The sequence below is a fragment of the Mobula birostris genome, chromosome 6 (genome assembly GCF_030028105.1).
Source record: "Mobula birostris isolate sMobBir1 chromosome 6, sMobBir1.hap1, whole genome shotgun sequence".
NCBI classification, from domain to species: domain Eukaryota; kingdom Metazoa; phylum Chordata; class Chondrichthyes; order Myliobatiformes; family Myliobatidae; genus Mobula; species Mobula birostris.
The window spans coordinates 47,332,189-47,404,277 of record NC_092375.1 but is presented as its reverse complement, the minus strand read 5'-3'; the positions used below and the strand labels follow the sequence as shown (position 1 = coordinate 47,404,277).

General features: G+C 41.4%; 1 protein-coding gene across 1 annotated transcript; it reads left to right on the top strand.

Moving 5' to 3' along the window:
- The first annotated feature begins 24,074 nt into the window (after positions 1–24,074).
- ccdc80 (coiled-coil domain containing 80) lies at positions 24,075–65,353 on the top strand. The gene is made up of 7 exons (XM_072260431.1): positions 24,075–26,501; positions 37,672–37,828; positions 40,121–40,254; positions 49,600–49,751; positions 53,145–53,248; positions 55,388–55,468; positions 63,880–65,353. The coding sequence occupies exons 1-7, from the start codon at positions 24,753–24,755 to the stop codon at positions 64,194–64,196; spliced, it is 2,694 nt and encodes an 897-aa protein (XP_072116532.1). The 5' UTR covers positions 24,075–24,752; the 3' UTR covers positions 64,197–65,353.
- The last annotated feature ends 6,736 nt before the right edge of the window (positions 65,354–72,089 follow it).

Here is a 72,089-nt window from a genome sequence, read left to right as displayed (position 1 = left end):
TACATTATTTCTCTTCTTGTGTTTGCACTGTCCATGACATCCTCGTTAGATATTCATTTCGTCCATGATATTCTTTGCATCCTCCTCAAAAACCACATCTCTACTGCTACAATTCATTTCCTCATGTTACTAGATATTGTCCAGTATTCTGAGCCATATAACATAACTCACTTATACTCATTTATACAATCACTTATCTACGCTCAGATACAGGGATTGGTGCTCACTGGCTCACTTTCATTCACATGTGTATACACACACACACACACATTATACATATAATAAACTCTTCTTGCTTACCTAGCCTGATGGTCAAAAACCATTCACTTTTAATATAACTCTGGAGAGTGAGTGTAAAATAAGTTGGTTGCAGTATTGTACAACACTTTATTTACCTGGAGAAAAAGAACACTACAACACGGAAACAGGGCCTTTGGCCCATTCCTATATCATAAATCCATAACTACAAGGATGAAGGTCACTAGTACAAGAAACTCTGCAGATGCTGGAAACACCCCACTTTAAGCTTCGCACAGGGATCATTCCCTATGCAACTCCCTTTTCCACTCGTCCCTCCCCACTGATCTCCCTCCTGGTACTTACCCTTGCATGTGGAACAAGTGCCACACTTGTCCCTACACCTCCTCCCTCACTACCATTAAGGGCCCTAAACAGTTCTTCCAGGTGAGGCGGCACTTCACCTGCAAGTCTGTTGGGGGTATCTACTGCATCTGCTATTCCCAGGGTGAACTGCTGTATATTGGTGAGACACAACATAGATTGGGAGATCGGTTCGTCGTGTACCTTCACTCCATCCGCCACAAAAAGCAGAATTTCCCACTGGCCACCCATTTCAATTCTGCTTCTTATTCCCATTCCCATTCTGACATGTCAGTCCACGGCCTCCTCTACTGACACGATGAGGCCACGTTCAAGCTGGAGGAGCAACACCTTATATTCCATCTGGGTAGCCTCCAACCTAATGGCATGAACATCAATTTCTTGAATTTCTGATCATTGTCTCCACCCACTTTCACCATTCCCCATTCCTGTTTCCCTCTCCCATCTGATCTCCTTACCTGCCCATCACCTCCCTCTGGTGCTCCTCCCTCTTCCCTTTCTTCCATGGTCTTCTTTCCTCTCCTATCAGATTCCCCTTTCTCCAGATCTTTTTCTCTTTCACCAATCAACTTCCCAGCTCTTTATTTCATCCCTCCTCCTCTCCCGGCTTCACCTATCACCTGCCATCCTCTACTTCTTCCTTGACACCTTCTTAATCTGACTCCTTCCCCTTTTCTTTCCAGTCCTGATGAAAGGTCTCTGCCCAAAACATTGACTGTACTCTTTCCCATTGATGCTGTCTGGCCTGCTGAGTTCCTCCAGCATTTTGTGTGTGTTGATTAACATCATTAATGCCATTTTTTTTTAAAGTAGGCAGTTAAAACTATCCTATGTTTGTTCTATTTATGGAGTTTTATAATCTGTTTTTTAAAAATATGCCACTGACATCAATGAGCAGACTGAGAACAGAAGTCACTAAGAAAATTACTTTTAAAAAAAGGCTCACAATAATTACATTTCCAACAGCAACCTTCAAGCAAGACTGAACAGATGAACAAAATAGAATATTGGGTTGAGAGAACATGCACAACATGATTAGCTGTCAACCATCTGAGTTTCGACTATGTATAATTACAGATGTAACTCATTCCCTTGGGCTCTGCTGTTCAGATAAATTGTTTTGATTAGGATGATGCTGAAAATATGAACAGGCTATATTTTTATTTCTCATGTCAGTGTTGCATCGATAAGTCTTAACAAGTTGGCCACTTATTGAAATGTTAAATATTTATCATTAATGCTGTCAGTTGTGTTACTTTACAGTTCAGAAACAGGATTGTCTTGATTTCTGCCAGCTGTGAACTGAGCAGATCTTCTGAATTAAGTCAAGATTTAAAAAGGCAGACAAGACCAAACTTCGCTTCTTATGAAACATAGATGCTTATTTATCTACAAAAATAGTCAGTATATTAAAAAGCTTTCATACTGAAACACTGACATCGCACTTCTAATTCTGCCTTGGTAGAAAGCAGTCAGGGTCATTAAGATGGAGCAGAGATTTACCTGTTCCTTCCCTGCCATGGTCTGGCCAAATACACACTCAGTGGCCATGTTATTAGGTACTCCTGCACTAATAAAATGGCCACTGAGTGAATGTACATGGTCGTTTGCTGCTGTAGCCCATCCATTTCAAGGTTCAACGTGGTTGTGCATTCAGAGATGCTCTTCTGCACATACTATCGTAATATAGGTTCTTTGAGATACTGCCACCTTCCTGTCAGCTTTAAGTAGTCTGGTCATTCTCCTCTGACCTCTCTCATTAACAAGCCTTTTTTGCAGCTCACCGGATGTTTTTCGCTTTTCTCAGTAAACTCTAGAGACTGTTGTGTGTGAAAATCCCAGGAGATACGCAGTTTATGAGATATTCAAATGACCCCATCTAGCATTAACAATTATTTCATGATCAAAGTCACTTAGATCACATTTCTTCTCCATTCTTGTTCTGAATAACAACAGAACCAGTTGACCATGTCTGCATGCTTTTATGCATTGAGTTGCTGCCACATGACTGGCTAATTAGATATTTGTATTAACTAGCAGGTGAAAAGATGTACCTAATAAAGTGGACATTGAGTATATAATCTAGTGTTAAATGAAAATATTACAGCACAAGTAATTTTAACCTATAATCTCCATACACAAAAATTGCAAGTAAAACAATTCATTCTTCCATTTCCTTCATTCTACTCTATCCAAAATCTCCTCTGAAATCATGTGTTCTCTTTGTTCCTCATGCAGTTATGTGCTGTCTGCTAAATCTGTGGCAACAATAAGCAGAGAGTGTCAGACGATAGAGTACCTATTCCAGTGGGTCATTAGTCTGTCAGACAATGGTGTAACAATTCCAGCGGGTCAAGAGTGTGTCAGACAACGGTGTACCAATTCCAGTGGGTCATCAGTGTGTCAAACAATGGTGTACCAGTTCCAGTGAGTCAAGGGTGTGTCAAACAATGGTGTACCAATTCCAGTGAGTCAAGAGTGTGTCTGACCATGGTGTACCAATTCCAGTGAGTCAAGAGTGTGTCAGACAATGGTGTACCAGTTCCAGTGGGTCAAGAGTGTGTCAGACGATGGTGTAACAATTTCAGTGGGTCAAGAGTGTGTCAGACAATGGTGTACCAATTGCAATGGATCATTAGTGTGTCTGACAATGGTGTACCAATTCCAGTGAGTCAAGTGTGTCAGACAATGGTGTACCAATTCCAGTGAGTCAAGAGTGTGTCAGACAATGGTGCACCAGTTCCAGGGAGTCAAGGGTGTGTCAGACAATGGTGTACCAATTCCAGTGAGTCAAGAGAGTGTCAGACAATGGTGTACCAATTGCAATGGGATATTAGTGTGTCAGATAATGGTGTACCAATTCCAGTGAGTCATTAGTATGTCAGACAATGGTGTACCAATTCCAGTGGGTCAAGAGTGTGTCAGAAAATGGTGTAACAATTCCAGTCAGTCATTAGTGTGTCAGACAATGGTGTACCAGTTCCAGTGAGTCAAGAGTGTGTCAGACAATGGTGTACCAATCGCAGTGGGTCAAGAGTGTGTCAAACAATGGTGTACCAATTGCAATGGATAATTAGTGTGTCCGACAATGGAGTACCAATTCCAGTGAGTCAAGAGTGTGTCAGACAAAGGTGTACCAATTCCAGTGAGTCAAGAGTGTGTCAGACAATGGTGTAACAATTCCAGTCAGTCATTAGTGTGTCAGACAAAGGTGTACCAGTTCCAGTGAATCAAGAGTGTGTCAGACAATGGTGTACCAATCGCAGTGGGTCAAGAGTGTGTCAGACAATGGTGTACCAATTGCAATGGGTCATTAGTGTGTCAGATAATTGTGTAACAATTCCAGTGGGTCATCAGTGTGTCAGACAATGGTGTACCAGTTCCAGTGAGTCAAGACTGTGTCAGACAATTGTGTACCAGTTCCAGTGAGTCAAGGGTGTGTCAGACAATGGTGTACCAGTTCCAGTGAGTCGAGAGTGTGTCAGACAATGATGTACCAATTGCAGTGGGTCATTAGTGTGTCAGACAATGGTGTACCAATTGCAGTGGGTCAAGAGTGTGTCAGGTAATGGTGTACCAATTGCAGTGGGTCAAGAGTGTGTTAGACAATGGTGTACCAGTTCCAGTGAGTCAAGGGTGTGTCAAACAATGGTGTACCAATTCCAGTGAGTCAGGAGTGTGTCAGACAATGATATACCAATTGCAGTGGGTCATTAGTGTGTCAGGCAATGGTGTACCAATTGCAGTGGATCAAGAGTGTGTAAGACAATGGTGTACCAGTTCCAGGGAGTCAAGAGTGTGTCAGACAATGGAGTACCAATTGCAATGGGTCATTAGTGTGTCAGATAATGGTGTAACAATTCCAGTGGGTCATCAGTGTGTCAGACAATGGTGTACCAGTTCCAGTGAGTCAAGGGTATGTCAGACAATGGTGTACCAATTCCAGTGGGTCAAGAGTGTGTCAGACAATGGTGTACCAATTCCAGTGAGTCAAGAGTGTCAGACAATGGTGTAACAATTTCAGTGGGTCAAGAGTGTGTCTGACAAAGGTGTACCAATTCCAGTGAGTCAAGAGTGTGTCAGACAATGGTGTACCAATTCTAGTGAGTCAAGAGTGTGTCAGGCACTGGTGTACTAATTCCATTGAGTCATTAGTATGTCAGACAATGGTGTACCAATTCCAGTGGGTCAAGAGTGTATCAGACACTGGTGTACTAATTCCAGTGAGTCATTAGTGTGTCAGACAATGGTGTACCAATTCCAGTGAGTCCAGAGTGTGTCAGAAAATGGTGTAACAATTCCAGTGGGTCATCAGTGTGTCAGACAATGGTGTAGCAATTTCAGTGGGTCAAGAGTGTGTCAGACAAAGGTGTACCAATTCCAGTGAGTCAAGAGTGTGTCAGACAGTGGTGTACCAATTCCAGTGGGTCAGTAGTGTGTCAGACGATGGTGTAACAGTTCTAGTGGGTCGTTAGTGTGTCAGACAATGGTGTACCAATTCCATTGGGTCAAGAGTGTATCAGACACTGGTGTACTAATTCCAGTGAGTCATTAGTGTGTCAGACAATGGTGTACCAGTTCCAGTGAGTCCAGAGTGTGTCAGACAATGGTGTACCAATTGCAGTGGGTCAAGAGTGTGTCAGACAATGGTGTACCTATTGCAATGAGATATTAGTGTGTCAGATAATGGTGTACCAATTCCAGTGAGGCATTAGTATGTCAGACAATGGTGTACCAATTCCAGTGGGTCAAGAGTGTGTCAGACAATGGTGTAACAATTCCAGTCAGTCATTAGTGTGTCAGACAAAGGTGTACCAGTTCCAGTGAGTCAAGAGTGTGTCAGACAATGGTGTACCAACTGCAGTGGGTCAAGAGTGTGTCAGGCAATGGTGTAACAATTCCAGTGGGTCATCAGTGTGTCAGACAATGGTGTACCAGTTCCAGTGAGTCAAGGGTGTGTCAGACAATGGTGTACCAATTCCAGTGAGTCAGGAGTGTGTCAGACAATGATGTACCAATTGCAGTGGGTCATTAGTGTGTCAGACAATGGTGCACCAGTTCCAGGGAGTCAAGGGTGTGTCAGACAATGGTGTACCAATTCCAGTGAGTCAAGAGTGTGTCAGATAATGGTGTACCAATTGCAGTGGGTCATCAGTGTGTCAGACAATGGTGCACCAGTTCCAGGGAGTTAAGGGTGTGTCAGACAATGGTGTACCAATTCCAGTGAGTCAAGAGTGTGTCAGATAATGGTGTACCAATTGCAGTGGGTCAAGAGTGTGTCAGACAATGGTGTACCAATTGAAATGGGTCATTAGTGTGTCAGATAATGGTGTACCAATTCCATTGAGTCATTAGTATGTCAGACAATGGTGTACCAATTCCAGTGGGTCAAGAGTGTGTCAGGCAATGGTGTACCAATTGCAATGGGACATTAGTGTGTCAGATAATGGTGTAACAATTTTAGTGGGTCATCAGTGTGTCAGACAATGGTGTACCAATACCAGTGAGTCAGGAGTGTGTCAGACAATGATATACCAATTGCAGTGGGTCATTAGTGTGTCAGACAATAGTGTACCAATTGCAGTGGGTCAAGAGTGTGTCAGACAATGGTGTACCAATTGCAATGGGTCATTAGTGTGTCAGATAATGGTGTACCAATTCCAGTGAGTCATTAGTATGTCAGACAGAGGTGTACCAATTCCAGTGAGTCATTAGTGTGTCAGACAATGGTGTACCAATTCCAGTAGGTCATTGGTGTTGTATCTAGTGGATGACAATTTTAATGATGAATTGGAGGATATGCTTTGCTGTATGGCCTTTAAAGTTCATCTAAAACAAAATCTAAATCTAAAACTTCCAGCATTTATCCAAGAACTGATGGGTTGCTTTATCCAGCCATGGGAGGGTTGATGCATCTACTTCTTCCATTAATTATCTTTTCTCATGATGTCTTTAGTATAATACAAAATACTGTGTGAACTTTCTTCAATCACCTCTGGAGAAAGAAGGATCACTGTAACATCATCTAGCAGCAGCACAACTCATTTAGGACTGTTAACTTACTTAACCTCAAAATACCCACCATTCTATGTAAAACATCTCATTTAAGCATTGCTCTTTGTCTGGATCCCCAGTGAGTGTGCTGGTAATATCATCCAGGTCAGGGCCTGAGAAGGGAAATACCGATGGCGTCACTGCCAGGACTTGCCTACTGGGAACAGTAGCCCTAGCAGAAGAGGCCCTGCAAGGTAAGGGTGTAAAACAGTATTTTGTTTCCTTATGGGCCAAGGGAGAGCTTCTGGTATATGTCCATTTACAGTAACGTTGATTGCCACAGAGAGAAAAACATCAGAACATGGTTGGTTCAAGTTTCACTGTAACTAATCAGAAATCAGCTCTGGAATAACTTCACCATATCAGAACACATTATAAGACGGATTCTTAATTGTACCATGTTCCAAGCCTCTACAGGTTTGTTTTGAAAAACATGTCTCATCAGCTCACTCCATACAGCTCCAAACAATACTTAGGTCATACCTTTTGCTCTCTTCAAATACTGTACATTATAGAGAGGGACTTTCTAGATGTTAATTTCAGCAAAGTACAATGGTAATTTTAGAATTCGTTTCTTTTTTTCTAAGATTTTGGAAGCCTTTTCTAGTATTGCTACAGGAGCTAAATGGGAATTTCCCTCAGAACTCCATAATTGTTCTGCTCTGGTCATATTTTTTGTTACAGAACTTCATTTTCACCCTCAAATGAGAGCAATCTAACTGGCTACATCATAACTCGACATTTTGAATATGATTATTATGAACTGTCCTGTGAAATCATTCCATCTGTTATCATGGTAATATTTGTCCAGATAAGCAGTAAAGACATGGACCCAGAAATCCATGCACACTGGAAAACCAGTGCAAAATTGGCAATGCAAGGGGGAACATGCCACTGCCATCTTGTGGAGTAATTCTTCTACATGCTTGTAATTTAAGACATTGTGCACATGAGTAGTACTAAGGTTGCAAAGGAATCTGTCAGCAAGACGAACCATCATGGCTGACGTTATTAAGACGGCATTTCTCAAATGAAACTATTTGTGCAGGGGTGCAGCAATTTGGGATGCATAGTCACGAGGATTCCTAGGATGGATTTGAGAGTAGACATCCGGCTTTTCCCATACAAGAATGGATATTGTGGCAGTCATGACAGACACCAGAGAAAAGGGTCGGTGTGCTTATGCCATTGCAATTTGTTGTATTCCACTGTTCTACACAAAATGGCTGTTGCTGTGACACCACTCAACTAGCTGATATATCTCACTCCCTCATGCCCTCCTGTCATCATCTGAATTCTGCCAACAATAGTTCTGTCATTAGAAAATTTATAGATGGCATTTGAGCTGTGCCTAGCCACACAGTCATGGGTGTAGGGAGAGTAGAGCAGTGGGCTAGGTACACATCCTTGAGGTGTGCCAGCGCTGATTATCAGCGAGGTGGAGATGTTGTTTCCAATCTGCACGGATTGTTGTCTTCTGATTAGGAGGAGGAGGATCCAGTTGCAGAAGGAGGTGCAGAGACCCAGGTTTTGGAGCTTTTCCACCATTATGGTTGAAGGCAACATGATGAAATCAGTGCTGTACTTGCTTGAGCAACACACATCAAAGTTGCTGGTGAATGCAGCAGGCCAGGCAGCATCTGTAGGAAGAGGTGCAGTCGACGTTTCAGGCCGAGACCCTTCGTCAGGACTAACTGAAGGAAGAGTGAGTAAGGGATTTGAAAGTTGGAGGGGGAGGGGGAGATCCAAAATGATAGGAGAAGACAGGAGGGGAAGGGATGGAGCCAAGAGCTGGACAGGTGATTGGCAAAAGGGGATACGAGAGGATCATGGGACAGGAGGTCCAGGAAGAAAGACAAGGGGGGGGGGACCCAGAGGATGGGCAAGAGGTATATTCAGAGGGACAGAGGGAGAAAAAGGAGAGTGAGAGAAAGAATGTGTGCATAAAAATAAGTAACAGATGGGGTACGAAGGGGAGGTGGGGCCTAGCGGAAGTTAGAGAAGTCGATGTTCATGCCATCAGGTTGGAGGCTACCCAGACGGAATATAAGGTGTTGTTCCTCCAACCTGAGTGTGGCTTCATCTTTACAGTAGAGGAGGCCGTGGATAGACATATCAGAATGGGAATGGGATGTGGAATTAAAATGTGTGGCCACTGGGAGATCCTGCTTTCTCTGGCGGACAGAGCGTAGATGTTCAGCAAAGCTGTCTCCTAGTCTGCGTCGGGTCTCGCCAATATATAAAAGGCTACATCGGGAGCACCAGACGCAGTATATCACCCCAGTCGACTCACAGGTGAAGTATTGCCTCACCTGGAAGAACTGTTTGGGGCCCTGAATGGTGGTAAGGGAGGAAATGTAAGGGCATGTGTAGCACTTGTTCCGCTTACACGGATAAGTGCCAGGAGGGAGATCAGTGGGGAGGGATGGGGGGGACGAATGGACAAGGGAGTTGTGTAGGGAGCGATCCCTGCGGAATGCAGAGAGAGGGGGGGAGGGAAAGATGTGCTTAGTGGTGGGATCCCGTTGGAGGTGGCGGAAGTTACGGAGAATAATATGTTGGACCTGGAGGCTGGTGGGGTGGTAGGTGAGGACCAGGGGAACCCTATTCCTAGTGGGGTGGCGGGAGGATGGAGTGAGAGCAGATGTACGTGAAATGGGGGAGATGCGTTTAAGAGCAGAGTTGATAGTGGAGGAAGGGAAGCCCCTTTCTTTAAAAAAGGAAGACATCTCCCTCGTCCTAGAATGAAAAGCCTCATCCTGAGAGCAGATGCGGCGGAGACGGAGGAATTGCGAGAAGGGGATGGCGTTTTTGCAAGAGACAGGGTGAGAAGAGGAATAGTCCAGATAGCTGTGAGAGTCAGTAGGCTTATAGTAGACATCAGTGGATAAGCTGTCTCCAGAGACAGAGACAGAAAGATCTAGAAAGGGGAGGGAAGTGTCGGAAATGGACCAGGTAAACTTGAGGGCAGGGTGAAAGTTGGAGGCAAAGTTAATAAAGTCAACGAGTTCTGCATGCGTGCAGGAAGCAGCGCCAATGCAGTCATCGATGTAGCGAAGGAAAAGTGGGGGACAGATACCAGAATAGGAACGGAACATAGATTGTTCCACAAACCCAACAAAAAGGCAGGCATAGCTAGGACCCACACGGGTGCCCATAGCTACACCTTTAGTTTGGAGGAAGTGGGAGGAGCCAAAGGAGAAATTATTAAGAGTAAGGATTAATTCCGCTAGACGGAGCAGAGTGGTGGTAGAGGGGAATTGATTAGGTCTGGAATCCAAAAAGAAGCGTAGAGCTTTGAGACCTTCCTGATGGGGGATGGAAATATATAAGGACTGGACATCCATGGTGAAAATAAAGCGGTGAGGGCCAGGGAACTTAAAATCATCGAAAAGTTTAAGAGCGTGAGAAGTGTCACAAACATAGGTCGGAAGGGATTGAACAAGGGGTGATAAAACAGTGTCGAGGTATGCAGAAATGAGTTCGGTGGGGCAGGAGCAAGCTGAGACAATAGGTCTGCCAGGACAGGCAGGTCTGTGGATCTTGGGTAGGAGGTAGAAACGGGAAGTGCTGGGTGTGGGAACTATAAGGTTGGTAGCAGTGGATGGGAGATCCCCTGAGCGGATAAAGTTGGTGATGGTGTGGGAGACAATGGCCTGGTGCTCCTTAGTGGGGTCACGATCGAGGGGTAAATAAGAGGAGGTATCCGCGAGTTGTCGCTGTGTCTCGGCAAGGTAGGGGTCAGTACGCCAGACTACAACAGCACCCCCCTTATCGGCGGGTTTAATAATAAGGTTAGGATTAGTGCGGAGGGAGTGGAGAGCAGAGCGTTCGGAAGGAGTGAGGTTGGAATGGGGACAAGGTGCGGTGAAGTCGAGACAGTTGATGTCCCGTCGGCAATTAGTGATAAAGAGATCCAGAGCAGGCAGAAGACTAGAGCGGGGTGTCCATGAAGAAGAGGAGGGTTGAAGATGGGAGAAGGGGTCATCGGTGGGGGTGGAAGAGTCCTTGCAGAAGAAGTAGGCTCGGAGACGGAGACGGCGGAAGAAAAGTTCCGCATCGTGGCGAACACGGAACTCGCTGAGGTGTGGGCGAAGGGGGACAAAGGTGAGGCCCTTACTGGGGACCGAGCGTTCTGCCTCAGACAGTAGAAGGTCGGAGGGGATGGTAAAGACCTGGCACGGATGAGAGCTGGGATCAGGGGGAGAGGAGGGAGGCTGGGGGTGTCAATGGAGAGGGGAGGGTTGGGGTGAGAGCAAGATGGAGCCTCTGAGGACCCAGGAGCTGACGATGGGATCTGAAGGAGACGGGGTTGCAGAGTGGTGGTGGGGGAAGGGGAGACAGGAGTCACAACAGCAGCACATAAAGACCCGGCCTGGAGTTCAAGGCTGGCGTCGCAGTTGGTGGTTGCGCAATCGCTGTGAAGGTGTTCATGGCGTTGCTGGAGTCCGGGTTTTGAATATGCCCTGAGCTGTTGGAGCCGCCGAGATCAGTGGCAGAGGCCGCAATCTGAAGTTCATGCCTGCTAGCGTCGGGGCCGGCAGGCTCTGGAGTCCGTAGATGTAGGACCTCCTGTCCCATGATCCTCTCGTATCCCTTTTGCCTATCCCCTGTCCAGCTCTTGGCTCCATCCCTCCCCCTCCTGTCTTCTCCTATCATTTTAGATCTCCCCCTCCCCCTCCCACTTTCAAATCCCTTACTCACTCTTCCTTCAGTTTGTCCTGACGAAGGGTCTCGGCCTGAAACGTCGACTGTACCTCTTCCTACAGATGCTGCCTGGCCTGCTGCGTTCACCAGCAACTTTGATGTGTGTTGCTTGAATTTCCAGCATCTGCAGAATTCCTGTTGTTTGTACTTGCTTGAACTTTGTAAACTACATAAGTTGTTTAATTATGGGAATAGAAGGAGTGATGTTCTAAACTGCAAGCAATACTGAAATAGTATGCAGAGTAAATAATTCTGAGGCCAAAAAAGGAGATAGAATTTCAAGTCATTAAATGTGGGATGTGAATAAGGATGAGATATTGTGGCTCAGTTTCACTAGTATTGGCATATTTCATGAAATCAAAGCAATATAAAGGGCAGAGGAAATTCTGTTGAATGCTGCTGATAAAAAATAAATACCTATTTGTAGACTAGCTGGAGGTGTTTACTTTAGAGCAAGGAGATTTGATTGAGGAGTTTAAGATTCAGCTACAAAGACTGGCAAATACCCATGAGAAAACAAAGTCAAACTTCTAATAAAAATAATACTGAGAACATGAGCAGTAAGGAGTCCCTGAAAGTGAGTCAGTAGGTTGTAGAATCAGTTCAGAGTACTAGTGAATGAAGCTATCCCACCAGTTGTAGGGTAATAACTGTTCCTGAGCCTGGTGGTATGAGACCTAAGGATTCTGTACCACCCACCCAATGGTAGTAGTGAGAAAGGAACATGGCATGCAAGAAAATGAAACTAAAGGTAGTAAATGGTAACTTTTACAATATGTACTTAGATGATAAATTTACTTAAACTGGTTTGATGTAGAGTTTAAAATTATGACACAATAGGAATGAATAGGAAACAGAACAATAAAGACATTGAGAAAAAAACTGCAGTTATAAGAAAAAATAAAATTTTAAGGGTTGAAATAAAAGAGATCTCATTCAACAACATCCTTCTAAAAGAGATATGTGATTGGACTGTTATTATTTTCCAGTGACAGAAATGTGATTGTTTAATATTGATTGGGAATTAAATATTACAGCATGAAGGCATTGTGGTTAACACAGTGCTTTAAAGGTAAACAATCAGCGGTCGGGATTCAATTGCTATCACTGTCTGTGAGGAGTTTGTATGTTCTCACCATGATTCCATGGGTTTCCTCCGGGTGTTCCCGTTTCTTCCCACATTCCAAAGATGACGAGTTAGCGTTAAGGTTGCTACTGAAAGCATGGAAAGACTTGCGGGCTGCCCCAAGCACATTTTCTGACTGTGCATGTCATTAGCACGAATGATGTATTTCGCTGTATGGTTCGATGGTCATGTGACAAATAAAGCTAATCTTTAATTGGCAGACCACTGGTACCTTTCTTTTAAAATTTTGCTGTCAGCTCTTTTACATCTAAGAAGTGAAAGGCAACATTGTTTAAATACAGAACATATCTAAAAGATAGAACCTTTAACAGCATCTCTTCTGAGATTTTTGTGTCTGCAATATTCTGAGACTTACTGCCAGAGAATTGTGAAGCTGAAGTTAATGATCAAAGATCCTCATTATTAATACTAAAGAATATGGACTCCCTAATTCCTGTTTTCATTATGTATGTATTTATTTATCTGTTTTTCTATTTTTCTGCATTTGCACAGTTTGCCTTTTGCACATTGATTGTTTGTCAGTCTTTGTGTGCAGTTTTTTATGATTCTGCTCTACGTATTTCCTTATAGTACTATGAACGCCTGGAAAAAAATGGATCTCTTAAATTTAAATTTAATGGATCTCTTACTTTTAAATTTACTTTGAACCATATTAGAAACTGAAAGGAAAAGGAATAAAGTGATAGATTGGGTCTTTATGAGGAGGACACTCCTCGTTTAAAAAGCAAATGTTAACATGGATTAGCCAAATAGACTATTTCTATATTGAGATTCTTTTATTAGTTATTGCTGGCACTGAGTCTGGCTCTGTGACTCAGAAGGGAAGATGGGAGAAAAGGCATGTTGTAATGATTGGGGGTTTGTTAGTTAGGGGAACTGATAGGAGGTTCTGTGGGTGAGAATGAGATTCCTAGATGGTATGTTGCCTCCTGTGCGCCAGGGCGCAGAACATCTCAGATCGAGTCCTCAGCATTCTTAAGTGGGAGGGTGAACAGCCAGAGGTTATAGTCCATGTTGGTACCAATGATATGGATAGGATGAGTGACAAGGTTCAGGGAATTAAGTGCTAAGTTAAAGGGTAGGACCTCTAGGGTTGCGATCTCTAGACTGCTACCTGTGCCACGTGCTAGTGAAGTCAGAACTAGGAAAATTATACGGTTTAATATGTAGCTAACGGCATGGTGTAGGAGGGAGGGCATGAGATTTTTGGATCATTGGGCTCTCTTCCAGGGAAGGTGGGACCTGTACAGAAGGGATGGTTTGCACATGAAATGGAGGGGGACTAATGTCCTAGTAGGAAGGTTTGTTAATGCTGCACAGTGGGGTTTACTGTATACTAGAGTTGCAGGGGGACGGAAACCAGAGTGCCAGAACAGTTAATGGAGAAGTTGTGGAGACCTGTTGGTAAGACCTCAGACAAAGTTAGGAATCAAAAGGTTGAGCAGGGTGCGACTAGTGTCCTGAGCTGCGTATATTTCAATACAGGTCACTGATTTACAAACAGAGGCACTGTGTGGTGAGGAGAGGCTGTTGATAGGGCAAAATTGCCGTCAACAGGATGAGTTGCAATGTAAAAGGCGGACAAGATTGAAAAGGGTGAATACAGGATTTATATTTGAATGTGTGCAGTATACAGAATAAGGTTGATGAACTTGTAGCATAGGGGCAGATTGGCATGTATGATGTTGTAGACATTACAGAATCATGGCTGAAAGAAGATTATAACTGGGAGCTTAATGTCCAAGGATGCACATTGTATCGAAAAGACAGGCAGTAAGGCAGAGGGGGTGACTTCGCTCTGTTGGTAAACAATGAAGTCAAATCATTAGAAAAGGTGTCATAGGGTCAGAGGGTGTTGAATCATTGTGGATAGAACTAAGGAGATGCAAAGGAAAAAAGACCCTGATGGGAGTTGTATACAGACTCCAAGCAGTAGTAAGGATGTGGTCGACAAATTACAATGGGAGATAGAAAATGCATGCCAAAAGGGCAATGTTACAATAGTCATGGGGGATTTCAATATGTAGCTGGATTGGGAAAATCAGGATGGTGCCGGATTCAAAGAAGGGGAATGTCTAGAATGCCTATGAAACGGCTTTTTAGAGCAGCTTGTGGTTGAGTTCACTCAGGGATCAGCTATTCTGGATTGGGTGCTGTGAAATGAACCAGAATTGGTTAGAGAACTTAAGGTAACAGAACCCTTAGGGGAAAGTGATCATAATATGATCAAATTCACTCTGAAATTTGAAAAACTGAAGTCAGATGTATCAGTATTACTGTGAAGTAAAGGAAATTACAGGGGCATGAGAGAGGATTGGAAAAGAATATTAGCAGGGATGACGACACAGCTGCAATCACTGGAATTTCTGGAAGCAATTCGGAAGGCACAGGATATATACATATTAACAAGGAAGAAGTACTCTAAAGGAAAGATAACACAACGGTGACTAACCAGAGAAGTTAAAGCCAACGTGAAAGCCAAAGAAAGGGCATATAACAGAGCAAAATTTAATGGGAAGTTTGAGGATTAGGAAGCTTTTAAAAACCAACAGAAGGTAACTAAGAAGTTATTAAGAAGGTAAAGATGGGAAATGAAAGTAAGCTAGCCAATAATATTAAAGAGGATACCAAAATAAAATGAAAATTAGAGGTGAGAGTGGATATCAGACTACTGGAAAACAATGCTGGCGAGGTAGTAATGGGGGACAATGAAATGGTGGATGAACTGAATAAGTATTTTGCATCAGTCTTCACTGCGGAAGACACTTGTAGTATGGTGGAAGTTCCAGGTGTCGGGATCATGAAGTGTGTGAAGTTACCATAACTAGAGAGAAGGTTCTTGGGAAACTGAAAGGTCTGGAGATCAATAGCCACCTTGACCAGATGGTGTACACCCCAGGGTTCCAAAAAGGGTGGCTGAAGAGATTGTAGAGGTATTAATATTGATGTTTCAATAATCACCAGATTCTGGAATGGTTCCAGAAGACTGGAAAATTGCAAATGTCACTCCGCTCTTCAAGAAGGGAGAAAGGCAGAAGAAAGGAAACTATAGGCCAGCTAATCTGACCTCAGTGGTTGGGAAGATGTTGGAGTCTTTTATTAAGATTGAGGTCTCAGAGTACTTGAAGGTACATGATAAAATAGGCCATAGTCAGCAGGATTTCCTAAAGGGAAAATCTTGCCTGACAAATCTGTTGGAATTCTTTGAAGAAATAACAAGCAGGATAAACAAACAAAAATCAGTTGATGTTGTGTACTTGGATTTTCAGAAGGCCGTTGACAAGGTGCCAAACAGGAGGCTGCTTAAAAGCTACAAGCCCATGGTATTACAGGAAAGGTTCTAGCATGGATAAAGCAATGGTTGATTGTAGGAGCCAAAAATTGGGAATAAAGGGAGCCTTTTCCGGTTGGCTGCTGGTGAGTGGTGGTATTTCACAGGGGTCTGTGTTGGGACCAGTTCTTTTTAAGTTATATGTCAATGATTTGGTTGATGGAATTGGTAGCTTTGTTGCTAAGTTTGTAGGCAGTATAAAGATAGGGGAAGGGGCAGGTAGTTTTGAGGAAGTAGGGAGGCTGCGGAAGGACTTAGACAGATTAGGAGAATGGGCAAAGAAGTGGCAGATGGAATATAGTGTTGGGAAATATATGGTCATAAACTTTGGTAGAAGAAATTAAAGGGTTGACTATTTTCTAAATCAAGAGAAACTACAAAAAACTGAGGTGCAAAGGGACTTCGGAGTTCTTGAGCAGGATTCTCAAAAGGTTAATTTGCAGGTTAGGTCTGTGGTGAGGAAGGAAAATGTGATGTTAGCATTCATTTCAAGAGGATGAAAATATAAAAGCAAGGGTGTAACGTTGAGGCTTTATAAAGCACTGGTGAGGCTTCACTTCAAGTATTGTGAGCAGTTTTGGGCCCCTTACCTAAGAAAGGGTGTGCTGACCTTGAAGGGGGTTTAAAGGAGGTTCATGAAAATGATTCCAGGATTGAATGGTTTGTCATATGAGGAGCGTTTGATGGCTCTGGGCCAGTAGTCACTAGAATTCAGAAGAATGAGGGGTGACCACAATTAAACCTATCGAATGGTGAAAGGCCTTGGTAGAGTGGATGTGGAGAGGCTACTTCTTATGGCGGAAGAATCTAAAACCAGAGGACACAGCCTCAGAATAGAGGGGCATCCTATTAGAATGGATGAGGAGGAATTTCTTTAGCCAGAGAGTGGTGAAGCTGTGGAATTCTTTGCCACAGGCAGCTGTGGAGGCCAAGTCTGGTATATTTAAGGCAGAGGTTGATAGATTCTTGATTGGTTGGGCCTTGAAGGGATATGGAGATTAGGGCTGAGTGGAAAATTGGATTAGCCATGATGAAATGGTGGAGCAAACTTGATGGGCCAAATGGCCTAATTCTGCTCCAATATCTTATGGTCTTATGCATGACAACCGAATGTTCCTCCAGAGGTAACACATTTTAAAAAGTAACAAGCCAATGCATGTTTTTTCTCAACTATGTTCAAAACCAGTCAATGAAAGTAACAGACATTGAAAGTGTTTAGCACAAGATGAAACATGAATAGTCAGCTGCAGAACTCGGTGTTCAATGAGATGGAAACATGGTCAATGGCAAAACAAAATGAAGAAGAGGAGACACAGACCCTGGTTTAATTAGAGACTCACATTCCCAGTTAATTTAACAAAAAAAAACTCACACTTACGTGATTCATCCAGTGTAACAAAATTACCTAATATACTTCAAAGAAGTGGTTGAGAGTGTTTGAATTGGAAAGTCATTTGACCAGGAGCGGAAAATTTCAGGGATGCGGCCAAAGATTTGTTTAAAAAACATAGATTTAAGAGAGCTCTTAAACATAAGGAGCGGTTTAGGAAAAAAAATCAGAATGAAGATATTTGATGTCTTGACAACTAGTAATACACATAGTTGTACAACCAGTAAACATTAGCAAGGAATAGATATTTTTCTCTCTCTCCTTCTCTGTGTAGTGGTTTTTGGCTGCCTTTTAATTCCGTCATTCAAGCTTCTTGCTTTGTGGTTGCCTATAAGCAGACAACATTCAAAGTGTGTAATTTATACGTTCTTTGATAATAAATGTGCTTTGAATCCTTGATATTATGAACTGAGACAGATTGTTGGCCCACTTTTGCCAACATTCTGTTAGATTCACAAAAGTGCTATCCTACACTTTTAAAATTGCTTCTTGGGTGTTTCTACATCAATACTCAAATATTCAATTAAAAATAATACTGAATGGCATAAAATAAAATGGATTATCATTCACTTTGCCAGGAATGTAAACAATTATTGCATGGAATTGCATTTTACCAGTTATGTAACATGCTTTATAAGGTTTAAAATACCAAACACGACATAGTTTTCCCGTCCTGTTCACAAGTTCTATACTTGAATGGACATTGAGTTCACTCACTCTCTTTTTCACTCCTTCCTCTGGTTATTTCTCAATACTGCAGCCATTTTCAGTGCTTTGTCCTATGACTCACCAGTTTTCAAAATACCCTCACAAGATTGTTATCAACTCACAATGAGCTAATGTGTGCATCGAAGATTTTATAGGAACAGGTACAGACTATTGATTGGGCCCTTCAAGTATGTTCCACCAACAGCTTATACCCTGTTTTATATCACCTAAATCATTTCCTAGTCAGGAATAAGTTTTAATTTAAGTCAAAATCTTGAGTGTTCAATGTGGAATATTGTCCCAGTATACCTCTTTCTGCCACTCCTCCATGGATTTTCTCATTACCTGTGGTTGACTTAAGCCTTCAAGAAAAGGTCAAGATGAAGATTCAGGTGACTATAAACAAAAGATTATCAAAGTATCAATATTCATCTCTGAGATGGTTGCCGCCATTTTAGCCTTCATATGTGCTGAAGAAGTACACCCTGATTATGTATTTCTGTGATCTGATTCGTTCACAGTTTTGACATCTATTAAAACCGGTACCTCAAATTGTAAACCACACATTCTTCTAGAGATTGGACAACATCTGTTGAAGCTGCAGGGTCTACATTTATGTATCCACTTCTTACGGGCCCCTGCTGATTTTGGGATTGAAGAAAATGAGGTGGCAGATCTTTTAGCCAAGCAATCACTAAATATTAAGGATCTAAACGTATGTAATACCTTTGCATAAAGGGGAGGTGAAAGTCATAATTTAAAATTCTCACACACAAAATGCTGGAAGAACCCAGCAAGCCAGGTAGCATCTACAGAAATGAACAAACAATCAACGTTTTGGGCTGAGACCCTTCCTCAGGGCTGGAAAGGAAGGGGTAAAATGCCAGAATAAAAGGGTTGGGGGAGGGGAAGGAGGCTAGCTAGAAGTTGATAGGTGAAGCCGGGTGGGTGGGAAAGGTAAAGGGCTGGAGAAGAAGGAATTACAGAGGAGAGGAGTGTGGACCATGGGAAAAAGGACCCAGAGTGAGGCGATAGGCTGGTGAGAAGAGGTAAGAGGCCAAAATGGGGAATAGAAAAAGAAGCGGGAGAATGTTTTTTTGCTGGAAGGAGAGATCAATAATCTTGCCATCAGTTTGGAGGCTACCCAGACGGAATACAAGGTACACGCATCAAAGTTGCTGGTGAACACAGCAGGCCAGGCAGCATCTCTAGGAAGAGATACAGTTGACGTTTCGGGCCGAGACCCTTCGTCAAGACTAACTGAAGGAAGAGCTAGTAAGAGATTTGAAAGTGGGAGATCCAAAATGATAGGAGAAGACAGGAGGGGGAGGGATGGAGCCATGAGCTGGACAGGTGATTGGCAACAGGGATATGAGAGGATCATGGGACAGCAGGCCCAGGGAGAAAGAAAAGGGGGAGGGGGGGGAAATCCAGAGGATGGGCAAGGGGTATAGTCAGAGGGACAGAAGGAGAAAAAGGAGAGAGATAGAGAGAGAGAGAGAGAGAGAGAAAGAATGTGTGTATATAAATAAATAATGGATGGGGTATGAGGGGGAGATGGGGCATTAGCGGAAGTTTGAGAAGTCAATGTTCATGCCATCAGGTTGGAGGCTACCCAGATGAAGTATAAGGTGTTGTTCCTCCAATCTGAATGTGTCTTCATCTTTACAGTAGAGGAGGCCGTGGATAGACATATCAGAATGGGAATGGGATGTGGAATTAAAATGTGTGGCCACTGAGAGATCCTGCTTTTTCTGGCGGACAGAGCGTAGGTGTTCAGCGAAACAATCTCCCAGTCTGTGTCGGGTCTCGCCAATATATAGAAGGCCACATCGGGAGCACCGGACGCAGTATATCACCCCAGCTGACTCACAGGTGAAGTGTTGCCTCACCTGGAAGGACTGTCTGGGGCTCTGAATGGTGGTAAGGGAGGATTGCTCCATCACTCTGAGGGTGGCCCCATCTTGGCACAAGAGGAGGCCATGGATCGACATGTCAGAACAGGAATGGGAATGTGAATTAAAATGTTTGGTTACCATGAAGCTCCGGTTTTGACAGATGGAGCGGATGTGCTTGACGAAGCAGTCCCCCAATTTATGATGGGTCTCAGCAACGTTGAGGAGGACACATCGTGAACGTTGGACATAATAGACGACCTCAGAAGATTTTCAGGTGAAGTGTTGCCTCACCGGGAAAGACTGTTTGGAGCTCTGATCACAGGTGAAGGAGGAGGTGAATGGGCAGGTGTAGAACTTTGGCTGCTTGCAGCGATAAGTGCCAAGAGGGAGATTAGCAGAGAGGGATGAATAGATGAGGGAATTACAGAGGGAGAAATCCCTGCAGAAAGAGGGAAGGGTGGTAGGATCCCTTTGGAGATGGCGGATGTTGCGGAGGATAATGTGTTGGAAGTGGAGGCTGATGGGGTGGTAGGTAAGGACAAGAGGAACTCTATCACTGTTAAGGCAGCTGGAAGATGGGATGAGCGCAGATGTTTGGGAAATGGAGGAAATGCAGGTGAGGGCAGCATCAATGGTGGAAGAAGGAAAACAGTGTTCTTTGAAGAAGGACATCCCTGATGTCCTGGAATAGAAAGCTGCATCCTGGGAACAGATGCAGCCGAGAGGAAAGAACTAAGAACAGGGAATAGCATTTTTACAGGAGACAGGGTGGGAAGAGGTATAGTCAAGATAACTGAGGTTTATAAAAGACGTCAGTTGACAGTTTGTCTCCAGCGATGGAGAAAGGGAGATCGGGAAGGAGGAGGGAAGTGACAGAAATGGACTAAATGAATTTAAGGGCAGGTTGGAAGCCAGAGACAAAGCTTTTGAAATTTATGAGTTCAGCATAGGTATATGAAGCAGCACCAATGCAGTCGTCAATGAGCAGGCTTGGAACACGGACTGTTCTACATAGCCAATGAAAAGGCAGGCATAACTGGGGCCCAAGCAGGTGCACATGGCTACCCTTGAGCCTGGAGAAAGTGGGAGGATCCAAAGGAAAAACTGTTGATGGTGATGACCAGTTCTGTTAGATGGAGGAAGATGGTGGTGGTGGAAGGGAAATAGTTGGTTCTTTTATTAAGAAAGAAATGGAGAATTTTAAGGCCTTCTAGATGAAGGATAGATATGTACAGGGACTCGACATCCATGATGAAAATGAAACATTCGGGGCAGGGAAATGAAAGTTACTGAGGACATCAGGAGCATGAGAAGTATAACGGGTATAGGTGGAAAAGGTCTAAACCAAGGAGGATGGAATGGAGTTGAGATATTAGGACATGAGTTCAGTGGGGCAGCAGACAGAGACATAAGGCCTACCCGGACAGTCAGTTTTGTTGATCTTGGGTAAGAGGTAGAGGCGAGCAGTGTGGGGTAAGGGAACTATGATCTTGGTGGCAGTGGATGGGAGTTCTACAGAGCTGATGAGGTCAGTGGTGGAGTATTTGATCACTCAGGCAACAAAGCTGTGATAAGGAAAAGAAAGGTTGGCATTTATATACAATTCAGAGAATGGTGGGAACTCTACTGGGAGATGGGTACAATAAGAGGGAAGAAGTCATACTTACATATTTACGTATTGGACACACTGGGTTGACTAATGCCCATGATACAGGCATTTGTAGAGAGTGCACTTGTCAAGAAACAGTGCAAAGGGAATTGCTAAATTGGTATCTTTGGGTGCTCCCGATGTGGCCTTTTATATATTGGCAAGACCCGACGCAGACTGGGAGACCGCTTTGCTGAACATCTACGCTCTGTCTGCCAGAGAAAGCAGGATCTCCCAGTGGCCACACATTTTAATTCCACATCCCATTCTGACATGTCTATCCACGGCCTCCTCTACTGTAAAGATGAAGCTACACTCAGGTTGGAGGAACAACACCTTATATTCCGTCTGGGTAGCCTCCAACCTGATGGCATGAACATCGACTTCTCTAACTTCCGCTAGGCCCCACCTCCCTCGCATACCCCATCTGTTACTTATTTTTATGCACACATTCTTTCTCTCGCTCTCCTTTTTCTCCCTCTGTCCCTCTGACTATACCTCTTGCCCATCCTCTGGGTCCCCCCCCCACGTCTTTCTTCCCGGACCTCCTGTCCCATGATCCTCTCGTATCCCCTTTTGCCAATCACCTGTCCAGCTCTTGGCTCTATCCCTCCCCCTCCTGTCTTCTCCTATCATTTTGGATCTCCCCCTCCCCCTCCAACTTTCAAATCCCTTACTCACTCTTCCTTCAGTTAGTCCTGACAAGTGTCTCGACCTGAAACGTTGACTGCACCTCTTCCTACAGATGCTGCCTGGCCTGCTGCGTTCACCAGCAACTTTGATGTGTGTTGCTTGAATTTCCAGCATCTGCAGAATTCCTGTTGTTTGATCTTTGGGACAGACTCAGTTTGACATAGAGATGATGAGGAGGAGGAGTTTTCTAGCTCTAGTGTTGCAGGCAAGAATTGCTTGAGTTGCCGAGGAATTGCAAGTGGAATCAAACATTGTGTAATCATCAGCAAAACATTATGTTTTCCAACATTATGATGAAAGAAATATAGCTTAAGATGGTTGGGCCTGATACATTGGTCTGTGGAACTTTGCAGAGATGTTTTCAGGAGATCAAAAACCACCTTCACAACCACCTTCTCCTATGCAGGGCATGATTTCATCTTCGTAGGAGTACTTTCCCTTTGATGCTGTCTGGACTTATGGCCTTTGCTGTATCCGGTGCTCTCAGCCATTTCTCGACATCACATAAAGTCTATTGATAAAAGACTGGATTAAGTGAATATCCCAGGAGGGAGCAGCCAAAATGGATCACCTCACCAGCACTTCTGGCTGAACATGCAAACAAAGACTGGGTGCTACTTTCAGCTGGCTATGGAGGATGGGGCAGTCTTGGTGCCTCCTCCTCCCATTAGCTGTTCAGTTGTCTACCACTAGGTGTGGTATGACTGAGAACTTTGGTTTGATCTGTCTATTGCATGTTTGAGGACATTTGTATTCCTCTATTGAAGCTGGCAACTCATCATTTATAGGTTTGCCTGATGCTGCTCTTCCCATCTCCTCATTGATCCATTGGCTTGACACTAATGGTGCAGTGATGACTATTGTGGGTCATGAGGTTCCAGGTTGTAATGATGTACTTCTTTGATAGTACTGATGGTCCGTGGATGCCCAATTTGAAGTTATCAGATCAGTTCAGTGTCTATCCTGTTTAGGATTGTATTATCACACAACACTGTTCTCAGTGTGAAGTCAGCACTCTGTCTCCACAATGACTGTGCAGTGCTCTCCGTTCCCAGTCACTTTTTGTGGACAGAAGCAATTGCCACAGGCAGTTGGTGTGGATGAATCAAACAGGTTAATCCCACATAGTTTCTCAATCACACCAACATCTCAGAATGGGAATTCAAACTTTACCACCTGCCCCTTGCACCTAGCCCTATACCTTCCACGTGTATCTGTACACCTCCGGAACACACTTGACTTAACCAACAGGAATCATTTGACTGTTAAGCTCTGGAGTTGCTCCTTATGCCTCTCTGCACCTTTACTGCTTGTTTAAGATACTCCTTTAAACCAGCTCTTTCCACCAAGCCTCCCTCACGTGTGTTAAAATTTCTCTGTAGACACTACGGACTGCAGATGCTGGATTCTGGAGTAACACCCAATCTGCTAGAGGAACTCACCCGGTCAAGCAATATCTATGGGGGAAGGGAATTGTCTTTTCAGGTCAGAACCCTGCATCAGGGAAAGTTAACAATCACACTATTGCTTAATATCAAATTTTTTATTTGTTACTTTTCTTTTAGTGCTTTGGGGTTTTCCGTGTAAATATACAAGTTATCCTTAAAGCATTTTGGCATTAATGAGCAAAGTTGCATATCGAAACCGTAAGAAATGAAAGGAAGGGGATACAACGTCTAGAGACCAAGAGGCAATGGCAGATACCTCTCAGATAACGACGGTTTTTGTATTTAATTGATCCCAGGCAGTAACCCTGTAGTAATGTTGCAGAAGGGGTGCCGGCTGGTGCGTTAGAGGAGTCCCAGGTACAAATCACCCTTGTCCCGTGGGCTGGGAACTGAGGCGTCCCGTGTGGAGTTGCGGGTGGGAGGCGGTGTTCAACTTGAGACTGTCTGGAGCCTGGAGCGAGTGGCCGAGCTTGTGCTTTGTGAGGGCGGCGGTGTGGGGCCGGGACCCCTCTACGCTTCGCCAGACAAAATAGCCAGAAAAGGGTAAAAACAGGGATATCACTCGCTTCCCTCCGCTCGCTCGCTCACTCACCCTGAATCTCCCTAGATCAGAAATCGGAGTGAGGGAGCCTCGCTACGTGTCTTAACTTTCCTTGGAAACGCCGGAGAGAGGCAGCTCGAATGACGTCCAGAAAGCCAGCGCGCAAGGGAGGAGAAGAATGAGCGCGAGTGTCCCGCATCCGACTCCTGCAGCGGACAGAAAGGAGCGCCACAGTGAGAGCCGTCTGCCGCAGGCAAGCGCAGCCTTCCGCTGCCTTTTGTTGCCGCGATTCCGCGGGTGGGTGGGGGGGAGATGGTTCACCTCGCTCTCGCCGAGCCCGCCTCTGGGTTGAAGGAACTGGAATAATCCCTGGCAGGAGATGAGCCCTGCTATGCCGCAGTAGTAGGGCTGTGAGAGGGTGGAGGGCGCCAGCACTTGCCCCCGGCGGTTTTGAGCGGAGTTTGACGGGATCTCGGTACAGACCGCCGCCCGGGGCTGACCCGACTGTGTGCCGGTGTAGGAGCAGGTGAGCGGCTGCGGAACGTAAACCAGTGGGTGGCGGGAAGATGAGGGTCGCCGGCTTTCGGCCGCTCGCCCCGCTGCTGCTGCTACTGCTCTGGCTGCTGTGTGACTACGGCACGTTGTCGGCACTGGGGAGACGGAGGCAGCTGAGACCCGCCGGCGGAGCTCGGGGGCCGCGCAGGACTCCCCAGCCGGAAGGTCCCGCTATCGTACGCAGGACTACGCGACACGGAGGCTATAGCAGGTTACTGGCTGCACAGAGCCGAAACCCCAACATCGCCGTCAGAAGGTCCCGTGCGGGGATGGTCCGAGACACGAGCAGAGCGGCACGGAGCCGGGTGGCTCGCGTCCCCGCTGTGGGCACTCCCAGCCTGCTCTCAGAGATGGTGGGCAAGCAACGGCTGTGGGTTATCTCGGCTCCCCACTCCTCGGACGGTTACTACAGGCTCATGCTCAGCCTCCTCAAGGACGACATCTACTGCGAGCTGGCGGAGAGGCACATCACCCAACTGGTACTTTTCCACCAGGAGGGCGAGGTGGCCGGAAAAGTCAGGAAGATCAGCAGCGAGGGAAGGATCCTGGAGCAATCCGTGGACGCAAAGACCGTCCTCAAACTTCTGGACTTCCTGAAACTAGAGCGAGGTAAATTTAGCATGGTCTTACTGAAGAAGAATCTGCAGTTGGAAGAAACGTACCCTTACCCAGTGAGACTGGAGGCAATGTACGAGGTCATTGACCAGGGTCCCGTTCGGAAAATCGAGAAGCTGAGGCAGAAAGGCTTTGTACAGAAGTGTAAGGAAGCTGGCGTAGAAGGGCAGGTGGTTAGAGCTGATGAAGGAGGGGCGTGGAAAATGGAGCAGTCCAGGCCAACGCCAAAGAGTGAGAATACTGAGGTGACGGTTCCAAAGGATACTAAAGAAAGAATGCCGGAGAAAAAGAAAAAGCCTACAGTGAGGAGGCCCATCAGGATATCATTAAACACACATGGGGGTTCTAAGATGGTTAGGACGACTGCTGTGCCCAGAACAGCTCCCACAACTACCAGCACCACCAGAAAGACTATCACAACCACTGCCGCTCCCACCACTGTGCCTTTCACTGAGAGACAGTCCTTCACTAGATCTCCTCTGGTATTTTCCCCATCTCCGCCGAGATTTCACAAACCTGCACTAGTAGCTGAAATTCCTTCAAAAACTACAACTGAGGCTAACTCACACAGAGATGGGAGTCTCCCTGGTGGCAGCAAATCACCACAGAAGCCCAGCCGAGGAACAACAACTGCAAGGCCAGATTATACAAAAGTACAGGCCACTAGACAGAAGTACAGTGAGACAGACAAAAAAGAGGGGAATTATCACCAGAAGGGCATATCAGTGGCACCTGGCCAGCGCAAGCCTACCAAAGTCAAGCCACCAAAATCAAAAACTACAAATAATAAGATCCTAACAAATGAATACGAGGATAAATATCAGCCTGAGAAAGGCTCATCCTCAAACACCAGGCAAATACTCGAAGTGGAACATAGTCCTCAAAAAGGCAAGAAGGAGCAGAAAAAAACTAGAAAACCAGTCAAGACTGAAAAGAAGAAGAAGAAGTCTGTGAAGAATAAAAAACCAGGGAAGAAAGACAGACTGTCACTGAAAACTAAGCCTGCAAAGGAAATTAGTCACAATAATAAAAAACCCAAGAAGACCATCAAGAAAGGAGTTTTTAAACAACCTAAGAAGATTCCAGGAACAACAAAGTCACTGGCATCTGTTCTCGGCTACTATGAAAATAGGCGACGGCTAGTAGTAAGTGTTCCAACTGTTGAAGTGATGTTGTCCTTGTTAATGACAAGGATGAGTAGCCATAATTTTTTACCATAATGATATTTTATGCAAGTGGCAGATTAGTATTTCTCAAAGTGGGAATATATTTCACTTCATGGTCCCAAAGCCAAGAACAAAAACAAACACTAAAAACATGCCCCATTATGTTTTTTGAAAGGGTTGCATATAGTAATGACTAATGAACAATAAATATTTGATAATAACAAACAATAGAAATCCCATCCTATAATGCTCAGTAGTTTCTGAGTGTTGAACTTGACCATTACTCAATTGAAGGGAAAAGCATGAAAAGAGCAATATTTACTCAAGGCACTTTGCTATTTTAAAGAAAAATTATGCACCAAAATTTCGATTGACCTGTTTTTATGAGTTACCAGGGACCATAGGAAGAGAAACTGCTGGTTAGCTCTTTAGTGTCTCCAACAGGTTTTGGCCCCATATTTCTCAACACAATCCTGTGTGTCTAATTGTTCAGTTACGGTCAACATTTTAGATTGTGTTAGGAACAATAAAATCCTTCAAATACCTATTAGCTTTTAAACATCAATGAACATGAACCTAGTTAACAAAGCTACAGTCCAATATTATGATAGTTCCTCTAAGAATTTTTTTAAATGGCTGCAAAATTAAAATACTGCTGATACTGAAAATTTCTGAAGAAAAAGACAATATTGGAAATATTTAGCAGGTTAGTCAGTGTCTCAGGAAAATAAAACACAATTAATGATTCAGGTTGATGATGTTTCATTAGAAAACAATAAGCTGCAATCCGGTTCAAAAGTTCAAAGCATAGTCATAGTCATACTTTATTGATCCCGGGGGAAATTGGTTTTCGTTATAGTTGCACCATAAATAATAAGTAGTAATAGAACCATAAATAGTTAAATAGTAATATGTAAATTATGCCAGTAAATTATGAAATATGTCCAGGACCAGCCTATCGGCTCAGGGTGTCTGACCCTCCAAGGGAGGAGTCGTAAAGTTTGATGGCCACAGGCAGGAATGTCTTCCTATGACGCTCTGTGCTGCATCTCGGAGGAATGAGTCTCTGGCTGAATGTACTCCTGTGCCCACCCAGTACATTAAGTAGTGGATGGGAGACATCGACCAAGATGGCATGCACCTTAGATAGCATCCTCTTTTCAGACACCACCGTCAGAGAGTCCAGTTCCATCCCCACAACATCACTGGCCTTACGAATGAAAGCTAATATTTATTACCAAAGTATTTTTACTATGTACAACCTTAAGATTCATCTTGCAAGCAGCTGCAAAACAAAGAAACACAATAGAACCCATATAAAAGCCCACACAACAAAGACCATTAAACACCCAGTGTGCAGAATAAGACACAGAGCATGAACTGCAGAGTCCCTGAGAGTGAGTCCACAGCCATGGGGCCAATTCAGCGTTGCAGCCGGTCCAGGAGCCTGATGGCTACAGGCTACAGCCACAGGCCCAGTTCAGCACTGAGGCAGGTAAACTTCACAGAGAGTGACCTGAACACCAGTCCATCCTTGGGCCTGACAAACAAATAAGCTTTACTAGAAAATTATAATGAAAAGATACAGAGAGTGTTACAAGTGGTAGCTCACCAAAAGGAAGTCTTGATATATCTACTTAATGCCTGGTCTGGTCACAAAGTCGTTCACAGTCAAAAAAGATACATGGAGAGGTGCCAGTACTATAATACTTGAAAAGTTACATTTCAGAGCGAAGTTTTTGAACTGTTTATGTTGTTTATATGTAGCAGAGTCTTGGGACTGAATCTGATGTTGTATGGGTTAACCTTTGAACTCCTAACAGAAGATGGATTTTTAAAACATTCAGAATCAGAGCCTGCTAATTTTGTAAAATTCAGGATAATACATTAAAAAAACAAACAAAGTATGTGGTTTATGTGCAAGATGATATCTCTTCCATAAACAAACTAATTTTCATACTGTAGCCTGGGAAACTCAATCCAGTGAGATTCAAAGCTGCAGTATGTCTCAATCATTATCATTTTAATTAAATTCAATATTTTAATTCATCTGTTACACATATTTAATTTAGAATTATAATTCATACACTGCCATTTGAGCTACTAAATATTTCAAACTGAGATCTCAAATTGATGGTCAGACTGGATCAGTGCGGCAGGATGTAGGAGAACTGCTTGAAGTCAGTGACTGATCTTCATAAGGCACCATTAGTGGAGTAAATTACTGATGTAGAAAATGAACCACTGATTATTAGATGTAATATGGATATAGTAATAATCACATATAAGTGGTTCCCTGGTGGTTAGTGTGTAAATGCTTAAGCTATACAGACCAAACAAAGACAGGTTTATGCTTAGATTTATCCAGGGTGAATTTATTTATTTTACTTAGAGACACAGTGCAGAGTAAACCCTTCTGACTGCACCACCCCGCAACCCCCAAAGACACCAATTGAACCCTGACCTAATCAGGGAACAATTTACAATGACCGATTAACCTACCTGGTACGTCTTCGGACTGGGGAGGAAACCGGAGTACTCGGGGAAAAAAGCATGTATTCCACGGGGTGGGGATACAGACTCCATACAGTTATATAGGAATTGAACTCTGAACTCTGATGCCCCGAGCTGTAATAGCGTTGTGCTAACCGCTACACTACCCTGGCGCCCAATTCAGTGTCTGGTATATGAGATGGTGGGGAGGAAAATCAGGCAGGTTTCCTTCTTTTGTTTGCAAGTCAGATACCTGCTGGTATATATAAGAGTTTGTTATGTATGTCAGATGATCGGGGAAAAGTACCAGCAGGTAAAATCAAAAGGAAATCTAGAATTTTTTTTATATTTAATAAACAGCGAGTAACGAAGCAAGGCAAAACACGTAAGGCTTGGAGGTAGAGAATGTGGATAAGGTTCTCAATTAATGCCTTATGTCTGTCTTCACAAAAGAGGCCGGTTATATAGATGTTGAAGCTGAACTGTGAAGGTGTGATAAATTGGAAATATTTGGTTTCTTTGAAAATAGATATGTGTCAGGTTGGATGAATATTTTTAGCATGTTAAAAGAAGCAAAGGAGGAAATTGCAGAGACTTGGGACTTTATTTTCTTGGCTTCAGGAGTGGTGCCAAAGGCTTAGAGGAATGTTAATATTGTGCCATTGCTTAGAAAGGGAGGAAGAGATAAAATCAGTCATCATAGGTTAGTTAATTAACTTTGATGGTGAACAAATTACTGGAATAAGTTTCAATAGATTGTGTAACCTTTTAAACCACGTAGAAAGACGGAGATTAATCAAGGACAGTCAGTGTGCTTTGCTTATTGGAAGTTTATTTCTGGCTAACAATTGAATTTTTTTGAGCATGTAATTAATGACATGGATTTTAGCAGGCTTTTGTCAAGATCCCACTGGGCATGCTATCAAAGGATGAAATCCCATGGATGGAGGGAGAATGACAAAGTTAGTTTTGTGGCTGGATAGTTGTTACTACTGGGGATCCGTGGAGCTTAGTACTTGGCCTCTTTTTGTAATATAAAGTAATGATTTATCTTAAGTGTAAGGGTCATGACAATGCAGTTTGCAGACAATTCAAATATTACTTATGTGGTTGACAGTGAGGAGACCTTGGACAGCGGTAAGACATAACTGGGCAGATATCCCCACCCCACCTTGGTTCCATGCTCCAACTACTTTTTCCTATCATTTCCAGACCTTTATTGCCTCCACCTATCACATCTCAGCCTCTGTCACTATTTCCACCCGTCAGTCTTCTATCTGCCAATAACCCTTTCTCACCTATCTCATGTTCCACTCCTTCACCTCACCTCTTTATATGGGCTAACTCCTCCCTAATATTTCAGTCTGGATCATGTGTCCTGAACCAAAACATTGACTGTCCATTTTCCTCTACAGATACTGCCTGACCTGCTGAGTTTTCCCAGTAGCCTGTTGTTCTGTTGTTCCAGAATCTCTTGTGTCTCCTGAAATGTGTTCAATTGATAAAAAATAATTCATTTGAGAGTGGTGAAGAGTAAAGCATTTTGGATTTTGCCCCTTGACAAGGGGACACACAATAGATCGAAGGCACTGAAAAGGAGCAGAGGGACTATGGAGAGTAAATCTATAGGTCATTTAAATAGCAGAACAGGTCAATAAAGTGGTTCAAAAGAAATGCTTTACTTTTTTAAGAACTGAGACATAGAATATAAGTGTATGCCAGAGAAATAACATAGAGCACGAGTTTGTCCTCACCTTGGGAACTGCATTGAGCTCCAGTCATCACATTACAAGACACGGCATAGGGATATTGCTGCCTGGACTGGAAAATGTACCGTAGCTTGTGAGAAAAGATTTAGTTTGGTATTTCCTTTGGAACACAGAAGACTTGGAGGAGATAACATTGAGGAGTATCAAATTCTGGGAGACCTTGATAGAATGAAGAAGTTACTTCCCCTAGCAGGGGTTTAAAAGCCAGCGGGCATAGATTTGAAGTAATCAGCTTGGAGGGGAGATGAGGAAAAGGGTATTTTCATCCAGAAGGTGATTGGTCTGTTAATCACTGCCTTAAAGGTTGATAGGGGCAGAAAATCTCATTATTGATGGTGTTCTTGAAAAGTACTGACCTCCAGAGCTACAGAATAAATGCCAAAGATGAGATTAGGCTAAGGTGCTCCTTTGAGACTAGCCTGGATGTAATGGGTTCTCTTCTGTATTTAGTTTCTGGGATCACCTCAGCTACAATGTTCCATTTGAATCACACTGTTTTAGCTCATGAAAAATGTGCAGAGAGTAATGAGAATATCTTCAAGGATGATACCAGAGGATATATGTATATATATCGGGAAATAATGAACAAGCTGAGGCTCTTTACTCTTGACAACAGATGGATGAGTGGTATGACAGGGTGACATAAAAGATTTGAAGGAGTGAATACAGAGAGTGTTTGTACTTGTTGAAAGGAGTGTAATGAAAGGAGATCAATATGACGTATCAACCAAAAGTCCACAGAAGGTAAAGAGGTTTCTGTTGTGATTGCTACTATGAAGGGTAGGTACACAATAAAGCACAGATCTATTTATTGGGAGACTGAAGAAGTCATTGAGTTGGAAGGGAATAGGAAGCTGTATTAACTGATTTAGATGAGCACAGACAGGAGTAATTCTAGTAAGAGTGAATCATGAGCACCTGCCATGACAATGGATAAGATTATGATTATAATTGCAAAGGCATTCCAACTCAGTAATTCAAGACATAATAAACAAGTAGCTGAGATTAGCCCTTTCCCTATCTCCAAAAATGATGGAAGCCTTTGGCCAAGATAATCATTTTGCAGAGCGTCTGCAGTAAGTCTGTAATAACCACCTAGAGCTCCTGGTTGCCTGTTATTTCAACTCCTTTCCCATATTCACATCACCCTGTCTGCCTTCTGCCTCCTCGTCTGAGGACAGTATCTCATACTGTGTTTGGATACCCTACAGGCCAATGGTAGGAACATTGAATTTCTCAATGCGTAGCCCATTTTGCAATTATTCTCAATCTTATCCATTGTCAAGCAGGTGCTTACAATTTACTCTTATTTGAAGTTTCACTTGTGTTCCTTCCCCTCTCTCACCAATTCACCCAAGTCCCCTCCCCCTTTGTTTACCTTTTCCATTCCTCACCTGCCCTCATTACCTAGACTCATCACCCTCTCCCAACTGTTTCCATCTGCCCATCATCACTCTCTTATCTGCTGCTGCCTATCACCTACCAGTCTTTGTCACAACAGCCCTCACAAATCATCCCACCTAGTTCCATCTGTCCATCTTTTGTCTCTCCCCTCAGCCGTCAATGATAAGCAAGCAACACTACAAACTATTCGGTCCTGGTTCTACCATCAGCCTCATTTGAGACACTAGGATCATTCCAATTGTGGATGTGATCAACATCTACACCAGTCTAGCTTATTGGTGTAATGAAGGACCTACACAATGGACCTGAGAAATGTAAAGTGTTGGGGGAAATTAGGAATGTAAACCTCCCTTCAGTGACACATTAATTATTTATTTCAAAGAAATTTCTCTATAATGACATCTCAATAAGACAGTTGTAGTGTCAGGAATCCTGTATCAAATAAAATTGACAAGTTTATACCAGACAGTCCCATGTTTCCTCATCTAAGCTCAGGAGTCTAGTCTGAAGGTAGGTGGAAGCCAGGTGCCCCTGTGGTGCTCCAGTGGGCTCCACTTGGAATCCAATGCACCTATGAATTTCAGCAGACTCCTCAGCCGTCTTATTGTTAATCTTCCCTGTCAAGCTGTGCCAATTCAACCAAGAGCAAGTACCATTCAAATGAGTGGATAGAATGGGTTGTTTTAAGGGCCTTGGCAGCTGGTGGATCTGGGGTTGTCAGAGTTCTCCTGCAAATATCGTTTTATGCATGTCGTGATTCACTGCCAACATTACATGCTGCCATTTTGATGTACTGGGAGTTGGGCACCCAGCTGATGTCTGTAGCTGGATCTCTGTAGAAGATATGCCTCATTCATAAATGCAAATTATCTTCAAATAACTTAGATGAGACATTTGATGGTCACTGCAGGGAATGTTTCTCTGAGGTTAGCTTGTAGCTCAGCACTTGATAGAGTACAGAAGTTTTTTCTCAGTTTTAAGCTGCTTTGGAAATACTTAATACTGGCAGTAAAATGGAAACTTCTGCAGCTCAGCATTAGCATTCAGCATCTCATGTCACAAATACCGCAGGGCCCCTGGGCAGAATATTGCCATTTGTTGGAATGTTTTCCACTGCAGTGATGTTCTCCACTGTGGGCCTTGGAAGTTTTGTTCAGTTTGGTGTAAAACACCTAAGTGCTGTTGACAATGTACAAATGAAAGCCTAACAGCTACAAAAGAATAACAGCAGTGTTGTGACCCACATGCATGCAGTATTAATAATTTGTTTGAACTAATTAAATCCTGGAATTCAGATTATTAAAAGCATTGGGAGAAAAGCTGTCAGCACCAGTGAATAAATTTAGCTTTAATTAATACTTGATCTGACAGGCTGCCACCTCAGCTCCTTTCCAAATTTCCAGCTGTAACATATTTATTGATGCAAGACCAATGAATCATAGAGATAAGTTGCTGACTAGAACTGTGCCAAGTTATTATGTTATTTTAACACATTGTTGTCTGACACTAAGCTGAGAGAAGAAATTGGTCAAATATGAACACCAGATGATCTAATTGATAAACTTATCATACCCAGCTTATTTAATATGCTGTTCATTAGAACTGCATCACAGGGGCAGCATACAACAAGCATTTTTTAGTCTTAGTGTAATTCTTCCCACTTCAACTCTTTTCTTTTTCAATCTTTTTATTAATTTCAAAATATAGAAACAAAACATAGCAATAATACAGATAATATGAGATGTATTGTTACATTTAAAAAAAGAGTAATTGCAAAACCAAATAGTGGAAATTACCAAAACTCCCATACATGTAGAACTGATCACGGATAATATAAAGCAAAAAAAAAGAAAGAAAAAGAGAACAAAAAAACCCATCCCAAAAGAAAAAAAAAACAACTAAACTAAACTAAAAGACTTGGGCAAGACTAACAACTTAAAAATGGAAAAGAAGAAAACCTCAGCGTCGACGATTCCATTCCCCTCCAACAACAGTACAGAGAAATAAAACAAGTTTGGAAATGATCAAATTACATCAAATGAAAATGCTGAATAAATGGCCTCCAAATTTTTTCAAACTTAATAGAAGGGTCATAAACTGCACTTCTAATTTTCTCCAGATTCAGACACACCATAGTTTGTGAAAACCAATGAAATACTGTAGGAGGGTTGATCTCTTTCCAATTCAACAAAATGGACCTTCTAGCTATTAAAGTAAGAAATGCAATCATCCTTCATGATGAAGAGGTTAAATTATTTGAGTCTATCATTGGTAGTCCAAAGATAGCAGTAATTGGATGAGGTCCCACTTCAACTCTTTCTGTGTGATATGAACAGGCAGGTTTGCCATCTCAAGCCCTAGGGTTCAGATTTGAGCCTATCTGCTGTCACACTGCTTTATACATTGATCACCAGATCTGACTGGATCATATTGAGTGCTTTTTAATCTCCCCAAAGCTATCTTAATTTCCTTCTATTCCTCAGATACATTATTAGTAGACAGACAGTTAGCTTCCACAGATATCATTGATGCCGTAAAATGAAAAATAATACATACCTGAAATATTTAGGAATCTAGGTAAAAATCATGGAGAGAGAAATGAAGATAACATTTCCAGGCAACTGCGTTTCAGTAAGTTTTGACTCAGTGTTTACTGAGGGGAATATCCTGGATGCCAAAGAAATCAGGGTAGTAAGTATGCATATAATGAAGTAGGAGGTAGTTGCAGCCCTGAAGGAGAGCATCCCCAAGAACTGGGAGGCCAGGGAAGAAATTGCAGATATATTTGCTGTCATTTGCCGCTGGTGAAGCTCCAGAAGACTGGAGCGGGACTAATGGTTGTTCCATTGTTCAAGAAAGGTATCAAGGACAGGCCAGGGAACTACAGGCCAGCGAGTCTGTCTTCAATTGTAAGTATGTTACTGGAGGGAAGTCTCAGGGACAGGATCTACCATCACTTGGATAATCAAGGCCTGATCAAAAATAGTCAGCATGGTTTTATGTGTGGAAGGTCATGTCTGACAAATATTGTGGAGCTTTTTTAAAGAGGTACTAAGTTGATGAAAGTAGGGCAGTGGATATTATCTATCTGGATTTTAATAAGGCCTTTGACAACTCCCACAGCATGCTGATCTGGAAGGTTAGGCCACATGGGATTCTTGGAGAGCTAGTGAGGTGTTTTTTAGAATTGACTTAATGATTGGAAACAGAGAGCGATGGTTGAAGGTTGATTCATCAACTAGAGGCCAGTGACTAGTGGGCTGACCCAGAGACCTCTGTTAACTGTTATTCGTTGTTTATATAAATGATTTGGATGTAAGCGTACGTGGCATGATTAGAGTTTGTATATGATACAAAATTAGGAGTTCTCTTGATACTGAAGCAGGTTAAAATGAATTACAGGGAGCTCTTGATCAATTAGGGAGATGGGCTAAGGAATGGCAGATGGATTTCAACTTGGGTATGCATGAAGTAATGTATTTTGGAAAGTCAAACCAGGGTAGGATTTGTACGGGGAACAGAGGGGCACTGATGAGTGTTATGGAGCAGAGGGACCTAGGAACATGAGTGCAAAGCTTACTGAAGACAGCAGTGCAAATTGACAAGGTGGTGAAGAAGATCTTTAGTGTTGACATTCATCAGTCGCAGTATTGAACTTAAGAACAGAGATATTATGTTGTTGTTATATAAGTAATGGTGAAGCAGCACTTGGAGTATTGTGTAGAATTTTGGTCACCCTGTTATAGAGAAGACAGTGTTAAGCTTGAGAGATTTGAGGCTGCTGTCCGGACTGGAGGGAGAAGTTGGCTAACTGGATCTTTATTCCCTGGAGCACAGGAGAATGAAGGGTGGCCTTAGAGGTTAATAAAATCATGAGGGGTATGGATAAGGTGGGCGTTACAGCTTTGTCTTCTGTGTTGGGGAGTCCGAAGCTAGATGGCACAGGTATAGATAAGAGGGGAGAAACTTAAAAGAGACCTGAGAGGTAACTTTGTTACACAGAGAGTAGTGAGTACCTGGAATGAGCTGCCACAGGAAGTGGTCAAGGGGGGTACATTTCCAAAATTTAGGGGGCATTTGGATATGCATATGGAGAGGAAGGGGCCTGAAGTGCTATGGGCCAAATGCAAGTCCCAGCAGGGAGGACTCTGTGGTTGGCATGGACCAGTTGGTCCCTTTAGACTCTATCACTCTTCCTTTCTCCACAATTACTACCTGACCTGTTGGATATTTCAAACATTTTCTATTATTTCAGATTTTCTGTATTTAGAGCATTTTATCTTCATGCTAGTAATGTCCAGTTCTTCACCTCTTGTTTCAAGGACTTTATCACTGCTTCTCTCTCAGGCCTCTTGTTCAATGCCCAAGTTTAATTTCGACATACTTGACATATTCAGCAACAACTACTTTCCCATTAGTTTCAAGATACTCTCCAGATATTTTCGCAGGCTGAATCTCACCATTCACAACCACTTATGAAAGAGACAGAAGGAAAGGCTTTTTTTTAACAGACTACCTGGATATGATTCAGAATTCAATGTCTGTAGAAGTGATCAAATTGGGGTTTTTACAAGGAAATTGGATAGGTAGTCAAGGGAAATAATTTCCTAGGCCTCAATAAGGGGTGGGAAATGGGCCAATATAGACATGAGCTTCATGCTTCTTTCTTTCCTGTGATTTTATGAGATTATCTCAGCATCCTGCTGGAGGAAATGTTTGCCCCCCCCCACACTTCCCATCCCTTGATAAACATTCAAATTAACCCTTGTTCTGTTGCCAGATTCAGCAAATAGTCTGACTTATGCACACCACAGTCACCTCCAGGCTCAGCTGTTTTAAAGCTTCTTTGATACGTCCATTCTCCATGAATTTCAGCTTTTCTAACACCTTTCTGTCCATATACCACTCTTTTTTATCCCCAATACATGGCGTCAACTTGACTTTCACTGCTGATTTATTGTTCTGCAGATCTTACTATAGCTGCTAAGTTTTGTTATTCAAATTATCAATTCCCTTAGCACTAATATAATGTTCTGGTATTTATCTCACTCACATTTGGACTCCATCAAGCCTTAGCAGCTTGACAGAATTCAAAGAATTGAGTATAAATATTAACAGCAGGCTTTCTTTTGTATCTTTGTTAAATTTTAGCAACGCTGAATGAGTCCAGAGTGATCATACTGAACTCTTTTAGCTGAGTTGCCTTCAATCAATATCAATTTGTTAATATATGACTGCTAATCAAATATTAGCAAATACTTGACACTTCTTTCAAAGACACTGTTCCAAGCATTAATGAACCACAACTTTACTGCACTCTTTGTGAAATCAGAATGGACTGTTTATTGGAGGATTATTGTATTGGAAATCTGCTGAATTATGATGGATAAGTAAAAGGCATAATATGAATGAAAATAATATTTTATTTTAGACAATTGGCATGTAGAACATTAACTTTTCCAATATGATCTTCTTACCCATAGCTTATCACTTCTCCAAATGAGCAAAACAACATGTACGAACAGCAGCGAGATGAATATTTAGAGCACGTCTGTGAAATGGCATTAAGAAAAATCTCAATTATCACCATTTTCGGGCCTTTGAGTAACAGCACGATTAAAATTGATCATTACCAAATGGGTCAGTATTTCATCCTTCCTTTTCCTTCCCTTTGTAGAATCATCTCCAGAATGTCTTCCATAACTTAGATTGATGGCTAAGATGTTTAGCACGTTGTGCATTATTGTACCGGTGTTAGACTAATGCCACTGCTGTGAGTGATGTGCAGTTTTGCCCTGTATTATGCTTGCCGCAGGTTTCTCCAAAAGTCAGAGCGGCACTTCATATGTGGAGCCACATATACACTTTGTTATTCCTGCCTGTGTGCCTACCCAGCTATAGTGAAGCTCCGCATTATGGCAGAAACAAGAGAGCCAATGGTGTGTATCTTGTTTAACATGGCTACTTAATGTATATATAGTATCTTTAACGGGTGGATCATATCCATGCTGGTAAAAGGGCACAGTACCTGTCTGGATACTGTTGGATGCACAAGTTTCTTGATGCCTTTGCTGGCTTCAGTTACATTTTATTTGGCACTCGCTACTCTGACCTGGATGGGCCTTGGTTAAAGCAAAGGTTGGTTAGGCAAAGAGAAAAAATGTGAGTGGGACTTTCTACGAACAAACAAAATATAACATAAAATCTTGGAGAATGGCAGCATGAGTAAATCATTTGGCTCTTTAATTGTTCTCCGCAATTCATTATGGTGTGGCTGTCTCAATGTGAAATTCCTCCCAAATCCCTCCATTCATTTTGTGTCTTTAACAGTCTGTTTTCAACTTAGGCATATTGAGTGACTTGGTCTCCACAACTTTCTGTGGCAAAGAATTCCAAAAGTTCACCAGCAAATGCCTTATCCCTTATTGCTTGGTTCTAGATTCACAGACCAGGGAAACATCCTCTCCGAGCCCAATCTATCAAGCCCTGTCAGAAGTTTGTACATTTCAATGAGATCTTCTTTCATTTTCCTAAATTCTGGTGTATAGCCAACCATTTGAGCCAATCTTTACTTACTTAACAAATCTGCCATTCCAGGACTCAGTCTAATGAGTCTTTGCTTTACTCTTCATCTGGCAAGGAGAAAGGTGTAAGGAGTTAAAAGGTCACAGTACATCAGATGTACTCTCACCAGAGCTTATATAATTGTAGTGTGTTTCTATACTTAAAACAATATTACATTTACCTTCTTAATTGCTTGCAGCACCCACGTGTTTGCTTTTAGTGACTGGTGTAGAAAGACACTCATATCTCCTGAAGCATTAACATTTCCTAGTCTACCATCATTAAAATGACACTGTTCTTCATGTATGTCTTTCCAAAGTGGATAACTTCAAATTTATTCACATGAATATAAATCTACCATTATTTGCCTGCTCGCTCAATTTTCTAAATTGGCGTAAAAGCTTTTTGCATCCTCTTCACAACTCTCAATCCCACCCAGTTTCTTATTTTCAGCAAACTCTGAAGTATTATTCATTTTCCACAAACAAAACTGGGGAAAAAAGAATGAAAGCAGAGGCTCAGGCATTGACTCCTGGGGTTACCACATGATGCTCCAAAAAGACCCATTCATTCTGCAACACTGTTTCTGTCAACCATTTTCTAATGTTTGCCAGTATATTATCTCTCCTTGTTCATCCTTTTCAGTCCTGCTGAAGGGTCTCAGCCTGAAACGTTGACTGTTTATTCCCTTCGTAGATGCTGCCTGATTTACTAAGTTCTTCCCACATCTTGTGTTGCTCAAGCTTATACTACCTTTGGTTTCTGAAGTCTTTGTCAGAACTGAACATATAAAGCAAGGAGAAAATGGAAATTGAGGGGGTCCAAGAACAAGAAGATTTAGCCATTAGAGATTATGATCACTATAAAATTCACAAGTGCATTTAAAGTCAACAATCTTCTTTAGCTAGCAACTTCATAATCGCCGCAGTGGAGATGACCTGCATTTTAGTTCAGAAAACTTTCTCCAATTTGTTTTCAGGAGTCTGGCTGCTCAGCACAGAATAAGTAAGCTTGTCCCCAAAGCACAAACTAATTCAGGTCTCGATGAGGCAAATCTCTAAAAGATATAGTCCTTGTTCCAGCAAACATGAACACCTGACGAGTTCAGATCATACTGACCAACTGAAATCCCTAATATGGTAGCCGACAGAGTCTGCTTATTTTTACCAATCAATAGAGTGTGAATGCCATGCCCAATATGTGTGAGATATTGTTAAAATGAATAATGCTGAAAATGCTCCAGACTCTCTTATTCAGTGAGTAGTTTATTCATATCCGATATTCTGTAATATTAACAATTTCTTTTGTGTAAGGATGAAGTTTATTTATAAATGTATTAACTTTAGTAATATGTTTTATTATCTTAAGATAATGAAAAGCCAGTGAAAGATATAAGATACAATGACCTGGGTCAAGATATCATCACTGAACTTCGCAAGGAATATGGGTTATCTCAGAATGAGTTCTTCATGGTACTAACAGATTTAGACATGAAAGTCAAGGTAAGGGAAACTTACTTTAAAAGCACAGCATCAGACATGACTTCAATGTTTTTTTGAAAAGTTGTATTGTCTGTATGAAAAATAGTCTATAAATAAGTTATCATAACATAAAAGGTTCACTAATTTAGTTTTAATACCCTTTTCACCTGCTTATCAGTTCAAACACATATTACTTTAATATGATGAAATATTTGGGTGTCCAACTTCTTTTTATTTCAGTGCTCCACCAACCCACCCCCCCTTTTGCTTTGAGGCTTGGTGCATAATAAGCCCTTCCAACCCTTTGAGCTGCGCTGCCTAGTAATCCACCAATTTAACCCCAGCCTAATCACAGGACAATTTACAATGACAGATTAACCTACTAACCAGTACGTCTTTGAGCTGTGGGAGGTAACCAGAGCATCCGGAGGAAATCCACGCGCACATGGGAAGGAACCTACAAACGTGGTTACAGAGGATGCCAGAACTGAATACTGAACTCCAAGGCCCCAGACTGTAAAGTGGCATGCTAACCGCTATGCTACAATGTTATGCAGTGACATCATGGATGGCCTTCGTGACCTTATGAATTTAGTGCAGCTGATGGGGTGAGGGTAAACAACAGGTCATTCAACCATAAAGATGTTCAGACACACCTGACAGAGCCCTTACCCAGCACTCACACAGCTACGCATCTCACTGCAGCTTAATCACAATCAGGGCCAGAAATTCCTTCCTTAACAATAAAACTGGGAATACCCTATAAATATTGATCCTTTAATGAAATCACAGAAACAAGCAGCTTTGAAATCAGCCAGTGCCTTGTTATTCATGGCAGAAAATAATGATTCTCTGTTTCTGCTTGTGAAGAATTTCACTACCCAGGTACCTGGGCTTCTTGCTCCTGTTCGCACATGTCCACCATTGTGAGGGTCAAGAGTTCTGCTCCAACCAAGATCACACAGACTAGGCAAGGAAGCACACTTATAAAATTTTAGTGTATCAAAATAAGATCTTATTTACTCAATGTTGTTTCAACAGAAGGCCTGATTATTGAGTCATGCAAACTGAAATAAACATAGAAACATAGAAAATAGGTGCAGGAGTAGGCCATTCGGCCCTTTGAGCCTGCACCACCATTTATTATGATCATGGCTGATCATCCAACTCAGAACCCCGCCCCAGCCTTCCCTCCATACCCCCTGACCCCCGTAGCCACAAGGGCCCAGCCCAGTGTCATTTTGTACAGCTGTTGGATACAGTAGGAAGATCACACTGTGACTTAGGTTATGGACTGTGAAGTAAAATCAAAAAATTAGATGCACCGAAAGATTAACATCCTATATCTCACTTGACTCCAGAATGTTTCACTTATGTCTCCAAGGATTCAAAAATAATAAATGAATCAACACTCAACTAACTCTCCACATGGTATTGATGTTGGAACAGCATCTTGTACCATGAAACATGTGTATTATATTTCCTCTGGGGCATTCAGTTGCTGAGTCGTACATCTGCTACAATGCGGCTCTTTAATTCTCAAAAACAAACTAACAAATTTTCTGGACAGAGTTCAAAATGCAAGCAGTTAGTTCACCAGGTTTGAGTAATTGACAATGATTTGAATCTCTTATCTTCTCTGTAGAACTCGTGTTTTTGGATGAAACTTTTAAACCACCCTCTGAAGCATTGGTGCAAAAGGTGGTTGCAGAGTTTCATGGCGGTCAATGGCCGCTACGTCTCTTTTTACTGGTTTATAAGATAGTCTGACCATTGGCCCTGCAATTACACAGTACTGTGTAAAAGTCTTAGGCACATATACATAGCTGGAGGGCCTAAGACCTGCAAAATATTGTATTTTTCAACGTGGAGCAGAAAGTGAGTTTGTAAATCTGGCGGGAGCAAAGGATGTTGGGAATGGGGAGGATGGAGCACCGCGGGAGGGTGTGGGACAGGCGGCAGAGAAGGAATGCCGGGGTTACGCTCTGAGACACCAGGCAAGGTCATTTGATTCTAAACAATTAGTTTATTGATCGTTACAGAATGTCCCTCTAGTGCTTCCCACTCCTTCCCCTCTCCCTTTTCCTTTTCCCAACAATGACTCCCCTCTCCCTGCCCCCTTCCAACTCTCAGTCCACAATAGAGACCCATATCAGAATCAGGTTGATCATTAATTGAATTGACTTTATTTCTTACATCCTTCACAGACATGAAGAGTAAAAATCTTCACGTTATGTCTCCATCTAAATGTGCAGTCATAGTAATTTGTAATAAATAGAACAGTCAATGCAATATAGAGTACTCTCAAATCAGTGTGAGTTCATCAGTCCGATGGCCTGGTGGAAGAAGCTGTCCTGGAGCCTGTTGGTCCTGGTTTTTATCCTGCGGTATGGCTTCCTGGGTGGTAGCAGCTGGAATAGATTGCGGTTGTGTTGACTTGGGTCCCCAAAGATCCTACAGGCCCTTTTCACACACCTATCCTTGTAAATGTCCTGAATCATGGGAAGTTCACAACTACAGATGCGCTGGGCTGTCCGCACCACTCTCTGCAGAATCGTGTGATTAAGGGAGATGCAGATACCATATCAGGCAGTGATGCAGCCAGTCAGGATGCTCTCAATTGTTCCTCTGTAGAAAGTTCTTAGGATCTGGGGGCCCATACCAAACTTCCTTAACTGTCTGAGGTGAAAGAGGTGCTGATGTGCCTTTTTCACCACACAGCTGGTGTGTTCAGACCACATGAGGTCCTCGGTGATGTGTATGCTGAGGAACTTAAAGCTGTTTACCCTCTCAACCCCAGATCCATTCATGTTAACAGGGGTTAGCCCATCTCCATTCCTCCTGTAATCCACAACCGGCAAATTTGTTTTTGCGACATTGAGGGAGAAGTTGTTTTCTTGACACCACTGTGTCAGAGAGATGACTTCTTCCCAGTAGGCCACCTCATTATTGTTAAGGCCAATCAATGTAGTGTTGTCGGCAAATTTAATTAGCAGATTAGAGCTATAGGTGGCGATACAGTCATGGGTATGCAGGGATAAAGGAGGGGACTCAGTACACAGCCCTGAGGGGCTCCTGTATTGAGAGTTAGAGGGCTGGAGGTGAGAGAGCCCACTCTTACAACCTACTGGTGATCTGAGAGGAAGTCCGGGATCCAGCTGCACAGGACGGTCCAGACCAAGGTCTCTGAGCTTCTTGTCGAGCCTAGATGGAACTATGGTGTTGAATGCTGAACAGAGAACAGCATTATCACATAAGCGTTCTTCTTGGATGTGTAAGGACGGTATTTAGAGTAGTGTCTATTGCATCATCTGTCGATTGGTTGTATTGGTTAATATATTATGAAATTTGGTTTTTTTTGCAGCAGTACAGTGTAATACATAAAATTACTACAGTACTGTGCAAAAGCCTTATTCACATATGTGCTTAGGACTTTTGTATGGTACTGTATGAGTAGTTGATCCTGACACACTTTATGTCACTTGGGTATTGGATTGTCGTGTTGTCTTTAAGGAGAAGCCCTTTATCAGTGACTGTCTGGCTGCAGACAAAATGAGCAGTAATATTTGAACAACACACATCAAAGTTGCTGGTGAACGCAGCAGGCCAGGCAGCATCTCTAGGAAGAGGTACAGTCGATGTTTCGGGCCGAGACCCTTCGTCAGGACTAACTGAAGGAAGAGTGAGTAAGGGATTTGAAAGTGGGAGGGGGAGGGGGAGATCCGAAATGATAGGAGAAGACAGGAGGGGGAGGGATGGAACCAAGAACTGGACAGGTGATTGGCGAAAGGGGTATGAGAGAATCATGGGACAGGAGGGACAGGAGGCCCAGGGAGAAGGAAAAGGGGGAGGGGGGAAAAAAACCCAGAGGATGGGCAAGGGGTATAGTCAGAGGGACAGAGGGAGAAAAAGGAGAGAGAGAGAGAAAGAATGTGTGTATATAAATAAATAACGGATGGGGTACGAGGGGGAGGTGGGGCATTAGCGGAAGTTAGAGAAGTTGATGTTCATGCCATCAGGTTGGAGGCTACCCAGACGGAATATAAGGTGTTGTTCCTCCAACCTGAGTGTGGCTTCATCTTTACAGTAGAGGAGGCCGTGGATAGACATATCAGAATGGGAATGGGATGTGGAATTAAAATGTGTGGCCACTGAGAGATCCTGCTTTCTCTGGCGGACAGAGCGTAGATGTTCAGCAAAACGATCTCCCAGTCTGCGTCGGGTCTCGCCAATATATAAAAGGCCACATCGGGAGCACCGGACGCAGTATATCACCCCAGTCGACTCACAGGTGAAGTGTTGCCTCACCTGGAAGGACTGTCTGGGGCCCTGAATGGTGGCAAGGGAGGAAGTGTAAGGGCATGTGTAGCACTTGTTCCGCTTACAAGGATAAGTGCCAGGAGGGAGATCAGTGGGGAGGGATGGGGGGACGAATGGACAAGGGAGTCGCGTAGGGAGCGATCCCTGTGGAAAGTGGGGAGGGGGGTAGGGAGGGAAAGATGTGCTTAGTGGTGGGATCCCGTTGGAGGTGGCAGAAGTTACGAAGAATGATATGTTGGACCCGGAGGCTGTTGGGGTGGTAGGTGAGGACCAGGGGAACCCTATTCCTAGTGGGGTGGCGGGAGGATGGGGTGACAGCAGATGTGTGTGAAATGGGAGAGATGCGTTTGAGAGCAGAGTTGACGGTGGAGGAAGGGAAGCTCCTTTCTTTAAAAAAGGAGGACATCTCCCTCGTCCTGGAATAAAAAGCCTCATCCTGAGAGCAGATGCGGCGAGACGGAGGAATTGCAAGAAGGGGATGGCATTTTTGCAAGAGACAGGGTGAGAAGAGGAATGGTCCAGATAGCTGTGAGAGTCAGTAGGCTTATAGTAGACATCAGTAGATAAGCTGTCTCCAGAGATAGAGACAGAAAAATCTAGAAAGGGGAGGGAGGTGTCAGAAATATTTGAAGAGTCTTTTTGGATATCTCACCCGTCCTGTGCTCCAACACATAAAGCTGGACAAACCACTGCCTTAAAAGTAGAAGTAAAATTTCATATGGCAGGAGTTTGAATATCCACAATCTAACATGGAGCTAGGCTGCAGAAAAGTCTGCTCCAGATGCCTCTTTTGCAATGCAGAAAGGCTTTGCTAAACAAACATATAAATGCAGTTGCTGGATTTTTCCATAGTGTATTTTAGATCAACAAATTGTCATAAGTTCAAGTTTATTGTCATTCAACTGTACACATGTAAACTGCCAAATGGAATAATGTTCCTCCACAACACAGTACACACAATACACACACATAACACATAAAATAATATTACCACTACTAAATTAACAAATAGTAAGGTGCATATGTGACCAAAGTAAACAGTATAGCTCTACTGGAGCTTCATGTGTGAAGTGACCTGGGTGGTGGCAGGGGGTTCAGTAGCCTTACAACCTTGGGAGAGAAGCTGTTTCTCTAAAGATTGGTTAGAAAATGGGGGGAGGAGCCTCAATCTCCTCAGGAAGTGGAAATGTTGCTGTACTTTCCTGACAGAAGTGGTGACGCGAGGAACCAGATGAGATCATCCATTATGTGCGCTCCCAGATACTTTGTGCTTCTAACTTACTCCATGGATGAGCTGTGTAGGTGCAGTGAGGAGTGGTCACCTTCCAAACTGTCCACAACAATCTCTTTGGTCTTGTCCACATTGAGACTCAAGTTGTTATGCTCACACCATTCCATCGACCACCCTACCTCCTCTCTGGATGCCGTCTCATCATTGCTGTCGATGAGGCCAGCCGCTGTGTACATCATCAGTGAACTTGATGGCTCGGTTTGAACCGGATCTAGCAGTGCAGTCATTTTCAAAATCTCAATATGACAGTCATTTGAAATGGATATCCCAGCTTCATATCCTACAGTAGATAGAATGCATGGTACCATGCTGTATGGATGCCTATACTAGGATGCAAAAAATATTTAAAAGGTTACGATGAAACAGTCAAAGTCAAGGTTGTTTATTGTCATATGCAAGTACATGTAGGCAGAGATGCAATGGAAAACTTATTTGCACCAGCATCACAGGTGCATTACAGTCATATAAACAGGGTTTACTAGAAAAGCGTAAATTATACACAATTTTTTTTAACAATTAGAATAACAAACTCTAGTGAAAAGTGATCATTATGTTGCTAAACTAAAGTCATCAGGGTTTTTCTGATTGGTTCAAGAACTGTCAGCTGGGAAGTCATCCCCATATTGGCAATTAATTATTTATTGAGATTTTTTCTGGAATTTGCTGATGGTGTTTTGGCCAATGGAGTTCAGCCTGGCAGGTTACCTGGACCACTGTTCAGTGGAGTTTACCTTTTATTCTGAAGAAAATAGCAATAATTTTGCCTCAATTCATCTAGAATGGCTTCAAGTGGAGCTTCTATGAGACTGGTCATGCATGAGCAAGAATTTTCCATTTCCCATGCACTTGGCAGCTGGAATGTCTTTCCCTTCCATTGTGCTTGAGGTTGTAGTATTTCAAAAGGCTTCCATAACTCTTCTAGATTCCTCATTGTATTCATGAGTTTTGATAGACCAGATAGGATTGTGCTTAGATTGCATAGTTTATGCAAGTAAGAAATCTTACAGGGAATCCACTGTGTCAGTGTATTGAATGATGGTGCACACGTCCCATTGTTCCTGTTAGATAGCACATCATCTGCAATTTCTAAAGATAAGAAAACCCATAAGTGTCGTAAATCTGAACTTATAAGACCTTCATCAGAACGGTTGAAAGATTTTGCTTTTAATGTTTATTGTTAACTGGCAGTTCAAGTCAGAGTTGGGTAGATATAAGTTTATCTTCATTCATAAAAGAGATCCAGTGGTGGATCTCACATTCTCTGCCACTTCCGCCGTCCTCAATTGGATCCTACCACAAAACACATCTTTGCCACCCTCCCCCCCCCACTCTCCTCTTTCTGCAGGAATCGCTCACGCCATGATTCCCTTGTTCATTGGTCCCTCTCCATTAATCTCCTTCCTGGCACTTATCCCTGTATAAGTGTTATGCCTGCCCATTCACCTCCAACCTCTCCTCCATTCGGGGTCCCAAACAGTCTTTCCAGGTGAGACAACGCTTAACCTGCAAATTTGTTGGGGTTACCTACTGTATCCAGTGCTCCTTTACATTGGTGAGACCCAACATAGATTCAGGAGACCAATTTGTTGAACAACTTTGCTCTATCTACAAAAAGCCGGATTTCCCTGATGGCCAACCATTTTAATTCCAATCCCCATTTCCATCATGACACGTCAGTCCATGGTCTCCTCTACTGCCATGATGAGATCACCCTCGGGTTAGCGGAGCAACACCTTACTGTATATTCCATCTGCGTAGCCTCCAATCTGATGACATGAGCATCAATTTCTCTCTTTCAGTAATATTTCCCCCTCCAACCCCCTCTTCTTATATTTCCCACCCTGGCTCCCATCTCACCTCTCCTCTTCTCCTTCCCTAACTATAACCTCCTCTGGGAGCACCTCGTCTATACCTTCCTTCCATGGTCCACTCTCCTCTCCTATCTCGGATTCTTTCTTCTCTAGACCTTTGCCTTTTCTACCTATCACCTCATTACTTCTTGCATCCACCCCCACCCACCTGACTTCACCTATCATCTTCTAGCTTGTACTCCTTCCCCTCCCCCGCCACTTTATTCTGACTCCTTTCTCCTTTCCTTTCCAGTCCTGATGAAGGGTCTCAGCCCAAAACGTTGACTTTTTATTCTTTTCCATAGATGCTGCTTGACCTCCTGAGTTCCTCCAGCATTTTGTTGGCAGTGATGTGATTAACCTGGAATTCAAATCCATCCATGGCCTTGCTTCTTCCAACCCTGCATCTGTGCAAATCCTGTGTCCTTTTAGTTACACCTTTTTCCTTAATCTCCACTCCCTGTGTCCTTGAGCCAATTGTATTAAAGGTCAGAAATTCCCTCTCTGAATGTTACCACCAGTCAACCTCAGAATCAGGTTTAATATCACTGGTGTATGTTGTTTTGTGGCAGCAGTACATTGCAATACATAATAACATTAAATAAGTAGTGCAAAAATGTAGGGAAATAGTGAGATAGTGTTCATGGGTCCAGTCAGAAATCTGATGGCAGAGGGGAAGAAGCTGTTTCTAAAACATTGTCTTCAGTCTCCAGTACCACCTCCTTGATAGTAGCAATGGGAAGAGGGCATGTCCTGAGTGATGGGGATTCTTAATGATGAATGCTGCCTTTTTGAGGTGTCCTGGGTTCTGGGGAAGCTGGTGCCCGTGATGAAGCTAGCTGAATTTACAATTTTCTGCAGCTTTTTCTGATTCTGTGCAGTGGTCCCCTCTCCATACCAAACCGTGATGTAACCAGTTAGAATGCTGTCCATGGTAACCCTGTAGAAATTTGCAAGTGTCTCTGGTGACATACCAATTCTCCTCAAACTTCTGATGAAACCTAGCCGCTGTCCTACCTTCTTTGCAATTGCATCAATATGTTGGGCCCAGGATGGGTCCTCAGGGATGTTGACACCCAGAAACTTGAAACTGGTCACCCCTTCCACTTAAGAAGCTCTCATTTCTTTTTGCAGATGCTCGATAAAACAGAGGTCCTTGGTTACGTTTTGGTCATTTCTGCTAAAGTCCTTTGATTTAGTGTTGATTTTGGTACAAGTCAGCTGGTGTGAAGAGGCTTGAAATATTTTACTGTGTTAAGTGTACCATGTACACCCAGTGGCCACTTTATTAGGTACCCTTGTATCTAATAATGTGGCCACTGAGTGTATGTTCATGGTTCTGCTGCTGAACCACTTCAATGTTTCATGTGTTGTGTATGCAGAGATGCTCTTCTGCACACCACTGTTGTAAGACATGGTTATCTGAGTTACTAACGCCTTCCTGTCAGCTTGAACCAGTTTGGCCATTCTCTGATCTCTCATTAACAAGGCACAAACTCTCAAAACTATTGTGTGTGAAAAGCCCAGGAGCTTCTGAGATACTCAAACCATGCCCCCCCCCCCCCACAATCTGGCACCAACAATCACTCCACGATCAAGGTAACCTAGATCATATTTCTTCCCCATTCTGATGTTTGGTCTGAATAACAACTGAACCTCTTGACCATGTCTGCATGCTTTTATGCATTAAGTTGCTGCCACGTGATTGGCTGATTAGATACTTGCAGTAGCCAGCAGGTGTACTTAATGAAGTGGCCACTGAGTTTAAATGCATACTGAATTAAATGTGCATATGAAAATATAGAGTACTGAAATGATGTATTGCTATTGTATCTTGCTTTCCTGGATAAATGAATGCTTCACTGTACAGATAATAATATTAGTCATGATTATCTGTATTGACAGCAACACTATGAAGTACCAATTGCAATGCAGTCTGTCTTTGATTTGATTGACACTTTTACAACAAGGATCACAGAAATGGAGAAACAGAAGAAAGAAGGACTACAATGCAAGAATGAAGACAAACCAAGATCGCTAGAAAATTTCTTGGCTAGGTATGTACTGTCTTAAAGCAATTGTGTGATAAAATGAGAGTGATTTATTTCAGTGCCTAATTTAAACCAGTTTTATATTGTCTGGTTATTTATCTCCTGATCCCTGAAATTGCCGACACTCTTTTAAACTACATTAGTTGAAATGAACTTGAATTTGAAATTATAACTAAAATTTGCCTTTCATGGCAAGTAATGGGAGAAAAGTTGCAAATATACAGTGAATCTCTGTCACTAAACATCTATTATTTCCATCTATGGAAACAAAACTATGTTTCATACCATTCTGCAGTTTGTATAAAATTACAAAACAGCAAAGAAAATGCTAGAACTGGTCCGCAGTTGTTATTTCAGATTTCCAGCACCTGAAGCCTCTTGCTGCCCTTTAAATTATATTGTGAAGCCATTATTTTCAACAAAAGATCTGAAAGCTGATTTAATTATATTTTCTTTCTGTTGCATCACTCTTTCTGCCATGTTATGGTTCTATGTATTAGACTTTCTATGGGAGACAATATCAGTTCAGCAAATGTCTTATAATATAACTGTGTCAAATTCCCAAATGCAATGATAGCATTCATTCCAAGAGATCTAGAATGTAAGAGCAGGGATGTGATGCTGAGGCTTTATAAGGCGCTGGTGAGGACTTCACCTTGAGAACTTTGAAGTTTTGAGCTCCTTATCTAAGAAAAGATGTGCTGTCATTGGAGGTTCACAGGGATGATTCCGGGAATGAAAGAGTTGTCGTATAAGAAACATTTGAATGGTTCTGGGTCTGTGCTAACTGGAATGTAAAAGGATGGGGAGGGGATCTCATTGAAACCTTTTGAATGTTGAAAAGCCTAGACAGAACAGATGTGGAAAGGATGTTTCCCATGTTTCTAGGACAAGAGGGCACAGCCTCAGGATAGAGGGGTGTCCATTTTAAACAGAGATGTGGAGAAATTTCTTTAGCGGGATGGTAGTGAATTTATGGAAATTGTTACCTGTGGAGGCCAGGTGTTGGGTGTATTTAAGGCAGAGATTGATAGGTTCTTGATTGGCCACAACATCAAAGGTTACGGGGAGAAGGCTGGGGAGTGGGGTTGAGGAGGGGATCAGCCATGATTGAATGGTAGAGCAGACTCGATGGGCCAGATGGCCTAATTCTGCTCCTATGTCTTATGGTCTTATATTTGCCCCTTCAGTTATCTGTGGCAAGTTGATTAGTTTCATAATGGTTATATTGTAGATTAAGTAAAGGCAGCATATTGTTCTCGATATGTTGATCACTATGGGCTTAAAATTGGATCTTTGTTGAAGACAGTCATGGTATAGTTGGATGGGCATTGTGAACCTATGATATATCAACTAAATGGCCAGTCTTCCTGCATGAGCCCAGAAAGTAAGGACACTCGGGGAAAGATGGAGAAAAGCATCCGGCAATGGTTACTGACTCTTTACATGCCACAAAATACATGCACTTTTCAAGAGTGAATCCTACGAAAGAAAATAAAATCATCTCTACACTGTCTTAAATGGGCCACCTCTAATTTTTAATTTTTAAAACAGTAGCCCCCTAGTTCTAGATTCTTCCCCAAGAGGAAACATCTGTAACCCTTCACCAGTCAAGACCCTTAAAAATCTGATGTGTTTTAATCAACTTCCCTCTCATTTTCATTTAATTCCAGCAGATAGTCACCATAACTGATTACTCAGAAGAATTTAGAAAATAATAAAGGAAGAAATTTATTTCACATCAGAATCAGAAACAGAATCAGGTTTATTATCGCTAGCATGTATCGTGAAATTTGTTAACTTAGCAGCAGCAGTCCAATGCAATACATAATATAGAAGAAATGAATAAATAAATTACAGTACATGTATATTGAACAGATTAAAAATTGTGCATAAACAGAAATAATATTAAGAAAGTGAGGTAGTGTTCACAGGTTCAATGTCCATTTAGGAATCGGATGGCAGAGGGGAAGAAGCTGTTCCTGAATCGCTGAGTGTGTGTCTTCAGGCTTCTGTACTTCCCACCTGATGATAACAATGAGAAAAGGGCATGCCCTGGGTGCTAGTGGTCCTTAATAATTGATGGTGCCTTTCTGAGACACCGCTCCTTAAAGATGTCCTGGGTACTTTGTAGGCTAGAACCCAAGATGGAGGCAACTAAATTTACGACCCTCTGCAGCTCATTTCGGTCCTGTGCAGTAGACATTCCCCACCCCCCATACCAGACAGCGATGCAGCCTGTCAGAATTCACTCCATTGTACATCTATAGAAGTTTTTGAGTGTTTTTGTTGACATCTCTTCAAACTCTTAATGAAGTATAGTCGCTTTCTTGCCTTCTTTATAATTGCATCAATATGTTGGGACCAGGTTAGGTCCTCAGAGATCTTGACACCCAGGAACTTGAAACTGCTCACTCTCTCCACTTCTGATTCCTCAATGAGGATTGGTATGTCTTCTTTTGCCTTCCTGAAGTCCACAATCAGCTCTTTCATCCTACTGACGCTGAGTGCAAGGTTGTTGCTGTGACACCACTCCACTAGTTGGTATATCCAGAACATTTCTTAGCCCTAGAACATAGTATGACATTATCCTATTTTCCACACCAACCTTCCAGTGGTCTGTGGGTCAAATATGTTTCAAAAGGAAGACTTGATTCCAGCAGCCTGTGGAGAATTTTGTCTCATGTACCTAGAACGGATATGGAGTTGAATTACAGAGGTGAAAGTTGGAGACCGAACTCATTTAACTGCCTAGTTTATTAAGAATAATGATTAAAAAAACAAATTACTGTATCAAATATCAATGGGTATAAACTGAACACAAATATACATGATTAAAACTTAAATTTTATTTGATTAAAATCCTCAGGCACAAAATGTCCTTTTAATCCTTACAGGGGCATAAGGGAGACTAAAACCTGAAGGCATGGGTTGTAGGTGATGGGGGAAATACTTAAAGGATATCTGAAGGGCAAGTTTTCACACAGTTAACAGGTGTATGGAACAAACTGCCAGAGAAGGTGGTAGAACCAGGTACAGTCATCTCCATGCTGTAGTATTTTATGAATCAAATCAATTGTGAAAACAAAAACAGATTGGCTTAGATTCTCCTATCTTAATAGCTTACAAATATTGTGATATTTTTGATATATAAACTTGTCTTTCTGTCTGATGTTCTCCAAGCATCTTGTGATTCTAAGAAAGTAAAATATGTGAAGGTGCTTCCTAAATAATTGACTATTTTAAATTAAGAAACACTTGTGTAGAAAAGACAAGTTTTTCTGCCTTTCTGTATTGATGACGCAAGATACCAAGTTACCTTGGGGCTTCTGTACACCATCTGGCTATGGAGCTAAGAATAAAGAAATAACTGTTTTCATGGGCTTTTTTCTCTCTTAGATTCCGCTGGAGGAGACGTTTATTCATTATTTCTACTCCGAACGATGAAGAATGGGCTTATCAACATCAGCTTTATGCCTTAAGTTCACAAGCTTGCAACCTGGGTAAAATTCAGCTTTCTGATTGATCAATATGTGTATCCTTATATCACCTGGAGGACTAACATTGGCGATACATTGCTGTCAACGTTCAAAGTGTTCTGCTACTTACCGATGATACATTTTAGATAGAATGAAAGATAACAATTGCAGTCATTCTTATTGTAACTAACCTGAATAATCCAAAATATAACGTGTAAGAATAATCTAACTGTTTAATTCCCAAACCAATATCCAGTAGGAGGTCATTTGTCAAATGTTGTGCAGTTTATTCTGTGGAAGATTCTGCTTAACTAGAATTCAAAGGAGTCTGGTGAGCTGCTCCTGCAAGTTGTTCCTATATTCAGTGAATGTCTTTTGATTGTTCCCTCTGAAAAACTATTAACAGTGCCCCTTCAATTGGCCGCACTATTGTAGGGAATAATAAACCCTATGTAATCATTTCAGATATTTACATAAAATATACACAAGAGATCAGTGCAAAAGCCTTAGGCATATAAGTATAGCTAGCGTGCTTAAGACTTTTGCACAGTACTGAATTTGGCAAGATGGAGAGGAGAGTGAGCTTGTAAATCTGCTGGGAGCAAAGGATGTTGGGAATGGCAAGGGTGGAGAACTGTGGGAGGTCTGTGGGACAGGTGGCAGAGAAGGAGTGCCAGGGATGGGGGTGGTGCAGGTGCAGACTCACCCCGCCCTGAGATACCAGGCAAAATCATTTGATTTCAAACAATTGGTTTACTGATCATTACAGAATGTCTCTCTGGTGCCTCCCACTCCTTCCCCTCTCCCTTCCCCTTTTGCCAACCATGATTTCCCTCTCCCTGCCCCTTTCCCACTCTCAGTCCACAGTAGAGACCCATATCAGGATTGGGTTTATCATCACTCAAACGTCATGAAATTTGTTGGTTCTTTTGTGGCAGCAGTACAATGCAATGCAGAAAATTACTACAGTACTGTGCAAAAGCCTTATTCACCTAGCTATATATATGTGCGTAAGACTATTGCTCAGCACGGTACAGGCAAACTGGTCTAGGCACTATTGAAATGGCACGTAACCCTCAGCTCACCTCAACCCAACTCATCGTTCATCTTCTTACCCTATATCGGATTTATTTGTATAACATATTTTATCTAACTTTATATATTTATATAGAGTATATCATAGTAACAGATTTTCGTCCCACGTATGCCTCTTCCCATCCTTCCATAAATTCTCTCAGAATAACCCTCTGCTTGTTTTGCCCTTACGCATCCAAACTATCCACGTCAACCACTGATGTGCCTGAGTGCTACATTTTAATCATTGCTTTGGTAAAGAAATCTCTTACAAAACTCTGCTGTGCCACGTACAATTTGACCTTAGGTTTTGTTCTATCCCATGTGAAAGAACCTTCTGTTAGTCTATTCTTTGTTCAAGATAATAGGAAACCCATACTTTTGTGATGTAACATGCCTTTCCAGCATCACCCTGTAATTTTGTGTTTTTTTACTTCAGCATTGCCTTTGTATTTCTTCATTCTCCTCTCAGCCTAATGTAACATTACAGCTTTTTAACATAGCATCTCAGCTTTTCAATTCTGTCCATGTTAAAATACATCCAAGTTCTTTGATTTCTGCCACATCTCTGCACTAGTTCTATGATCTAGGGACCCACTTTCAGGGACTCTTTACAACTTGTGTTCTGGGTATTATTATTATTTGCATGGTTTTCTTCATTTGCATATTAGTTGTTTGTCCTTGTCTATGTGTCATTTTTCATAAAATTGTATTTTATTTCTCTTTTCCTGTAAATGTCTGTAAGAAAATAATATGGTAACATACTGTATAACAAATTTACTTTGAGCTTTGCTTTTATGAAAAGTGATATTCCAATTTTAATTCTAACAGGATTTTATTTATATCATTCAATCCATGAATATATTTCATTTACTTTTCTTGTTTTTTTTTAAGGTGATTTATTTTGTACTAATTCTGCTTCCAAATTGACTTTTGAATGCTGACCTCATTGGCTCATTTTGAAACTGATAGAAATTTTTTAAATACAGTACCTAATGCCAAATTTCTTTTTTTCAGAATTGATCTAATTTATTGTGGTCTAATTTTAGTCCTTCAGATTAATGTGAGAATAAATCTCTTATATTTCAGGTTTACGTCATTTGGCTGTTTTGAAGTTGATGGGTGTGGGTACTGATGTTGGAGGGGTTTTGGAACTCTATCCAATTAATGGTAAGATTACTTACATTAAACAATTTAACAATATTGATGCAGTTGTTTGAGCTGATACTCATCTGGTTTTGACAGCCATTATTTTCCAATATGAACAGGCTGCTGTTTTATAGTTAAATAATGATTGTGCCCAGAGGGTCAACTAAGAAGGGGGAGCTTTACAATTTTGCATGATTACATTTCATCTCATGGCTAGCTTTTCATCAATGTTATTTTCATACTTCAAAATAGGTAAAAATACATTTTATTTTGTCTTATAAATTGACAGAAGCATGATAATGATCTCTTTTAAGTAGCTACCTCCTCTGTTAGAAATATGAGGATATGGAGGGGTGGGATTACTTTATGCTGTTATCCATTGGTCTGGTTTCCTTTCGGTACTATAAAACTCCTGATCATACTTGTCATCAGCATTACTTCAGAGTTATTTTTAAGCCTTTGATAAATGATTCCTTCTCTTTTTACAGGTTTCTTTCAGAAAACAGATGTTTAATCTATCTCTTTCCAGGCAATGTTTTTATTAAAGAGTAATGACCCAGAAGCTTACAGAATCTTTGCTGATTCTCACTAAGCTTTATAGTGATTTTTTTCTCTTTTTAGCCCCCTTGATACCTTTCAGTGCTCTCTAAGGTGGAGGCTGTTACTGGTTCTTGATAAATAACATCTCAAGGCAGTTCTTTTGGAAATATGGGATTACCATAAAAGTAAATGTGAGAATTAGTTTATGCTTCAGGAATGCCAACATAACCTTAATTACTGAACTAAATCTTCATTTGATAGATCTCACACTTTAAAATGCTTAAGCCAAAAGACTAAAAATAAGTGCTGGACATTGATTATTTTCTGATTGACAAACTTGCTTTCGTTTTATGAATACAATGTGTCTGGACAATGTTGATAAAACTGTGAAGGCCTCTGTGATATCAGCAGTGAAATATCTTGGCTGGGAGAGGATATGGTTGAGGTTGTGTAGGATTTCAATAATACAACTGCCATACAGATCAGTCAAGAGTTTGAAAAGTGAACAGGTAAAAGATAAAAGGAACCCTCTTTAAGGCAAATTGTGTTCAGCATTATTTTCAAGGACAATTCTACACAAAGTGAGACTTAATCATTTCTGTTTTGTGTATGTTCTGTAGACATTAAAATGAATTAACTTATCAACTTGTAACAATTCTGCTCTCATAAACTGTTCACTTTATCTTCAAAGACTTGGCTGAAGCATATACAAGGGCATAAAATGTAGGGCAGGTTTTTCCTGGGTATTTTTTTATACATGTTTCATTTTGGGACTGCAGACAAACCTGAGAAATATGGACCACTTACATGACTGGCAAGAACATACTGTATTTAATTGAACAGCTAAAGCTGTCTTCAGACCTAAAAGTCCACTCGTCAAGAAATTTACCTCTCTTTTTATTGCAATTGGTCATTTTCCTCTTCTTCCCCCCAAACCTCAATTACTGAAGTCATTCAAGCCTGCAGTCACATCTCTGAAGTCACTCGTCCCTACCGTCATATGTCCAATCACCACCCAGTCGTGTGCACAACCCAGTTTTCTATGACGTTACTCTTTGATTTCATTGTCACATAATTTCAAACTTCCCAGTGGTTTGCAGTACATTTTCTAAATCCAGTACGTTTATTGGAAGATGTTATGTGTTGTAACTCCAGAAGCTAATCGAAAGAAAAACATGAGCGTCCAGAAAACTTGTCTAATTAGATTTACCTTTGTGAGGTGCTCACATAAGACATGATGATGAAATGACATATGCCATTCACCTTCTTCTTACATATAACCTATAATGAATTATGTAAACAAACAATATATTTACATTACCGAAATAATGGTGGGGAAACTGCTGGAGTCAGTTATCAAAGATGTGATAACAGCACATTTGGAAAGCGGTGAAATCATCGGACAAAGTCAGCATGGATTTGTGAAAGGAAAATCATGTCTGAGACGAATCTCATAGAATGTTTTGAGGATGTAACTAGTGGAGTGGATGGGGGAGAACCAGTGGATGTGGTATATTTGGATTTTCAAAAGGCTTTTGACAAGGTCCCACACAGGAGATTAGTGTGAAAACTTTAAGCACACGGTATTTGGGGGTAAGGTATTGATGTGGATAGAGAGTTGGTTAGCAGACAGGAAGCAAAGAGTGGGAATAAACGGGACCTTTTCAGAATGGCAGGCAGTGACTAGTGGGGTACTGCAAGGCTCAGTGCTGGGACCCCAGTTGTTTACAATATATATTAATGACTTGGATGAGGGAATTAAATGCAGCATCTCCAAGTTTGCGGATGACACGAAGCTGGGCAGCAGTGTTAGCTGTGAGGAGGATGCTAAGAGGATGCAGGGTGACTTGGATAGGTTGGGTGAGTGGGCAAATTCATGGCAGATGCAATTTAATCTGGATAAATGTGAAGTTATCCACTTTGGTGGCAAAAATAGGAAAACAGATTATTATCTGAATGGTGGCCGATTAGGAAAAGGGGAAGTGCAACGAGACCTGGGTGTCATTATACACCAGTCATTGAAAGTGGGCATGCAGGTACAGCAGGCGGTGAAAAAGGCGAATGGTATGCTGGCATTTATAGCAAGAGGATTCGAGTACAGGAGCAGGGAGGTACTACTGCAGTTGTACAAGGCCTTGGTGACACCACACCTGGAGTATTGTGTGCAGTTTTGGTCCCCTAATCTGAGGAAAGACATCCTTGCCATAGAGAGAGTACAAAGAAGGTTCACCAGATTGATTCCTGGGATGGCAGGACTTTCATATGAAGAAAGACTGGATGAACTAGGCTTGTACTCGTTGGAATTTAGAAGATTGAGGGGGGATCTGATTGAAACGTATAAAATCCTAAAGGGATTGGACAGGCTAGATGCAGGATGATTGTTCCCGATGTTGGGGAAGTCCAGAACAAGGGGTCACAGTTTGAGGATAAAGGGGAAGCCTTTTAGGACTGAGATTAGGAAAAACTTCTTCACACAGAGAGTTGTGAATCTGTGGAATTCTCTGCCACAGGAAACAGTTGAGGCCGGTTCATTGGCTATATTTAAGAGGGAGTTAGATATGGCCCTTGTGGCTATGGGGATCAGCGGGTATGGAGGCTGGTGCAGGGTTCTGAGTTGGATGATCAGCCATGATCATAATAAATGGTGGTGCAGGCTCGAAGGGCCGAATGGCCTACTCCTGCACCTATTTTCTATGTTTCTATGTAAACACATTACACTCCTTCCTGCTGAACTATAAACTCCAACTCAATATAGAATGCATCTCAACTCAAATATTGTTCTGAATATTGTAATGTAATATTGTAATGTAATGCTATGAATATACAGTATACTATTTAATGCAATTTCCAAATAGACATCCACAGCATAGTAAATTTTAAATTGTCCCAACAAAACCTAAAGATTTAATCACTGTGGAGGATTCCTTACTCTTGTTGGATAGCATCTTTCCTGACAAGGGGGATCACTTTGCTTGGCAGGTGAGACTTGTGGCTGTGAACGGGACAATTTAAACCTCTGTGGTGGTTTTAGGAGTTGACTCTGAGACCGCAGGAAATGGTTCTCACAGCTGTGGACTCCTTTCTTTTCTAACAATTGACTCTGCTCTCCTCGATTGATAATGTCATCTCAAAACGTTATCAGGTGCAATCTCCTCTGTGTAGAAGAGTGCACCAGTTCTGTCCTTAATCTTTCCAAGTACCCACTTTTGATCATCTCTGTAGTCCCTTGATAAGACAGCTTGTCCAGGAGTGAAACGTTGAACCTCTTTGTTTGAGGAGCCCTCACTTCGTCTTAGCTATTTGTCCTGCATACTCCTCCTGAGATTGGGTTTGAGGAGATCCAAGCATGAGTGCAAGGACAACCCAGGAACAGCATCGCTGGTGAGTTCTTGGTTGTAGAGTGTGCTGCACTGTGATATGCAAGGAGGAAATTGGTGAGCTTCTGATTCAGTGTCAGCGTAGTGTGTTCTGTTGACATTGCTTGCAGTGTGTTCTTTAGACTCTGGACAAACCTTTCCACCAAACCATTTGTTGCTGGGTGATACAGTGCAGATGTAATATGTCTTATTCCATTCAATTTCAGCAATGACTGAAACTATTCCACAACAAACTGTGGTCCATTGTCACTGAAGTGCTCTGGAACACCAGTTCTTGAGAAGAGGCTTCTCAACACATCAGCAGTGTGCAAGGCTGCAGTGGAGGCTACTGGGAACACTTCTGCCCACTTTGTAGCTACATCCACTACTACCAAGAAATTTGTGCCCGTGAATGGTCCAGCAAAATCCACATGAATCCTCTGCCAGGGCAATGCAGGCCATTCCCAGGGATGGAGAGGCACTGCTCTTGGCATCTTCTGCACATGTTGGCATCCTGAACAGTGCTTGGCAAGCTGTTCAATCTATTGATCTATTCCAAGCTACCAGACAAAGCTTTGAGCCAACACTTTCATTTTGACCACACCTAGATAACTGGCATGTAGCTCCTCCAATGTTTCAGCTCCCAACCTGGATCGTACAGCAACTCTCAATCCCCAAGAGTAAACGGGACAATCCGTCAGCATTTCCATGATTAGTCATCCTCTTGAATTTGATCTTGTAATTGTGTCCTCCAAGAAACAGAGCCCATCTCCGCGTTTGTGATGCTGCTGTTCGTGGAACAGCCTTCTGTGGATTGAAAATGGACTAGTGATCAATGATTAGTAACAAGGGTAAACTCTCTCCCGTACAAGTTCTGGTTGAAACATTTTACACTCCAAGCCAGACTCAAGGCCTCTCTGTCAATCTGTGTGTGGTTTTTCTCTGCAGCAGTAAGGGAATGTGATACAAAAGCTATGGGTGTTCACTTCCATCATTCATAGCATGTGACATGACTGCACCTAGACCTAAGGAAAGGTGTCACAGGGAAGCTTCTCTAGATAGTGTGGCTCATAATGTGTGAGTACTTGTCTGATGTCAACATTTCCTTTGTCTTTTCAAAAGCCACCTCACACTGCTTTATACATTGCCATTCCTAACTGATCTGTTGTAATGAGTTCAAAGGGCAGCACAGTAGCCATGTTTGGCAGGAAGCTGTTATAGTAATAGGCAAATCCTAAAAAGGACCACAGCTGTGACACACTTTTTGGCCCTGGGGCATCCACCACTGCTTGAATTTTCTCAACACACTTTTGAAATCTTGTGTATCAATGGTGTGACCACAGGAAGTGATGCTTAGTTTAAAGAATTCACACTTGTTGCATCATGTTTTGAGCCCATAATCTTTTAATCTTTTTAACAGTCTTGAAATTTTGGAGATGCTCCTTGTCATCCTCACTGGTAACAATGATGTCATCCAGGTAACACTGAGTACCTGGGGAGCCTTGCAGTACCTGGTCCACAGCTTTTTGCCAGAGTGCAGGTGCAGATGCAGATGCTACTCCAAAAATAAGCCTATTGTAGCAATGAAACCATTTGTGAGTGTTTATGTTGAGAAACACTTTGGACTCTCTGTCATCTCCATCTGTAGGTAGGCATCAGCTAAGTCCACTTTGCTGAAGTGTTTTCCTCCAGAAAAGTTTGCAAAGATAACCTATCCCCTGGGTAGAGGCAGTACTTTCAGTACTGGGTTAATGGTGACCTTAAAATCACCACAGATCCTGACCGACCCACTCTTCTGGGCCAATGGGGCCACTGACATTGCCCGCGGGCTCCACTCAACCTTGGCAAGAATTCCTTCAACGTCCATGTGATCTAGGTCACTGGCTCCTTTATCACAGATGGTATAAGGACCCAGAAGGACTTTGTAAAACTTTAGTGTGGCATTTTTGTTTAACATTATTTTACCCTTGATATGTTTGAGTTTTCCAATGCCACCTTTGGACACTGCTGAATTCTTATTTCTTCTTAATTCGCTTTCAGTTAATTCTTTTGCAGGGGATGTGGCAAGCAAATGGTGGATGGATTAGTTGTCTTTGTGAATCATGGCCCCACAATGCTGACTTTCCTGTTTTTACCACTTACAAGCCCAATGTGGATTGTTGGTTGTTGTAAATCGCTGCTACGAATGTTAATCCTATAGGAGCTATCTTTTCTCCAGTATAAGTTCTTAGTTGGAAAACTGCAGGCTTTGGTTCAGTATCTTCGAAATGCCATTCAAACTCATTTTTTCTAATGACTGAAACAGCCGAACCAGTGTCCAATTCCATTTTAATTAATTTGCCATTCACTTCTGATGGAAGCCGTTTTGCATGTGTTCACATTATAAATCTCAAGGCTACATAGTCCTGTGTCACTCCCATTATTTTCTGATTTTTCATCAACAGCATGCAGATTAGTGCACTTAGTGAAACTGCAATTTGACCTTTTTTTCTCTTCCCTGTGGAGTTCATTTATATTTGTCTGCCCAAATTGTTCTTTGATGTGTCTCAATTTGTTGCCTTTTCTGCCTGTCTACAAATTTTACCTTTAAACCTGCATTGGTCTAGTGTTTGTGAGCCCCTGACACAAAGGTAACAAAACTTCTTTGGCCAGGCAGGTTTCTGCTTAGACATTGCAATTTTGTTCATGCCTGCTGTTTCTATTGATACAGCAAATACAACTGCTCTTTTAAATGTGATATGTGCTTCAGCTAGCAGCTGTTTGCTTTTTTGTAAGATTTCATAAACTAAATGATCTCTCAGTGCATCATTAAACCCATCACTAAACTAACAATGCTCAGACAATTTCTTCCATTCAGCCATGTAAGCTGAAATGGACTCCCTTCCTTTTTATTCAACTTATGAAACCTAAAGCATTCTGCAGATTAACAATGGTTTTGGTTCTAAATGTTCTGGCATTGTGTATGATATCAGTACAGCCCATTTTGGCTGGGTTGGCTGGAGCAGTCAAACCTCTAAGCAAACTATGTTTTTCCACCTATTGCACTCAGTAACACTAGCACTTGCTTTTCATTGGCTATTATATTTTCTTCAAAACTCTGCTCAATTTGTTCAGTATACATCAACCAGTTATCTGTTGTGCAATTGAATACATCTTATCATTCTGCTGCAGCCAGCCATTTTTGCTTTTATTTAAAATTTATTATTACCTCCCAGTACTGTGAATTTTGTCCTTTTTCTGCTTTTTTTTTCAAACTTGACCATATCTCTTACCTTCTGAAGAAACATGTGCTGTGCTTTTTAAAAAAAGTTGAACCTCTCTCTTCTCCCCCACCCCCCAGAAGAAAAACATGCTGCATTTTTTTAACTCAAACATCATAATGCGCTTCAATATGTAGGTAGTCATCTTGGCTTCATTTTAAAACTACTTCATTGCCACTGTTATGTTTTGTAACTCCAGAAGCTAATTGGAAGACAGACCCTGGAGCCAGGAGTATGTGTATTCTTAGTTGTTCTTTCATGATGTGCTCACATATAATATGGTGGCATATTAATGTATGCCATTCACGTACAGAACTTACATATAATCCATAATGAATTATATAAAAAACAAAGAATGCTTGATCAAACTATATTTTTATATTAATACTTAAATATTACTGAAATATTGAATACTCTGCAGAAGAGAACAAGATGATGATTTCAACAAGTAACAGTTTCCCAATTCCTGTATAAGAACTGTTTGTTTAAATCCATTCACTACTTCTAAAGCACACCTTGAGGAACTTGGAACTCCATGAGGAATTTTTTCTCAGATGTGGCAGTTTTCAAAACTCTTATTTTGCTAATTCCACAGCTGTCAGTCTTCTGTTCAAAAGCTAAAAATCAAGAACATAGCCAATCTTAATGCAGAAATCCTGTGAGAAAATGCTTTCTTCTGCTTCTCATGCAATGAGATACTATTAGGAGGAAATATTGTTGTTCATTATATTGTACTGCATTGAAATTTATGGCTCTATAAGTCATTTCTACTTGGGAGACATTCCAAACAAGGCAAGCGTCAAGTATTTTTATAAAGAGTACAGAGACTGAGTTTTTGTAATATTTGCTGTTCTCTATTGAGATATTTATAAGACAAATATCCCAACAGCAATGCCATACAAATATTACAGTAACTGAACACAACATTTAAAAAGTTTTAAAATGTGACTATTTTAATATATTTTGATGCAAAGATTGAAATTTTAAACTTTTGATATGCCATTTCTAATTCTAAGCAAAATAAATTTGTGTAAGTGCATATAAAGCTGAAAATAGTCTATCTCAGAACAGAATATATAATTTGTTAATAGTAAGGATAATCATTGAATTTTATGATAGAATCTTCATTCCTATAAGATATTGTTATTTATTAATTGAGTACTTCCAATAAACATGTATTACTAGATGGAGTTGCACTGAAATTGCATTTCAGCTGAAGAATCTTTTAAAGTGTATGTTTGGTGAGATGAATTGACTTTGTTCGCTGTATTTACAGGAACTTCATCTGTTGATCGTGAAGATCTCTCACCGTCCTTGGTAAAAGACCTAAGGAATTATTTCCAAGTGAGCCCAGAGTATTTCTCAATGCTCCTGGTTGGTAAGGATGGAAATGTCAAGTCGTGGTATCCAACCCCAATGTGGAATATGGCCATTGTGTATGACCTTGTTGACTCCATGCAACTTCGCCGACAGGAAATGGCTATTCAACAGTCTTTGGGTATGCGTTGCCCAGAGGATGAATACGGATATGGCTACCATGGTTACCAAGATGGATATCATCAACAGGGTCACTATGGTGGATACCCTTACTAAAAAATTGTGACATTTTGGTTTAGATGCCGCATATTCCATGGACTAGGTTTTGTAAAATATCCAATATATCGCATTTGATACTGATTGGAGTTTTGTTTTATATAATTACTGAACATACTCCATCATAGCCATCAGGGAAAATGTTAATTTTCAGTTATATTTTGGATATATTGAAAGACTAATCTCTAAATTCCGTTGATTCAAAGAACAAATAGTAGTTGTCAGCCTTTTTGCAAGAAATATTTTATAGCTGGTACTTAACATGGAAAGTATGTATATCCATAATTAGAGATGTTTTGTTTGGTCTACATATTTATTATGTATTAAAGGGAGAAAGATTTGCATCAGCTTTAAGGAATCAAATAGAAATAGCTGGTCTCCTACTGTATAGATTATACATAATCAGAAACATTCCACTGAATTTTCAGTGTGTGTCAACTGAGATGTACTTACATGGACACAAAAACTTCAAAAAGAAATCCACAAAAATGAAACTAGTCTGAGTAACAACTGCTTTAGGTGTTATTGAGAACTGCTGCAATAGGATGCACTTGATTGCACACGGAACATGCAGCGCATTTCAAATATAGATTTGGATACTACATACAGATCACCTATGATGAATATACTTATTTTATCTAAGAAAGAAAAAATGTGCCTGCACAATGAAAATATTCATACATTCAATTTGTAAGGCTCTAAGGATGGCATACTTTTGGCTCTAGATTATGTCTAGTGCACATTTACAAAGAAGGGCCTATACAAAGCTTGAACTGCAAACAATGTACTGCCTGCATTCTTATTTTTCAGATTAAACTACACTGTGGGCTGTATGATAGAATTACAGGAAACTGCACCACCCTTTTTCCTTGACATAGGGGATAGATCATAAAACAAAACATGCCATAATACTCATCAGTTCAGGCAGCATTTGTGGAGGTAGAATGAGACATAACATTTCAAGTCATTTTGATTTGAAGATTAAAACTGCATTTCACTTTCCACAAATGCTGCAAAATGCACTGAACATTTCTAGCAATGTTATTTTTCTTGCAGATTGCTACGGTTGTGAAAGCAGATTACCTGCCTTAATACCACTTCTGTTTTTTGGGGCCTTGCTGTTCACAATTAAACTGCCGTATTATTCACAACAGTGATTAAGCCTCAGATTTATTTCTTTGGCTGTAAAGAACTTTGGGAAGTAATAAGATTGTGAAATGTACTATGTAAGTGCAAGTCGTTTTGTTTGTATGAATCATTCCTAGGTGATGGAGATGAGTTGAACTAACATTTTACAGTAGGCTGAAGGTCTTGTTGATAAGAAAAAGGAGGGAGATACATATTTGCATGGTATTATTTCACAGCATATTGCAGCACATAAACATTTCTATTCCAAAAATATTTTTGAACTAGGTGTTTTTCATATAGTTATTAAAAAATCTATTAAATTGTTTATTGTAGTTTACTCATTGAAATGTGTTGAGAAATTCTGCAGTGCAAGTAACAAATTACACTGTGTACGGTGGATCACCATCACTGACCTTAGAATTATTAAAAGACAGCCTGCTTGGGTAGTAACAATTAGAATTTAGGTGAATTTCCTCTTCAGATGGTCAAATCATACTTATTTGTGGAAGCAATTACAACATAAGCAATTTTCTGACCAGGTAGTTCAGTAATGGGGTGGCATTGTTATGCTGTTGTGAAAGAACCTTCATAATATTTAAATATATAGACTTCTTCATGAGGAAGAGAAAATGATGGAATTGGTCAGATGTTCATGAATTTTGAAAAATGATGCTTCGATTCTTTTGAATAATGAAGTATCATTATTCAATATGTTAACCTGCAGATTACTTTATAAATGCTGCACTTTGCTAGTACTTCTAATTTTACCATTTGCAACTTCATGTCTTTTATTATATTACTGTTGTCTCATCCCATCAAAATCTAAATGTTGTGCTAACACCTTCCTTTTCAGACTATGCTATTGTTTTGCTGTATATAAGTGCTTAATCTCCTTTGCACTTTACATCATTTAATATGTTAAAAATGTTCCCAAGTATTTGAAGTAAAAACATTAATTTGGAAATAAACCCAAGCTTGTTTTGAAATGATGTTATGTGATACTACTACTACTTGTTATACAAAATTGTTCCACTGCTAGTTCAGCTAGTTGAACAGATAAAGAAAAACTCATTCTGATCATTGGTCTAACTTAGCCGTACTCAGAGCACCATATGGAGTCCAACCTTGCAGCAAAGAGAAGTAATAATCTCTAACTAGCAATCTACAGAATGCTTAGTGTGAGTTGTATGCGATCAAATCTAGGCCTGGATTGAGATCAGCTGTGATATCACCCGCAGCAAAGAGAGTTCTGTTGCCCAATGCCAAAAAACTTTTTTAGTGGCTTATTTACATTTGCCAAGAAACTTCAGCAGACGGTTTGCAAAGAGCCACATAATACATGCATATATTCTGCTAATCTTTAATGTTAGAGATGACCCCTTTATTAATGTCTGCTCCTTAATACCTTGCCACTTCTACTTTGATAAAGACTACTAATGTATTAATGTTATGACACACTACTTGAGTAACGTGCAAGTGCTGGAGGAGCTCAGCAGGTCAGACAGCGTATATGTAGATGCTGTCAGACCTGCAGCATCTATGTGCTGCATGAATCTCTTGTGTCTGAGTGTCTTCAATACTTAAAAATATGACACCTAAAATTGTTAACCCAACTCTTCATTGCTCAATATGATATCTTTTTATCTAAACATTTGGAAAAAAAAATCATCTTGCTGTCTGTTGTAGAAACTTCACTAATCCTATTTCCATTGAAATCCAAGGCAATGAAAATCACATGGCTGCTGAATTGTGTAAATCACAATCGCTGTCATAAAACTAGATGCTAAGCTGAAAACCATATATTCATATCTTTTAGAAACTGGGCATTCGCAACGCAACAAGTTTTCTATTCCAATCATATTTTCTGTTCTGCATACTGAATGCTAATTTTGTTAAAGTTTTAAAAAAGAGTAAACGAGTTGATCTTTAAAAAGCCTCAAAGTGACAAAGGATCACAAAAGTATCTTTCAAATCTGAAAATATAAAACAGAAATGGAGATGTAATTTTCTGACAATGGATTGCTTAATGGAAAACAGAATCAGGTCAAATTCATCATGTTGTTTTCCTTTTTAATCACACTTTTGTACAATTTGAAGAAGGTCAATAAAAATGTGAAAGCAGTAAGAGAGCCACAGTGGAATCAATTCAGACACAGCTCACCATTACGCATTGTCAAATTATCTGCAATCATGATGTTGTTCAGATTTCTGCCAAATGGTACACTGAAGCATAATCACATTTCTCACTGGAAAATCCCAGTACCTTCATATCTTCTTTCATAAGTATATTGTGATTCAAGATTTATTGCAAGTTCTTTAACTCACACAGGAGCCACTCAAGATGCTTGCCTAAAATTCTGTGTTACCACACAAATAGCTTGGACAGAACTTGATAGATAGATAGACATACTTTATTGATCCCGAGGGAAATTGGGTTTCGTTACAGCTGCACCAACCAAGAATAGAGCATAAATATAGCAATACAAAAACCACAAACAATCAAACAACAATATGTAAACTGTGCCAGATTGAAATATGTCCAGGACCAGCCTATTGGCTCAGGGTGTCTGACCCTCCACGGGAAGAGCTGCAAAGTTCGATGGCCACAGGCAGGAACAACCTCCCATCACGCCCAGTGTTGTGTCTCGGTGGAATATGGCCGGAGTCCAACAGCAAAAAGTTCAATATCTGGGCTACAAACACGTTCCTCGATCGTAATATGACCAGGATTGCACCATCCGTTGTTAACCAGAACAGCAAGCCCACCTCCTTTACGCTTACTGCTCTCAGTGCACTTCCAGTCAGCCCGAACGGTCTGGAAGCCCTCTATGGAAAAGTTTTGGTCGGGTATGTCCTCATGCAGCCACGTTTCAGTAAAACACATCACACTGCTCTCCCGAAAACTAGGGTTTCAACTCAAATATCTGTACTACAAATCATGTTTCTGAAATACAAAACAGGTACCAAAACAATAAAAATATTTAGCAGGTCATCCAGAATATGTATTGAGGTGTGTGTAGACTTAATGTTTCAGGTTGTTGATCTGTGCTGATGTAAATTTCACCTGAAATTTAATGCTGTTTCTCTCTGCACAAATGCTTCTTGACCCATTATTTCAACAATTTCCTGTTTGTATTTGATTCTAATAGTATTATAATTAAGAAGTTATTTAACTGAATCTGGTTTATTTCCTTATGAGTGTTATGACCATAAAGGACTTTAAAATTATTTCTGCTTTTTATACTTGCACATGAGTGAATTGTGTATATTCTCTGGAGGCCATGAGATTTTTCTATTTGAAGTAATCTTGCATCTCTTGCTGTAATGTGTCTGATAGCCAGACCACAGGTTCTATTTACCCTAGATCAAGGCATAAGGTCAAGGTATACCCTTGACATCTTCTCATTGATGGAAATTTAATAATACTACTACTACATTGACTCAGGCCTAGGGGGGCGGTGTTGGGCACAATGATGGACTCTACTCTTCTCGTCTCTCCCTCATCAGTGTGTTCAGTTCATCTACATTAGCTGCACCGCTGTCTTCTAGGAGCGTGTTGACCATAGTCTTGGGAGGGCGCCCAGGGTTCATCCTCCCATGCTTGGACTCCCATATGATGACTAGGCTGGCAGGTAGCTCGGGGTGGCGTAGACAGTGCCCAGCTAGTTGCAGTCTTCTCGCCTTGATTTTAGTGATTTAAGCATTGGTAAGTCATCATAGAGCTCGACGTTCGTCATGTGCTGTTGCCAACTCACGTCAAGAGTCATCCGGAGCATTCGTGTATAGCAACTATCTAGAGACTTTCGCATAGTCTTGGTGAGTGTCCATGTCTCACATCCGTAGGTGAGAATGGACTCTATGACTGCTACGAAGATCCTCTATTTAAGCCCTCTGGTCAGGTTCGACTTCCAGATTTCCTTCATGTTGTTCATAGCCCTCCACGCCAGTGCCTTCCGTATCTTTATGTCCTTCATCGAACTGATCATTCTTGACCCAAGGTACTTGTAGTCAAAGACTTTCTTAATGGTATCATTCTTTATGGTCTTGGGAGTATCTTCGTTGCAGTTAAACGCCATGTACTCTGTCGTTTTAGCGTTTAGGTGAAGTCCAACTTTATTCCACTCAATTTCCACTTTAATAATGGTGTGCAATAATTACGAGAAATTCCACGGGTGCTTAAAATGTTTCCGAACAGTGTTTCTCATGTAGGCAAGTACTCCAAAAAAATGAGATTGTTCTCACTGCTGTCCATTTAAATGTGACATGGTTCAGTGTTTCAAGAGAAAATGTTGGAAGCACTTATCAGGTCAGGTAGCGTTTGTGGAAATCTTTTTCTCTTTCCACAGATTCGAGCTTATTTCAGTGTAATCAGTAAATAAACTGGATTTATTTCAATGTCCAAATGGAATACAAACACTGATTAAACTGTTTGTCTCCTGGTATGATGTGTAATCTGACCATGAGTAAAAAGAGAGTGATTACCAAGCCATAGTCCAAATCCAGCTTGCGTATCTGATTAAAGCTCAAACAATGAGTCATAAGAACAAACCAAATACTTTTGTTGTCCGATTAATTTGTATTACATTCCGAATGATTGAAATATTGAGACTCTTATCAGAAAAAATAATATTTCCAAAGAAGAAACATAAGAAATAACTTCAACGATGAAAATATTAAAAACCCTTAAGCACAGTGCCAACAGTGTGAAGGAGAAGCATAAGTTAGCATTTGTGTCCTAAATTTACACACATACATGCAAATGCTGTTTAATAATAGAAGTTCTGCAGATGTGTTTGCTAATTGTGTGTTGATACAGATTGATTTAATATTTTAACTTTTAACCATAAATACCATAAAACATAGGAGCAGAATTAGGCTAATTGGTCCATTGAGTCTGTTCCCAGAATTTCATCATGGCTGATTTATTAACCCACTCACTCCCATTCTCTTGTCTTCTCCCCATTGCCTTTGATGCCCTTGCTAATCAAGAAACTATCAACCATTGCTTTAACTATACCCAATGGCTTGGCCTCCACAGCTGTCTGTTGCAATGAATTTCTCAGATTCAATGCCCTTTCGCTAAAGACATTTTAAAAAATTTTTTAGCTGAAGAAATTTCTTCTCATCTCTGTTCTAAAGGGATGAGGGATGTCCTTGATTTCTGAGGCTATGCTCCTGTGGAAAGGAAAAATCCTCTGCCTTTCAATTTTCGATAGGTTTCAATGAGATCCTCATGTATTAGCCCTTTCATTCCTGGGATCATTCACGTGAACCTCCTCTGGACCCTCTCCAATCCCAGCACATCCTTTCTTAGATAAAGGGCCCAAAACTACTCACAATACTCCAAATATGGTCTGACCAATGCTTTATAAAGTTTCAGCATTACATCTTGCTTTTATGTTCTAGTCCTTTCAATATGAATGCTAACATTGTTATTTGCCACCGACTCAACCTGCAAGTTAATGTTTCAGGAATCCTGCATGAGGACTCCCGAGTTCCTTTGCACCTCTGATTTCTGAATTTGCTCCCCATTTAGAAAATAGTCTGTGCCTTTATTCCTTCTTCCCTACATGGAATTTATACCTTCACCATAAAAGTCTACTTTCCTAATTAAGAACGTGCTCCTCTAGAAACCAGCAGGTCACCGGTCTTTAAGGGATAGTGTACTTGTTTCTCCCCTTAGTTCATTCTTGGTTCCCTGTTTATAGATTGGAGGAAAAGTGAATCACAAATCATCACTCCAAGATCACAATTGAGAACATTAAGATAGATGGTGTTGGAAAGTTTTAGTGTCCCATTTTGCACTGTGGTACATCAACATATTTATATAATATCTTTAATAAAATAAAGGAAATTTGACACCAAACCCATAAAGGGATATGTAGTGCAGAAACCTCAAAGGGTTGTAAGATTAGAGGAGACAATGGTGATATGGATCAATAAAGCCATTGGTAGTATTTGTAAACTACCACAAGAATATTGTTAAATCAGGATTGTGGCTAATTAAGATTCAATGTAGATCAATCGATGTTGGAGTGATGGGCCTGTGTAGGAACAAGTGATGGCAAAGCAACAATGGATCCCATCATTAAGGAATCTGATATATTCTCACCAGGGGTTGGTAGCATACAGGTAAAAAGTAGGAGGGCCCAAGGGATACACCAGATGACAGTTTGGAGAAGCTGTTTCAAGATATTTTCTAACTATGATATAATAGAAATGAACAGCTGAACTAGTACATTCTAGGCTAGCAGATTGACAAATAAATCCAATGTAGTCAACAATGTCAAAGGCTACCAAAAATTTAACTAGAATGTAATTGGTTGGTTTGCCCTTGTCACAGTTTCATGGGTTGTCATTCATGAGTCTGTCAATTAGTAAGGAACGTATCACAGGGAGCGAGGTATTTTGTTTACCAGCAGAGAACTGGTGAATTTATTATCTCTGAGGATTCCATAATATTTAATGCAACAGGTCTTGAGTAGGTTCTTGTCAAAGAGCAGGGAGAAATGTAAGAAGTAACACTGTGGAAGATATGGTGTGAACTGCCAGCAAACTGTAGTGCAAATGTGGATGCAGTGAAATATTCCTGGTTCTTATGGATAGAGAGGAAATAAAAGATCTCATTTACTATTTCTTCAGGTCTTCTATTAGTCCCTTTAGTGGCCCATTGGACTGTTGAACATATGAACTCTATTCTCTGTCACATATTTTCAACATATTTTGTAGAATTATTCTGAAACCAACAAAAGACATTTCTACTTT

Coding starts and splice junctions, on each gene's coding strand:
- ccdc80 (XM_072260431.1), top strand. CDS start 24,753: ATGAGGGTCGCCGGCTTTCGGCCGCTCGCCCCGCTGCTGCTGCTACTG. Junction 26,502..37,671: donor AAAATAGGCGACGGCTAGTA/GTAAGTGTTCCA, acceptor TCTTACCCATAG/CTTATCACTTCTCCAAATGA. Junction 37,829..40,120: donor AATTGATCATTACCAAATGG/GTCAGTATTTCA, acceptor TATTATCTTAAG/ATAATGAAAAGCCAGTGAAA.